The 72089-nt window shown below is 39.6% G+C and overlaps 1 protein-coding gene across 2 annotated transcripts; it reads left to right on the forward strand.

The window, feature by feature from the left end:
* Positions 1-23830: 23830 nt before the first annotated feature.
* HDAC2 (histone deacetylase 2) lies at positions 23831-48674 on the forward strand. 2 transcript variants are annotated; one of them, XM_087775543.1, is made up of 15 exons: positions 23982-24054; positions 28916-28970; positions 31417-31529; positions 31988-32105; positions 33084-33158; positions 33458-33596; positions 35633-35774; positions 40048-40140; positions 40250-40358; positions 41797-41937; positions 43829-43937; positions 46108-46238; positions 47122-47277; positions 48027-48084; positions 48295-48674. In XM_087775543.1, exons 1-15 carry the CDS (start codon positions 24049-24051, stop codon positions 48323-48325), a joined length of 1476 nt encoding a protein of 491 aa, XP_087631669.1. In that variant the 5' UTR covers positions 23982-24048; the 3' UTR covers positions 48326-48674. The 2 variants fall into 2 exon arrangements, with proteins under 2 accessions (XP_087631670.1, XP_087631669.1); XM_087775544.1 differs by lacking the exon at positions 28916-28970 and having other exon boundaries at positions 23831-24054.
* The last annotated feature ends 23415 nt before the right edge of the window (positions 48675-72089 follow it).

The raw sequence follows: 72089 nt of genomic DNA on the forward strand, positions 1-72089 counted from the left end.
ATACTTCATACTTTGAAAGCAGCGCAATTGCAGTAGGTTTGTTTTTTTTTTTAATGTAAAAGAATTCCCTCAAGTAAGGGGATCCATCTCTGGCATTAAAACAGTAGAAATAGCCTACACACAGCAACACTATGTATACATATATTTTCTAGAGGATGTTTGCTTTGATTCTTCTTACTGTCTTCCTGTTAGCTAACTAAAATCTTTCCTTCCTCACCTACAGCTTTACTCCCATGGATATGCAACATACAGACTTTGCAAACAGTTCAGTTACGCTATCATTGTATTTATACCCCGTCCCCTCATTACTGCTAGCCTCTGATTTGTCACAATGCACGACTAAGCAAATGCAAGCTTGTAACATCCAGGCTGCATCACAAATTTCTGTTCATGCAAGAAGGAATAATTCTGTGCCCTGTGTCAGCTGGCTTTGTGGTTTGCAAAGGCTGCAGTATCATGGGCTGATTAGAGAAAAAAGGAAGAATGCAGAAAATGCGGTTGGTTTTGCTACTGCTACCCTCACCAAAGCGAGCACTTTTCATTTGTCTCTGTAATGAGAGGGAGCCTTCCTGAGCCCCAGGTACATTAAGAAAGAATGTGTGCATGGGGGGTCCCTACTGTGCAGTTACCTTAATGTTTTCAGGACTCTTCAGATGGCTCCTGCTGAATTAGATGCATAAAGGAAGAACTAATCCTGCTGAATCAGGAAATGAGACGATGGGGATATTCTGTATGATTCCCATTACTTTTATATTATAGCCTGCAAAGGCTACAGCTCTGAATATATGTTACTTGTCTCATTCCCACTGAATTCAATGGGAGTTTGGGGTACAAGTTCAAACAAACTGCATGGGGAATGTGGAGGACCCTGGTGACCGGAAAAAGAACATTTTCTGTATTATTCAAGTATTTAGAGTCCATATCTCAGTGCTTTGAGTCTCGTCTATAAAATGGGATTACCTAGGCTTCAGAATAGAACTGAGAAACAATTTACAACCTTGTTCTCTAATATGCCTTAAGCTTCTGGTGTATCATTAAAATTAAGAAACACAAGGAAAAAGTTCCATTATAGAGCAACAAAGTTCATTTTAACTGCAGACCATACGCTCCAATATCACCTATCTTTCCATATTGTTAACTAAACTACTCGCATCAGCTTGATTTGTTGAATAAATAGATTAATTAATCTAAGAGAGACATGGTATGCATCCCCATTATCTTCCATTCTGTGCACAAAAAAGAGCAACCATGATGTGCACTTATATTAAATTTTGTCAGTAAAATATGCTTGCTTGATATTGTAGGCATTTGCATTTTATATACTTCAGTTACCATCTGCTAATGGTAATTTAATCATTCAATAAATAACACTAAAGAGAGCAACATTAATGAAGATTTGAGAATTTTTTAATATAATGTATAATTTTTGGTTTATTTCTGAGAACTGCAACTGCAGCCAGCAATGAAAAAGGATAATCCATTAAAACTAGAGCACAATAATGAAAGCTGTTGTTATGATTCTGGCATAGTGGATGACCAAAGGGGATTGTAAATTCCCAGAGTGATGACTTTTCCTACCCTTTACTAAGGAATAATGTGTGAATCATTATGCTAGAGACAGATGGGACTACTCCAGAGAGGCTGCAATTGCATGCTGGCCTAGCAGAAGTTCCAGGAGGCATTCGTAGCTTGGATAACCACAATGTCTCTGGCAGGGCAGGAGGAACCTGGGTATGACAAAACTCTTCTAAAGAGTGCAGGCTTTAGATCCCAGCTCAAGAAAGAAAGCCTCTTAGGGAGGGTACTTCAGGCCTGCTGAATAGTTAAGTCAGCTTGACTAACACGCAAGTTTAAATATAAGCATTTGCTTATAGGCTTTTCTTAATAAATGTATGCTGAGATATGCTTATAGGTATTTCTTTGCTACCTAAGATTTTCATTCAATTTTTAGCTCAACCCATCAAAACATGAAAAATCTTTTGCAAAGTTTTAAATGTACATTGAATTTGATCCTGTTTTCTGAGGTAGAGCCCAGATTTCTTCTTAACTGAGACTGCAAACTATTCTCTTAGTAAGATGGAAACAGGCTTAATCCCAAAATACAGACCTCCAATGTCCTCCAGTAAATTCCAGTCTGCTGGAGCCTGTATCTCCATGCTCACATCTTCTGCACTGAACATCCTTTGTAATTCTATATGTGATGTGTTCATATTGCAGCTCTTTATTGCATAGGGCCCCCTCCATTTCTTCATTCAAACAGCATATACGTAGCTTTCTGGCAGCTCCATATCTGTACACTGATAACCAGCAGAGGCCCATAGTGGTTACCTTGGATACTTTGGTGTGATGTCAGATGAGTCCATGATTCAAACTCATCCTCAGAGTCACAACCACTACTATTTCCAAGGCACCAGCAGAGAGCAGTAAGTGGTAGTTATTCAATGCAAGGACAGGTTGGTTTAAAAAAAAAAAAGGCAGCTCGATTACCATGAGACCAAAGACAGCACAGGTGAATCCATCAGCTCTCCTTTTTCTGTGATGAATTTCATTAAGTACTCAATATAATCAGACTTAACAGGCTTTTTAAGACACCTGGGTCTAGTTTTCATTAGAGGTTTTTGGGAAAACCAGAAAAGAGTTAGGAAACAGAGGGATCAAAGGACTTGAGACAGGTCATATGCATGGAAGGACTACAGTGAAGGATCCAGGAAATGTATCAGAGACACAGCAGCAGTAGTGTTGCAGCCAAGAAATAAGTTAACTAAGAAGAATTAATAGTAAAAAGATATGTCCCTTGGATCAGACCAACTGTTCATTTGCCAAGTATTTTCCCCTTGGCTATGTCAATAGGAGGTGCTACTTAGGGAGACATCATGAGCTTAGTGTTATCCACTACACCCTTTGTCCACACCCATAATCATCAGGGATGTTAGAGGGCACATCTCTGCCTGTTTCCTTACTACCTGTTTATGGACAGGTTGTCAATGGATTTGTCTAATCGCCTTTTGAATTTGCTGATATGCTCTGCAGCCCTTAACCTCCTTCAGCAACAAAATCCAGAGGTATGCAGAATTGTAGATTATTGCAGGTTGGTCGGGATCTCTGGAGGTCATCTTGTCCAACATCCTGCTCATTGTAGGGTTAAATTCAATGTTAGATCAGGTTACTCAGTCCCTTGTCCACCTGAGCTTTGGAAATCTCCAAGGATGGAGATTCTGCAGCCTCTCTGGGCAACACATTCCCGGATTTAACCACATTCATTGTGAAGAATATGTTCCTAATTGGAATTTCTCTTGTTTCCCTTTCCTCACTCCAGTTTGTCAACCTCCCTCTTACATTTTTTCTATCCACTGTGTAAAAACTATTTTTTTATTTGTTTTAAAACAATCTCCTCCTAAATTCAGAGATTGCCCCCTAGTTATAATATTGTCATGTGGTGAGGGCTGCCATTAGTCTTTTTTTACATTATGAGTGAAATTTCCACAAAAGTGAGAGAATTTTGCTCCCTTATGAATATTAAATGCAGTGAAGTAGTCTTTGCTTCCGTTGAGGTGGAAATGTGACTGTCCCTCAGCCCTTGGATTGTCTATAAACCAAGATGTACTATGATGGTAAAATTAAATATGTAACCAGTGATTTATTCTTGATTGAATGTGACTAACTACTGCTAAATAATTTATTCCAAATCAAGTTTGCAGATTGAGCAATGTCTGGAGGTACAGGAATATGTAACATTAGCAAATACTTTGTATGAATGTCCTTTTGTACAAATCCTGAACAACCTGTGGTTGTAGCAAGTACAGAATACTTTAAAAAGACTTTGGGTCTGGTCAGTATGTGGTTCAGTACTTGATGGTCAGTTGTCTTGGGCAAGGGTGGCTCTGCATATGATGGGTGAGTCTACCTCAGCATCCTACCTACGCCAGTCCCATCTGCTTTATTTTACTTGAAATGTTTTCATATGAATAAGCTTCCTTGGGGGAAGAAACTTCCTGTTACCTTTTCTCACTCACCCTGTAACTTTTTGTCTTTTAGTCAAAGACCTGCTAAGTAATTGCTTGTCAATGAAATGACTTTTTCCCATTGATTGATGCCATCCTACTATAAACCCAGAAAATTATTCCTCATCCATTCTGGAATCTTCAGAGGTAAATAATTTCCTGCATCAACTACTGCACTAAATAATCCATGGCTTATGAGCTTCCAGCACCTCTGGACTGAGACACCATTTCTTCATTATAATTTTAAAATAAAACACAATAAAGTACGTTATCATCGTCTTGAGTAAATTATGATCTCTCAGGCATGTGTTTCTGAGACACAGTACAGAAAAGATGAAATACAGCCAATAAATATAAAGAACTGTAGGTAGTTTAGAGTATAACAATAATGCAAAATGCTGTTGAAAAGAAACTTGCCATTCTTTCCAGTGGCAAAGACCAAAGAAAGAAAAAAAAAAAAAAAGATATGGAATAATGTGCTGCAGGAAGCTTGCTCAGATTTTGGCTCACATGTCAGACCAGAGGTGGACAAGGATGGAAAGAGAGTAATGGCAGTAATTGCCAAGAAATTCTGCCTCATAGGACGAGCAGGTGGCTGAAGGTCTGGGGCTACTCAGGATTACTGTGTCTGTGGTGGGTGAGGGGAGGGTGAATTTGCAGCAATTGCAGCTCTCCAGTGGCCGTTGGTCTCTTGAGCACCAGCACAACTCTTCACTGCAGTCTGTGCTGGCAGCAAAGTCCAAGTCCATCCTGGACTGAGCTGGGCAGACATGCGATGGCTGTGGTGACACACTGACTTCTCAGGGCTCATTGCCGTGATGTTTCTGCTTTTGCTCCCATGATCCCTGCTGTAGCTGCTGTGCCTGGCTTCCCCTCGGCTTCAGGCGATGCTCAGTATCTGACACCTAAGGCCTCCTGCTCTAGTGTTGGCTGCTGGCCAGTTCAGAGGGTCCTGCTGGACCTGCAGACCTCCAGCCTAGTGCTGCTGCCCCTTCCCATTGCATGGCTCAGCTCGCAGTCTGGCTGTTCTGTGTGTGGATTAGTTGCACTAGCGTACATGGGATGAACATACACATCTTCATCCAGTGTGCTTTGTCTCCTGTGCTAGCACCCAGGTGAACCCAGAGGCCTGCACTCAGGATATCCTGCATTTCCTTCTTCTGAATTCAGGCCAGAGGCATTTTGGAGACACAAAAGAGTTCCACTGGACAACGCCTCCCTCTTATCATTTGTTAGCCTGTTTCCCAGTCCTCTAGCCCCCACAGAATTGCTTTGGCAGTGAATGGGCCAATGTAGTTTTCACTTCTTCTAAACAAAAGGGATTTAAAGTTTTTCCCAGTAGCCTGAAGGAAAGATGGCTGTTGCCCTCAACAGGCTAATTTGCCTTAACCCAGCTGAAGGGTGAAGCCAGCTATTCAGACATAGGTGAAAAGGAACAGAGCCACCCGTTATTTCTTACAATCCATTTTAGTGAATTTAGTTCCCATTGAAGGCGTGAAAGCAGGTGACAGCAGCTATAGCCTGCTTTGTTCTGATTATTTCTGGCTTGCTCTAAAAGTAATTTACTATAGAATAACCCACGTTAGAAGCCGTGGCTCTGCAATTTTGCACAAAGGAGGTATAGCTTCAGCATCCTTCCTACACTGTCCTGACAAAGAAGAGTTCTCTCCCATGTTGAGAGAGTGATTTGCTCCCCCTGCTCCTGCAGCACCTGATCTGTCTGCTAAAACAGCCAATGAGGTTGCCACTGGTAACAGTGTTTTATTTTGGATACAGAATGGTATTTTTTTCTAGGTCTAAATGTCTGGCAAACCTGTTAATTGTGCCTGTTCCAGCAAGAAGTTGCAGAGATGTAGTTGTAACACTTTACATCCAAATAGTCATTAATTTAAAAAAAAATTGAAAAATCAGTTTTTCCTTAACACTAGAATTGTGCTTAGTTCTTTCAAATCCATTAGATTGGAATATTGATAGACTGAGAAAATGCAATTTGGAGCTACACAGGCAGCTTCAAGGTAGGCTAAGTATTGGACAGTTTGTCACTTTACCATTATTTTACTAAAATCAAAGGGGCTGTGCCAGTTAAGGATGAGTCAAGGATTTGCCTCATTGCTCTATTAGAATGCCAAGCCATAAACCAGGCAGGAAAGTATTGGTACTGCCTGAGCTAACCAAATGGCCGTGTGAAGGCTGAAGTCACCTGAAGTCCAACAGGCTCCCTTAGCCCTGTGTAGCTGAACTCAGCCATCTCAAGCAGAATCCCAATGGTGCTGGAAGGCTAATCAATGCATAAGATGTCCAAATCACTTACCAGGAAGAGAGAAGGAGATATTATATTATACCTACTTCAGGAGTTCATTTGGATGATGAACAATCCTTGGAGAGTCAAGAGCAAACAACAAGCAAAAGTAAATGCATAACCTGAACAACCTAAGGGACTATGTGTTTTAAATTCTAAGGATAAGGTGCATACTGTTGGGCGGATCACTTCACTCTTTGAATTAAACTCTGAGACATTTAACAGGCAGATGCATTCCTTACATTCCCAAGGGACACACTGAACATTTCTTCTTTATGCCCTCTTCATTGCAAAGTGTTCAAACAATTGCAGCAGACCTCCACTGCAGAGCCAGCTGAACCAAAAGACCATAAAAAGCAATTTTTCTAGACATCCATTCAGAGACCCAGGAGTTCTCCTGCTGGCGAAAATAGCGGTGTGTGGCATTTGGACTCTGCCAAGCTTGTGCCCTGTGAAAGATGACAGGCAGCAAACTCGGAGCTTGTGAACAATGAGGAGACAAAGGCAGTAAAACAGCACCTACTGCCCTCCTCAAAAGCTGGGGAGGAAGTGTTGCCTTTACCATTTTTTGCTATCTGCACTTTGTGCTATCGGAGTTTTTTGATACTTAGTAATATAAATGCAGGGTTAGCCTATGTGGGGAAAAATAGGCTAGGATTGCTGCCTCAGCCACTGTGAATCAAATACTTGTTTCATCTTCTGAGAATAAAGGAAAGTGTGCAGTGATAGGGAACCTTTTAGTGGCCAAACACAGAAAGAAAAAGAGCTGCTGCATTTACTAGTGCTTCAAAAGATATAAAAATAATTCATCAGCTCAGACTAAGCATTTTATGTACAACTTGCATGGAAAGAAAAGGATTCAAATATGATCAAATTAGGTTTATTACAAAGTAACAACATATTTCTGCTATGGAATTGGCCAGTTATTTAGTAATTTATCCTGCTGGTTGAAGGTTTGCCTTTGAGAAAACTCAGTTCTCATGACAGCCAACAACATTTCACCTAGGATTAATGCAAGCCATTTATTTCTATTTTCCTGGCTTTACAAATGTCCAGATGTGTATACTAGCATATTCACGCACTAAGGAACAGAAAATTCCTAAGAGGTCTGGAGTTTTCTTTATTTGTTTGATTGGGAGGTGGTGCTTGAAGAAATTCACAGCAAAGTCACAGGTAAGAAGAAATGACACGTCTCTTGGGAAGCATGCAGGTAAACTGAAACGCTACCCCAGTTTCCTTCATAGAAAGTCTGTTAAAATGTAATTTTATGTTTTGTAATTATCCCAAATACTACTGGATAGGATGGCCTTTGAACATCATCGTCTTTGAAGGGTACTAATTTGGCCTTCTTCCAGAAGGAATGATGTGGGACTGTCTGTACATACTGGTTGTCCCAGAGAATAGCTGGGTGATGGAAGAACATTGCACCTGATTCACACCTGCACAACATCAGCTCATGAAGCTGAAAGGTATTACACTGGCAGAGAACTGTGATGATGTAGGTTGCAGAAAAAGTGGTAATCTCAAGACTACATCCAAACCCTCAGAATTAAGGATCATACTCGAATCCTTTTCTTTTCATGCAAGATGTACATAAAGTACTTAATCTGAACTGATGAATTACTTTTATATCTTTTAAAGCACTATATCGGTATCAGGGGATGTCAAAATGCCTCAGCTCCCTTTCTCCCCTCCCTATAGTTCTCATGGGGAAGAAGCCCGGACACCCCGACCTCCAGTTCCTGGGATCATGCTGCTGGCTGCTGCAAGGGCAGACGTGCCAGCGGTCTGTGCCATGCACCCACTGCTTCGGTGAAATACAGTCACAGTGATCCTTCAGCTTCTGGTGTCCCTTCCTTCACTAAAAGCTTGAGCTATCTCTCTTTCTCACTGAAATAACTCCAATGAGGGTCACCTTTTGTGAAAAAAATGTGGATAGGAATGAAGAATCCAATCTTGACGTTAAGTCAAGAAATTGCTGGAGACTTAGTTCAATGTAAGTGGGAGCAGAAATTGGGCTATAATAATTTGGCAACATTTTTGTGCGTATCATTTTCCCCAGAACTCCTTTATCAGTGTCACTTGGTGTGTTATTTATTCACCCCACATTATACTGCAGTTTCCCGACTGGACTGTGACATTTTCCAACATCCTTTCAGCATTATTGTCAGAATTGTCTAAACTAAAAGCTAAAACTTTAAAATAATCAATTTTGCCAGTTTGTTTTAGTCCTATCTTTGCCTCTGAAATCTTTCCAAAATCTATAAGAGACTGAAATCAGTCCAAATTGCCTTCTCTGAATTCCAAAAGAAAGGGAGAAGAAAAGAAAAGAGGCTTTTGGAAGAAAGCTTAGCAAATCAATTAAAAAGAAGTACAGTCTAAAGAAGTGGTTGCATGGTCTAGGGAAAAAAATCATTAGCAAAGTCTTATGGAAGACATTGACTTTAAAGTCAGAATTAAAAAAGAGAATAAAAAATAATGAAATAATGGTTCTTCATCCTAATGAAAACGAAAGAAGAGAGCTTTAGAATTTTCTGTTTTGAATGGCTTTCAAAAAAAATTGCCCCAAATACACCAGTTTGTGCCCTACTAGCATGGAACCTTTTGCTTAATTGTGTTGCCAAGTCAATTAAAAAATGTCCCTTGTAATGCATGAGGCAGCAACATAAAAAACTCTCAGTGTGACTCTTCTGAAATAAAACCTGCAAAAGATAGACTTTATGCATGAGGGACCTTTATTTAGGCTTGGTTCTGTCCAAATTAAGCACTAATACTAAACACTGTGCATTAACACAGGCAGCCCAAAATACAATCAATTCTTTTCCTGTGCCTCTGCTATTAAGTTAAACAAGCCCAGGACATCTCTGTGGCATTGAAGTCAACTGGAACAGCACAGCCCACATTCATAACATAAAATTACCTTACCCTTCAAAAACGGATGGCTGCATCCAAACTGCCTATTGGAAATGGTCCATAACCATACCAACTTCTGACCCATGCCCAAGGCCTATGTTTGGAAAACTGATGACCAGTCTGGGTCAAAACCAGCAACCACTGGCAGCTGTAGAGCACAGACACTTGAGCTGCAGTGTCTGGGAACACACCCTGGGACTGTTTGGTTTGCTGCTACAGACGCAGACTTTGCAGACGTTGACCCTACAGCAAACGCAAAAGTCTTGGTGCGTTTAGGACACAGCTCAGAAGCTCAGAAAAGGTTCTGAAAACCAGAACTTCCTTTACCATGAACCAGGGAAATAAGGTAGCTGGGACTGGGATTAATGTCAGGTTGTATGGTGAACGGGAGCTGTCTGCAGAAAACCAGCTTGATGGGAAGCCACCTACAGCCAGCTAATAAGAAACACCAAGGAGAGAGAGCTTTGCCCGAAATATGACCTTATGCTCAGAAGGATCTCCAAGAAAGTGCCTCTGTCTGGTTGAAACCCACAGCCACAGCCTTCTCTTGAAAGCTGGTGCTGACTGTAGCTTCTCCCGAACCTTTCCTCTAAGGCATGTCAGGAGCTGCCTTTCTCCATTTGTATGATAGCTTAGCAGGTAGAACGTTTACAGGGGAGTAAATTTTTTATGGCAATGGAAATGTAAGCAGCTCTTGTCCCTGATTGTTTGCCCCACAATGGTCCCTGCCAGAGTTAAGCTTTGTGATTTCTTCTTTAATCCTAGAAGTGATGAAATTAAAAACAGATTCTACAGCAGCCAGTCATAGTCAGTGGTGAGCTGTGCCACAGGGTATTAATCTCCTTGCTGGGAAGCTATAATTCCCTGCATGTGGACAGGCAGAGAAGGCTCTAACACCACCAAAAATCACTGAAGAGGGTGCCTGGCTCAAATCCTGAGACATAAATCTTTTCCTATGCAAGACAGTTATACAGGTGTGTAATCAGTCCTGAAGTTAGTAAAGGTGAGGGAGCACTTGGGATACTGGAGACACTGATAAGCGAAGGCATTAAAGTTGCATTTCTGATGATCCTGACGGTCTTCTCACCCGTGGTGACCTGCTTAGTAGTTAGCACACTAACAGCTGCTTGTCACCAGGTCTCACAACCTCTCCTCCTCTCCCCTCCCCTCCTCTTCCCTCTTCCTCTATCCCCCAACCTCCTCCATTACTCTGTTCTCCTCATGCTTCCTGACCGTGATGCTCTCCCCATTCCCAAGCACATGGCATGACCCCATCTTTTGTGTCAATTCTCATGCACACAGGGTTCTCCTATGAGCAAATTCAATTCACAAATCCAACACAAAATTACAGGCTGCCTTGCAAGCTTACTTTTCTGCTAATCAATTTGAATCAGCTTGTGGAGGAGTCTATGGCAGCTCAAGACAATCAGCATGTCCTGAGGCCGTGAGGAGGAGGTGGCCGCTGCAGCTTTTGGTAGGGGTGATCTGTCTTTGGAACTGCACCTGTAGGAAGCAGAGGCTTCCTTCCTCTTCCTCAGACACTCTCTCACATCTTCCCAGCCACCAGAAGCCACCTAAATTATAGATGCAGGAAGGGTCTGGAGGAGAGAAACGCAAAATTGTTCAAGTCTTTTGTTGCAGCTCTGCAGAAAGGGACCCAGGATTTCCTGAACCTGAAAGAGCGAGTATAAGGAGGAGCCCTATGCTGTGCCTATTCTTGGCTCTGTAGTCCAGTCTCCCTTTTTTAGATTTAACTGCTTGTTTTCTTGGTGCACATACCTTGCTTTAAAGGAATTAAACAGGGAGGTACTGCTCAGTGAAATAAGTGTTCCCTTCCCCAGGATCTCCTTTATCATGTGTCTATCCTCCTGACTCCTAACAGAGCTTCTTGGGGACTTTTATGACAGATTCACTGATATTTGGCACTTAAGTAACGGTCTGTAAACACTGTGCTGGTTTTATTCCATTGGCTGCAACACAGAATTTATTCCATTAGGATTTACTGTAGTATCAATGCTACAAAAGGGAAAAAAGAGAACTTGTGCAGCCATTGAAAATTATTCCCTTGATAAATCAACATTAGCAACAGAACTTAAACATTATTTTAAATTAAGATTCATAGCTCTTAGGCCCTAATTCTGTATGTTCTAAGCACGTGATGATGAGAAGAACAATGCTACTAATAGATATATAGAAATATTTCAAAGCCAGGAAACCTAATTCAACACACTAAACAAATATATATAAAAAATGGTTGAATTACTTCTGCAAAATAAATAACAAAATAAATAACATAACCTTTCTTGTTATGAATGACCTATAACTATTCCATAATTGCAAGCAATATTATGCAGAAATGATGATTCCTATTTAGTCATTTACTGCTTGTTTCCTTTGCTATTCTCTTTGTGAAACTGGCCATATAAACCATGTAATGTATTTTGTCCCTTATATTTCTCACCTAGAACAGCTATGTCCTGAGATTTCTAGGTCTCTTAGTCACATTGTTGTCAGCACATACACTTGTAGCTATTTACCCAAAATGTATTAAAATAAGTAATTATTATTACTGCATCACATGCGTAAATATCAATAGTTAACACATGCACAGTTTGGATTTGGCAAGTAAGCTGTAAGATATATTGGCATCTTTTAAATGTTATTTCTTTGTTTTCCAGATCCTAAAGGCTTGGGAGGTGAGGGGAAATATCTGGTTTTGTTGCTGTTTCCCTCAGAACGAAATCTCCAGCTAATGTGGTCAGAGAAACGCACTCAAACACGGGAAGAAGATGTAACAGATGTAGTGGCATCTGCTTGCGCTTTCAGAACCTTAACTAAAAATGTTCTGAGGAACAATTCCCGCATCCTTCTCAGTGAGAACCAACTTAGCTACACATTGATAATGCTTTAAATGTCAACACCCTTCTATAACTGCTTATCAGAGACAGAAAAGGAATGACTGCAATATATACCATCAAATTTCCCCAACCCTCAGTCAGAAAAGAACCTTAAAATACTTACCAGTGATATTCCACCTTTGCAAGCTGAAGTTGAGCCAAGGACACATGAAGCTCAGACAGCAGGACTGGGCTCAGGAACCCCAGTTTGGAGGGTGGGGGGGCATATTCACAAGACCATGCATGCATCGTTCACATGCCTGGTCATCCGATCATCCAAAACTACTGTGTCTGGGCAAATATTTTTTATGAAAGGTTTTTTTATGTTATAAATAACAAATGCTATCAATTATTAACATAGCTACTTCTCACATAAGGACAAATTCTCTCAACCAGAGCTGTAGAGGCAAATATTTCACAACTATTCTTATGGGTAGAAGAAAAAATATCAAGTTGGGGTTTTTTTTAATTATTTTTAAATTTGAGGGTATTTTCTACTTTCCCTCCTTTTTTCTTCCTTCTTTCTCTCTCTCTCAGAAGAACTAGGAATCCAATAAATTTGCAACCTTGGGATTTGTATGAAACACAAACAAAAGTCCTTTGTTTCTATTCTACATATCTGTTAACAGCAAAAGTACTGCCAAAAGTATACTTCAAAGACCCTCTTCCAATAGCTTCTTTCATAGCTTTTCCTTCCTACTCCAAGGACATTATCTAAATAAGAAACCATTAGACAGGAGAGTTGTGGTAGTTAACCTAAAGATGAATACAGCTCTGTAAAAGTCCCCTTACAATGGCTTCAAGACTAAATACCTAACTTTTGGAAAACTATTTGGGAACATCATAGAGCGGTTCTTTATTATCTTTTATTATCTTTATTGTCTGTTTATTATCTGCAGGGCAAACTTGATGGTCACCTAGTCCTCACTGTGCTTCCAGAAACCCCTAGATATGTTCTGAAAGCGTAGTCGTCTTCTCCAGAAAGGGCTCAAATTCACCATTATAAATCTCACAAGGCACTGTATCGTGGTCACTACATCCTCAGACCGAGCTCCACTTCAAGCATAAGACATTGTTCTTAAAAAACCCCACAGCTCACTTGGTATTGAGCCACATGTGCGGAAAGTCTTCAGCCTGCTACTCAGACTGAAATGCTCTAACAAGAGCCTCTTTCAGGAGGACATTTTTATAAGACCCTAGCTTTGCCAAGGTAGACCTGAGTTAGTTCATTCCTGAGTTTGTTGATGTGTAGATGTCCCAGTCAGGTATACACAAACATGGAGGTAGTGCTTATGGAAGGAGAAAAAGTCTGTAATGAGACCAAGGACAGAAACGACTGCTCAGGGTAAGGGGGATTTCCTGCTTCAGATGAAATGTTTCAGGAGATCCATAGCAGAGGGCAATTTGTGCAGCAATTGGTGACTGCATTTTCTCTTTTTTGGAAGATGACTCAGCTATTTGTCTGTACTGCTTCAAGAGTCAGCAGGGACAGAAGTACAGCGAGTTCTTCCTGTACTCCAGAATGCACACTGAACACTGAAATAGACTTCACCATGGCAAAAAACTGCACAATAATTAAAAAACTCAACACTTTCCACCGATAAAATTTCAGTTATATATATCCACTTGATGTGAAATATAGCCCCCTGAGAAAGTCACTACAAAGCTTAGAATAACAGCTTAAAATGAGACTGGCCTTGTCTTCAGATGCAAAGGAAGTCAGTATTTTTCTTCTAAAAAAGCACCAAGAAATGTGACTTGATTTATTTCTCTTCTCTTGAAAAACACCAGGTTTTGGCATCAGTCTTTATCAGTCTTCTGAAAGAGGGTAGATTTAGATTAGATATAAGGAGGAAGTTCTTTACTATGAGGGCGGTGAGGCACTGGAACAGGTTGCCCAGAGAAGCTGTGGATGCCCCATCCCTGGAAGTGTTCAAGGCCAGGTTGGCTGGGGCTTTGAGCAACCTGGTCTAGTGGATCCCATGGCAAGGGGGTTGGAACTAGATGATTTTTAAGGTCCCTGCCAACCCAAACCATTCTATGATTCTGTGATTCTTCAGAAACTCCTTGAACATTAGACGAGAATCTGCCAGTTGTCCAAAATGCAGCCACTGCAACTCCTAACTGGTAAATTCACTATCTCCTCTTTTTAAGTTGCGAATTTGAAAACAATTGTTTCCTTAGCTTTTTGCTAAACAAATCTTTAGGTACTTCTTTCCCACCCCTGGAATAGAAGGTAGGCATATGCAGCTTCATATGTTTATCCTATGGTTCAATAATATGGTTCACAACACTGTGAAAGATGCACAGAGATACCTCAGGATGTTTAATCATTACCATCTGAAAATCTGAATCAGGGGACACTTCATGGACCGTATTAAATCCTACTTTAACTCTGGACTCCATAAAAAGCAAAGTAGTGGAGAATTAAGCCATCAGATTATATATGACAGAGTAACCTCAAGTTTTCATATTGTCCATGACAGAGTATTAAATATCTGAGTTGAAAAAAAGATACGAGATTTAGTTCTGTTATTTGCTTTTCATGTCAGAGCTAGAGCCTTTGGTTTCTGCTATATTTTGCTTTTAAAACCTCAGTCTCTTTGGAGACTGAAGGTATATTTAGAACTGTTAAAACTTTTGACATAAATACAGTAGCAGAAATAAGTACTCAGTGCTCTCAAAATAGGTTTGGCTATTTAAGTAAAATGCAGTGAAAGTAGGTAGTCTGGGAATTACTTGGAATGTAACTTGTCTAGATCCTCAGCTGGTATAATTAGCTGAGGTGCTAAACCAGCTGTTTGCGTAGACATTTAGGTTTAAGTAAATCACATTTGAAGAAAAGGAGACAAAATATGCTTGATATAAGCTAGTTAAAGCTTAGAATTTAAGAATTCATGCTCAGGCCTTGAACCAGCTCTCTCCCTCTGCATCTCTCATCAGATCAATGCATCTTTTTGACTTGCCTCATCTCTTCAGGCAGGAAGTATCATGGAAAACCTAAAATACAGAAGTGACTGACTACCAGGAGACTTTGTAATTCATGATGCTGGGAGAAGAGTGAAAGACCCCACTTGGGGTTGGAGATATGAAAGACTCAGGCTAGATTTAGAGCTGGGATATATGTAAGATGCAACTAGTCACAGCCTCTTTCTTGCCTATGATCTTGCTAAAGCAGACTGTTTCCTTGTCATTCTTTCTGGTCATTTTAGAGGGCAACCTTGCCGTTGTGCTGTCGTATGCCATTACATTTGATATTACCCTTTTTCTTAGCTATCAGCCTAATGGACAGTACATATTACTGTAATACCATATGAGTACTCAGCAGATCTGACTCATCTTATTGCTCTTCCCTTTGGAGAACACTGGTCCCACAGTCCTCTCACTGGTGAAGCACCCTGCGGCACTTCCCACACCCCTGCCTGTCCGATCTTTGCCCAGAATTGCATTCTGATGGATGTGCCAAGGGACCCACTGACCTGCACAGAAACCAAGAGACTGACATGAGGATGGTGCATGAAAGAGACACTTTTCTTGGTCCAGTTGGCCTGCCGTTGGGGTGCACAGCCAAATCTGGAAACAGGAAAGTGCTGTAGGGGCCAATAAGACAGATGTGGCCACACCAGCCCTCAGACAGCCTTCTAAGATGTCTGTTATTTAACCCTCGTATTGAATATATCATGGGCTGAAACGGATTAAAAAGCAAATAAAATGGCATGGACAATGTAATGGCCAATAAAAATGTAACAGGGACCTTCTCCCTTTTTTTTTTTGTTCTTCTGCAAGAACCTAAAAACTCTGTTTTAGTTTACTCCTTGATCACTTCAGTGCCAAGAAACATGCTTCAGCCTGCCCTTCAAATGCTTTGATCTCCCAGCCATCACATGCATGAAAGTGATATTCCTGAAGAAATCTGCTTATCAAGTGGGGTGAGGCGAGGAAACAGGAATCTTGGCAGAGAAGTGAGTGTACAGCCAGCACATCAACATCAGTGGCTCCAGGCAAAATGATGGCAAAATGGGGTAGAGAAGAACTTGCTTCCTTTTCTAAAAGCATTGTTACTAGTAAAGTGACAATATATGCACACTATATGCAATGTAGTATTTTCATCTTGGTACAATATGCTACATTATTACAGACAGCTACCAATAAATCATAGGTCCTAAAATGTAAAATTAATATGGTTTCTGGAATGTAATATTAAGCTGGGTCAGTGGGGTAGAATGGGTATTTTGGTATTTGGGAAAGATAATGATTTTTTTTTTTTCCACTGGGCTTCCTGGAAAAAATCATAGTTGCTTAAAAACTTCTAAATGATGACCTTTCTTGGACTAGATTTATGAGAATTAACAAGAAAATCTTTCTTTGGGACCCATTTTGTAAAAATGTTTTTTCTCACCTTTCCTTCTGTTCTTTGGCACTCAGGTTTTCTGTGCTGCAAAAAAATGCTGTGGTACATTGCACCTGTGATATATCCATGCTAAGAACAGATGAGGAGAGAAGGAACATTCATGACTTTGCAATAATGAGATTGCTGATCCACAGCCTGCTGGCAATTCCTGCACAGCGGAAATAAAGCCAAAGAGAACTGCCAAGGATCTCATCTGCATGCTGACAACTGCACGTCTCCTCAGATGCATCCATCCTCAGGTCACCCTTTTTCTTTTTTATCCTTGCACTGGTAGGGCTAACTGAGTAGTGAGCAATCTTGTCCTCCAAACAGTGAGCTGTCTACAGACTCCAGAATTCCATTTATTTTCTCTCTTTTTATTCATTGGCAATTTATTGATTGCCAAGACTGAATTAGATAGGAAATTCAAACTGATAGGTGCCAATTATGTGAGAAGTTTGCCTCTGTTTACCTTAAATTGCTTTCTAATTGATACAAATGACTATGTGGATGCTGCTTTGTATCAGATTAGTGTCCGAAGATTAGAATCAGTTTAAATTGAAGCTAACCTGTTGCTGTCAAATTGAAATAGTGTTCATACAGTGCCTCACTACAGTTTAAATTGGTTTTAAATTTGATTTAAGTTAAATTGGTGCATTTTCCTTATGCAGATACAGCTTTATTTTAATAACACTTCACATGGTACACCTGATATGCAAGAACTAGCACTGGCAGGGTGTTTGCATAGATGGCCAGTGCCTCACCGGTTTTTGTTCACTTGAGATATCAAGGGTTAATCAAGGAATCAGGACAGAGAGTGAATCACACAGGGACCAGAATGTCTTATCAGTTGTGACCTGTTCAGCCCCTGAGACAGGAAAGAAATAAGGAAGTGATTTATAGGTTATAGCAGTTCAGGACTCAGTCTTCGGGTGTTGCTGGAGAACAGTGGTACTCTGCACACTGCTCTCCCATGGCCTGATGTGCTCCTCATCTGGGGACTTTTTACCAGAAGACTGCTTCTCACTACTTACTGAAAACAAAAACTTACCTGTGTTTGTCCATATCAATTTCTGTAAATTAGACTGCTGCTATGAAAATTTAACCCTAGCAATTTGTAAGCATACAGAGCTATGAAAACATCATTTATAGGTTGAGAAGACCTGTCTGCTACCTTACGCAAGTTTACCTTCCACCCAACTTCAGTATTTAGCTCAGAAGTAGATAGGATAAAGTAAAGTAAAGCAGACATCAGTAAGTCACAAGTACTATGCTTGATATGGAGGTCTGTGGCTCTGCCAAATATCTTGTGATGGATGGTTACTTTTTTATCTATATTTTTTTGAATGTCATAACTATCTGTCAGATTTTCTTTTAAAAAGATGTCTATCTTTCTTTGGGCATTAGCAGATACAGAGAATATAATTCAGTCATCTTATTGAAAGCTAGCATAATTTAAACTGATCTCTCTTCGCATAGAACATTGGAAGATTGCATATACCAGCAGTCACCAAGAAACAGTATTTAACTGCAAAAGCAAGTGATAGCCATCTAAGTTCTTACAGAGGTGTATACTAGGTATACTACAGAGGTATACTATTTTCTCTAGGTCTGCCACAGTTTTCAATACAAATAGGAAAGGTGAATTACATTATTCTCATTATACTAGACCTAGCATTGCATAGTTCTTCTGATCCACCTTCCTACTCCTACCAACTTTATAAAAAGTACAATTTTAAAAGAAAATATTTGAATATTGATGATTACGTGCTTCAAAAACATTATGTAGCCATTTTTTTAAAGAGAAAGACGAGCATTAGAGCTATTGCATTATGTCATGCCGCTTTGCACAAACACTGCATCTGTGTTTATGTGCTGCGCACTGAAGACAGACTTTTCCTGGCTATCAGACTGCCAGACACACAACTGAACAGGGAACCGGTTTCAGGCAATTACAGAAGAGGTTCAATGGGTGGGTATAGCTGTCCCAGGCAGAATATACTACTGATGTATTATGTTTACACACATCACATAGAAATGAAGACACTACACAGAGAAAGTGCCGGGTCCTGCACTTCGGTCACAACAACCCCATGCAACGCTACAGGCTGGGGGAGGAGTGGCTGGAGAGCTGTGTTGCAGAAAAGGACCTGGGGGTGTTGGTTGACAGCCGCCTGAATATCAGCCAGCAGTGTGCTCAGGTGGCCAAGAGGACCAATGGCATCCTGGCCTGTATCAGGAATAGTGTGGCCAGCAGGACCAGGGAGGTGATAGTGCCCCTGTACTCGGCACTGGTGAGGCCGCACCTTGAGTACTGGGTTCCATTTTGGGCCCCTCACTACAAGAAGGACATCGAGGTGCTGGAGTGTGTCCAGAGGAGGGCAATGAAGCTGGTGAAGGGTCTGGAGCACAAGTCTTATGAGGAGCAGCTGAGGGAACTGGGGTTGTTTAGTTTGGAGAAGAGGAGGCTGAGGGGAGACCTTATTGCTCTCTACTACTACCTGAAAGGAGGCTGTAGCGAGGTGGGGGTCAGCCTCTTCTCCTAGCAACAAGCGATAGGATGAGAGGAAATGGCCTCAAGCTGCACCAGGGGAAGTTTAGGTTGGATATTAGGAAAAACTTCTTCACCGAAAGGGTGGTCAAGCATTGGAACAGGCTACTCAGGGAAGTGGTTGAGTCTCCATCTCTGGAGGTATTTAAAGGACGGATAGATGTGGTGCTCGAGGACATGGTGTAGTGATGGACTTGGCAGTGCTAGGTTAACTGTTGGACTCAATTATCTTAAGGGTCTTTTCCAACCTTAACGATTCTATGATTCTATGAAATGATAGGCATGTAAGAGATATACTGGCCTACCACTTAAATGGAAATCACTGCCATGTTTCACTATTGACATGAGCATCCAGGAGCAGGGCAAGTTCCCTGAGCTCCCAGACTGATGGTAATGACTATTCCATAGCATTAATATAAAACCTCTATGAGTCTTAGCATTTTCCAGCAATGATTAAGGAAGAATATTCAGAAGTCTACCCTCTTGAAATTCAAAAGCAATTAGTAGATAGCAATATTGCCAGTGCTTATTGCACAAATAACCAAGGGAGAAAACCTGAATCTCACAGTTAGTTTTCTATTTAGTTTTCTTTATCTATTTGTTCTTTAATGACTTTGACATACTGCATAAAGTGATTTCATTAGCAAGGTATCTGCATGATGAAAACTGTGTTTCCTTCTCAGGAAAGCAGCCCCAAAGTCCTATTTACTCTTATGCTTTCTAGAACTCTTGTAAAGCCTATGAATGTCTTGAGAAAACTACTTTTTCCATGTTAACTCTCTTCTGAGCTATCAAGAGATTGTTAGCATTACTGGACAATAGGGCAAGTCAATAGTATTGTCTGTGACTTTCTGCTTATATGTATGTATGTGTGACTACAAGTTTGTGGCTGTGAATGCTGCTAATGGGTAGCACCTGAAAATATTTACTTGCCACAGATAAAAAAGTGCGTGTGCGTGTGCGTGTGTGTGTGAGTGAGTGAGTGTGAGTGTGAGAGAGAGTGAATCATAGAATGCTTTGGGATGGAAGGGACCTTTAAAGGTCATCTAGTCCAACCCTCCTGCAATGGGCAGGGACATCTACAACTAGATCAGGTTGCTCAGAGCCCCATCCAGCCTGGCCTTGAATGTTGTCAAGGATGGGGCATCCACCACCTCTCTGGGCAACCCGTTCCAGTGTTTCACCACCCTCATCGTGAAAAATTTTTTCCTTGTGTTCAGTATGACTATGGCTAAAGAAGGATATGGGGGGGTTAGGTTGTACTGTACTTAATGGTATAAGGGAAATCTGTTCTATGAAAAGGCAAACTAATGAAAAGATTTTGTATGTATCTCTAGGTTAAATTAGTTTTTTTTCTGAGTGTATGGTCTGGAACTGGGTAGTTTAAAAGGCTCTCTTTGGTCTTTGATAATGAGTAGGCTCATTAATTGGTAGGTGAAAAATTTCCTTTGCTCTTTAAAGGTTTTTTGGTTGTGTTGGGGTTTGTTTGTTTTTCTTTTTAATGTTAACTTGATTAGTTATTGAGTTCTGCTAAAATGAACTGAGGTGGCTGTATGTACATATGTGTGCATGGGATTGCACAGTTTGGATAAGTAATGAGCTAGGTGATGGCAAGTTTTCTATCTGTATGGTTCTGCTTCTAGATTATGCAAAGGGAGAGAAAGAAGGTGATCTGGTCATGATTTCTGTGGTATATGAGTAATGCCACTTTTCTATAGCAGCTGCTAGGAGGAAAGAAAGATAGGTGCTATAGATCCTTCATTTAAGCCCTCTGTTTTAAAACAGTCTGCTTGTTTTTTATCAGGGGCGTACTCTGGATTTGAGAATGCTGTCTTGATCACTTTTTGATAAGAAAAATAAAGGTTTTACCTGTAGAGATTTCTCATTCACTGTTTGCATAAGCATTCACTGAGCTTTCATAGTAGATGTGCTTTAGGAGAGAGATGTAGAGAAATAGTAATACTTTCTATTGCAATGCTGGCTGCAAATGGTGCAGCTGAAAGTTATTCTTCTGTTTAAAAGCTCCTTACTGCTCCTTTTTTTCATGTCACTTACTAAATAAACACTATCTAAGGTACAAACTAAATACTGTGTGAAAGAATAAGCTAATGCTAGTATAATAATGCAGAGAAAGTGTGAAATAAAGCTAAAAGTCATCCAGCAATGAGCAATTACGGGAAGGTATAAAAATATCTCTATTATGTTGTAAAATCATGTCTGTATGTAGCTACATATTAAAATGGAATAGTCACCTTTCCCACTAATGCTTTCTTATATACTCTTTCCTGTCTCAGAACCAGCCTGGGACTTAAACAGCTGATGTTCTTGTGTGCTTACTGTGGGCGGTGGCTGCTCCAGAGTTTCTTCCGTATCGTTAGCTTTTGTGTGGCATGGCTGCCATGCTGTGCCCTTAACAAGTAGGTTTGGATGTATCTGCAGAACTTGCATTTCTAGAAGTGAGGCTGGGCTAGGAAATCAACCTTGTATACATACCTTTGAAACTTGATATTTAAGCTTTACTGACCTGTTAAATCTAAGTGTCCTTACTGTAATACCAGATTATTGCAAACTTCAGCGAAGGAATTCTTATCTCTCAGGCTAAAGGATAACTTTGTATGCTTGCTTGCACTTGCTTGGTTCAGGTATGAGTTACTATTCCAGGAGCTTTTCTAAATGAGAACTATACTTACATAAATTCAGGTGTTAGAAGAACACGTATAGTCATTTTTACGCCGAAAGTAAAGCGACTTCTCATCTGAAACTAATTGTATAACTTGTTAATGTAATTATGAGCTTTTTTCTTTAGATAAAGTCCCTAAGAAGAACTTCGACAATATGTCACTGCTTGTATTGAATTCCCTTCATGATGCAAGTAAAAGTATTCCTCATATTGAGCCAGCTGACTTGTGCTATTATATTGTTTGGATACAAATGTTTATCAGGTAACTACAAAACACTAAGTAACTTCAGAAACGCATTGAATTTCAATGGTCAAAGAAGTGTATAATACTTTATTTTGTATTAGGTGATGAATGTATGGAGCTTCTGGAGTCCAGTCTAACTCCTTTCAAGCAGTGACAGCATTAAGCAGGCTGAGACTAAAAGGAAGTTAGTGGTAAGTGCTATCATGCCAGTTATAGCTTATAATGCCATGCAGGTATTTTGCTGCAGTTTGCAGCAAGAAGCACATTATCAGCTGTATGGCAAATTGTAGAAATCAATTTTGTATGTTATTTCTGAGAGAATTTTCCAAATGGAATATGGCAAATGCTTCTTAAATATGCTAAACCTCCTGGCTACATGGCAAAATCGTATCCTTCTGTTACAACATGAAGAGGACAAAAAAATCCAGAACCCATTTTTATTTCAGCGTGTCCTAGATTTATCCTCAGGGTGTTGCACGTATACATGTGGTTAACATAAACATATTTTACAGTTGACCCTCTCTAACAATATAAAGACAATTTTCATCAGCTACAAGGACCCAGCTTCCTGTTAGGTATCTCTAGGAGTGAAAATAACCTAATTCTGGGAACAAAAATCTAACCTGTGTTTGGGCATGTACTGGTTTTGATGAGTGACGTTGAGAACAGGTAGGCATTTATATAATCTAATATAAAGGTACATGTGGCAACAATCGGGGTTTCTAGGTACTTTTAGAGTCTCCAATAAATCAAGAAACCTTGGTCAAGACTTCTAAAATGAGTGCAAGGCCCTGTATATTGGAATTTCATGTCAGCTGAAGAAACAGTAACCTTTTGTGTAACTGATACACATCCCCAGACTTGGATATATCAGACCTCAATTTCTAACAAGTGTGAACCGCTATATAAACGTGAATATAAGAAAGCTGTAGTTACTGGGTAAGTACAGATGTGATCATGTTAACTTTCTGTATTTCCTCCTCCTGTGTTTGTAGCTGTGCTGAGGCAGGCAGAGAAAAGCGCTGGTAGATCTTAAACTGAAATTTGATTTGGATGTCAAGCCATTTATGTAAAACCCCAACTACTTCCATCTTGCACAGCATGCCTTAATTTTGGAAGAAGTAATTGCTATGCATACTGTGAAGTATGCTTTGAACTTTTAGAATAAGGATACTGAACAGCAACAGGGTCAACAGAGCCCACGCACTGTCAGGAGCACTCCTGGCTCTGCAGCAGCCTGAGGCCCGGCTGCAGCCACCTGCTGCCTCAGGTACGCCATGGGTGGGCGGGGAGGCGGGCCGAGGCTGAGGTACCGGCCCCACGGCGGCGGGAAGCGCTCCCGGGGCACCCGGGGGGAGGCTGAGGCGAGCCGCCGCGACTTACTCCCGCGCTGAGCAGGAGAAGGGCCCGCTGTTTTCCAGGCACGGGGCTCGGCCGTTGAAGTAGGGGTTTCCTGCTCCCCGCCGGCCGCCCCGCCATAGCCCCTGCTCGGGCGCGGCCCCCAGCCCGTTGCCGCCATGCAGCGCCGGGCCCGCACCGGCCTGGAGGGGGCGGCCCCTCCGCGCATGCGCCAGAGGGCTCCGCTGAGGGGCGGGGAGCGAGCCCGACGCCCGCCGGCGGACCGTACCACTGCGCGGCGTGGGGGTGGGCGAGGAAAGAGCTTCCTCTAAGAATTCTCTTATGAGGACTCCTCGCTGGCTTCTTCCTAAGTGTGTGTGTATGAATACGCAACAAGGGCCGGGAGAAGCAGGCGAGAGCCCGTGCTCCCTCGCATGCGTTCTCTCCGCCTCTTTCTCTCCCTCGCCTCCCCCGGCGGCGGAGAATTGGGCGCGTCCCGCTTGCTCCCCCCTCCCGCTGCCGATGGTCGGGCCCGCTCGCGCTGCCCGCGGCCCGGTGTCGCGAGTTCCCGCTCTCCCGCGTCCGCCTTCTCCCGCCCCCTCCCTCCCTCCCTCGGTGCCGGCTCGGCGCTCGCCTCGGCCTCCCGCTCCCTCCCCCCGGCCCCGGCTCGGCCCCGGCGCGGCGGCCCTATGGCGTACAGTCAGGGCGGCGGCAAGAAGAAAGTCTGCTACTATTATGATGGTGAGCGGGGCCGGCGCGGGAGCGCGTGTGTGTGAGTGGGGGGAGCCCCTCTAACGGCCGCTTGGGGCGGCCGGCCTCCGGCCCCCGCCATGATGGGCGCCCCCTCCCCTGCGGAACGAGATCCCTCCCGGCTCTAGGGAGACCCCGGCCGGGGGTCCCCGCCGCCTCCACCTGCGCCGCCGCGCCCCGCTCCCGCCATCGGCCCTGCGCACTCCCGCCCCGCCGCGGGGCTGAGCCCCCGGGGCCGCCGGGTGAGGGGGACGCGGCGGCGGCGGGGGGGGGGGTGTGTGGTGGTGGTGGTGGTGGTGGTGGGGTTGGAGCCGGGCACGGTGCGGGTCGGGGAGCTGCCTGGCCTGCCGCGGAGCGGCTGTGGGGCCCGGCGGTGAATGCTGTGTCTATTGTGTCGTCGTCCGTCCCCCCCCACAGCCCCCCCAAAAAAAGACGAAAAGTTGAGACACTCCCCTTCATCCGCTAAGCACAGAGGCGTTGGAGTCGCTGCCGTGTCTGGCTCCTCCCCTGCAAAAAAAGTCTAGGCCATGTGTAGCTTCGGCACCTGGTGATTCTTGCGCTGAGGCCTTCCCCTTCCTTTGGCTTTCATACAAGGTCTGGTGTGCGGAGGGGGCAGGGGGGCTCTGCCCCCCCCCCCCCAAACGAGCGTGCATCAGAGTGGAGGTTTGGCTTCCACGAGCCTCTCCTCCAGCACAACACGAAAGTTGCATGCGTAGGTGTTTAATAGTGAAATTTGAGTTGCTTGCAGGCCTTTTAAGTTTGCACGCTTGTCTGATGAGGGCACAGTGACTTGTGATCTGCATTGTCAGTCACGTTGAAAAAGTACCTAAAGCTTGTGCTTCGTTTCAGATATTTGCAGCAACTTGTTTGTGGTTCTCTCTGACCACAGCAGTGAGAACTTTTAGTTTTCTTCTTGAGTTTGCATTTGTTTTTCCTCTTTTGTACTGGAAGAGTAAACTCGTTGGTCAGTTTAGTTAAGAGATTTGGTTGGGGGCTTTTTTGTTTGTGTTTGGTTTTTGTTTGTTTTTTTTTTTTAATTGCCTCCTGTTGTAACAATCTAACTTGGCGTCTGAGACTGGTATTGGTAGTAGCCAGGAAACGGAGGTTGAGGCTGTTTTGCTGTAGTGCTTTGGTGTTTTCACCATTTTGGAAATGAATGGCTAAACCCCCTAAGATATCAAAGGTGTCTGCTGCTGTGGCAAATCTACCATTCTTTAGAGATGGCAGACCTTGTGGGGCCTGTCTTGTTTTTTTTTACCACACTAAAGGAGGCAGAGTGGTGGTTGCCGCCCCCTTCTCTTTGTTGCTAGCTCTGGTTCTTTGTTCAGCCTAAAGGGGAAAGGAGGCCCCTGTTAGGGATAATTTTGGTGAGGCTGGGATCTTACTTTTCCTGTGGAAGAGGAATCACTTTTTGCCTTGTTGAAAGGAAGACTGCAGTGATAGCTTAGAAGCTTTCTCTCTGCAAATGTTTGCATGGTTTGTTTTTTGTTTTTTGTTTTTTTTTTTAATCAATATGCTTTTTTTTTTTTTTTTTTTAGATAAAGTCAGGTGACTATGGTTTACTAGATATCGATGTCTTCGGTTTTTCTGTGATCCCTGGATTTTGATACTCTGTGCTAGTGTCAGGCTCCCCTAACAGCCAAAACACTGTACTAGTGAAGAGGAGGGAGAACCTGGAGAAGGAAGAAGTTTTGCGGTGGCAGGATAATGGCGACTTCAAAGCAGTTGTAGCTCATATCTTGCTTGAATATGTAGACTAGGATGCATGCAGTTAACAATAATGTAGAGAAAGGAGTATCTGTTGTAAAAGTGGTTTAAAAAAATTCTTTCTCTGTGACAGAAATGAACAGCTTTGGAATGTTTTTGATGTGTCTTATTTTTTATTGCCAAGGCCAACAGTTATTTTACACTTCTTTCGGAAATAGAGTTATTAGAAGAAATTTTAGCGTTAATAGCTGCAGTACGTATTTCTAATGCTAATTTGTCGTCATCTGGCAATTCTGAGTATTTTGTCACTGCGTTGTGCCAGCAAAGTCTTGAATCAAAGTGAGGGGAGTGTTCGAAGCCTTAGATAACTCAAAACCAAAAAATACAAAGATACCTCAAGCATACAACTGAGGTAGTGGTGTATCTCCAAGCATGTCATAACTGAAGTAAATGACCTTTTTTTTGTCATAGTTGTCCCTCCACACATACTTTCACTCTGTTTCTTTAAATGTATACACTGAAAAGTGTTGAAAAGTACTAGAAGCATATATGTGTATCTTTTGAGATGCAATAAATTCCTACATGCTTTTTGTGAAGCTCAGTGTGATAGTCATCTAAAGATGCTTTTTTAAATTAGCCTGTCACTTACCAAGTTTTCTCAAAGTGTATTGCTGTTAATGTTTTCTGATAATTAACAGTTTTAATAGCCTTCACGCTATACCCAAAACTAGTAAACTTTGGTTAGAAGAAGCTTGATTTCATTTTCTGCAGTTTGTTTGTAATAGACTGTCAGCCACATCCAGAATTTACATTGTTTGTGATCACGCTCAGGTCAGGAATTTTATTTAAATTTGAGCCGGTATACTACGGGAAGAACTAAAAATGTACAAATTAAAATACTTTGGTCATCTTATCTGAAATATTTTTAATAAATGCTTCTAGTCTTAATATATATATATATGGCCATAGCTTAGCGAAGTCTGTTGCTCACACTGCTTAGAACCATGCTAAGTATGGAAGGATATTGTAGCTTTTATTTTAGCCTCTTACCATGTGTTTTCAGGTTGTTGCCACAGTCTTGCAGCGTGTGGCTCAGGTAGTTCAGTGGCCTCTTCCAAAATAGGTACATGTTGTACAGTTGCCCATAGCAATGAGGGCAGGACCCAAATGGTCTTTCCAACTCTGTGCTCCTGTACAGCAAACCACAGTTCTAGAAAATCACACAGCAACTAGCATGGCTACAGTTAATAAGCGTATTTATTCCATGCTTGTGCAGTAGCAGTATTGTTGAGATTGCTTGTGCGTAATTTAATGTGGGTGTTCAAAAGGCTCTACCTTCATGAAAAATTTGAGAGATCTGCATCAGAATGTGGTTGGTTCCACCCATAAAGACGAGACTAAACCTGTTTTAATAGGGCAGAATGCTACTATATTCAGACATTGTTTTAAGTATGTTAGCACTTCTAGTTTAAGTTCATCTTATCTGCAGATGTAAGCTTTAACTGAAGAGTGTTTCACGGAAATTCATCAATGCTTTGCACAGTGGCTTCCAAATACGGCAGTGGTGTCCAACCTCTGCTCAGGGCTCCAAAGTCAGAACTTTGCTAGTCTTCTGCTGTCTGCTTAATTTTTCAAAACAGCAAAACCCATAACCCTTCAGATGTTAGTGCAGTAGTTTTAGGTCTGTTTGAATAGCTGTTTCTTGGATTGATCAGGCATTGATGATCTTTTTTACATTCATCTTTAAATGAGTTTGCCCGTTAGTGTTGCAGAAGTCAATCCAAATGTAACTAGAGCTATTAAGATTTTTTTTTTGTGTGTGTGGTTTCCATTGTAGCGGTTGGGTTTCTGCACTTAGTGCAGTTCTGAAATACCTCATGATTCCATGGTAACCATACTTAAAATAAGCAGAGATAGGGTCAGTGTACATAACATTTTATCTGTAGCAAAGTTACAAAGTAATGTAACTTCCAAGTTACAAAGTATCAAAAAAGTAAACATCATATCTTGCCTCTTTGTTCAGGCCATTAAGACTGTTTTGTAATGGGTTAATTTAAAGGTGTTATTTTTCTAGATATCTTAGTAACTAGAGAGACTAATGGACTTTTGGGGGAGACATAGCAGCTTTTGTTAGTCGGTTGTGTGTTTGTCAGACATAACTGAAGTTCCTTTAGGGCATGTAGCCTCTTGTATTTTTCTGTGTATTAGAATATTTAACATCTGTAGACCTTGCTGAAGTCTCAGATAGAGAATTGTGTCTAAAACTTTATGTTCATCGAAGGAATCATGTGGGTTTATTTTCATTTGATAGCTCTCTTCAGAATTTACGTGAGTAACTTGCATGAATTGAGAAGTAATTTTTTTTTTTTAATATATTTGAACTCAGAACATGACAGTGTATGTAACAACTTAATTTTCAGGTAGGTCTTCTGGTCATTTGTTTATTGCATTTTGCACCACATGGTGAACAGCGCAGGACAGTAAACTGGTGCTAGCATTAAATTGGCACTCGGTTCGTCTTGTTTTAGTTAAGGACTCAACTTTTCAGAGATCATGTTTTTACTTCTCAATGGGAACCATTTAGCTGATATCTTTACTGGTATAAAACAGTAAATTTCAGTCTTTGAAGCCTTGCTGTGAAAGATTAATAAATTTGCCAACTTTCTGCATATACTACTTTGCATTTTTTCCCTCTGCTTCCTCTTTCAGTTATGTTCTTTTCTTTTGCACTTTTCATGTGCACCCGCACTGATGAGTGATATAAAATATGCTTGTAACACTACTATATGATTTTTACCTTTGTATTGACAAGTTTAGGATCAAACTCATACTATCTGCAATACTAGTCGTGCACTTGGCCTCACCGTACCGATTTCTCATAGATACACATACTCTAGTCAGAGTTAGTCTGGCACTAAGTGCAGAGCTTTTTAGCTCCATCAGTGGGGGAGGTGTCCCATCCCTGCACACACTAGCTCTGGTACACCTTGCTTTTCTTCCCAAAGTACTCCAGTAAGGCTGTGTTTATGAAGAAGAGAGATACAGGTTTCAGGATCAGTGGATGGAGTGTATGTACCAGGAAGGGCACATTCTCCTTCACTGGGTAAAGGAGGAGTGACTTCTGACACCTTTGCCTTCACCACAGGATGATGTCTCCAAGATGGCTCCACTTTGTGATGTGATGTTGGCTGGAAATCAAGGTGCTAATGAAGAAAGAGGAACCTATTGCATACCTTTTCCTTCCCTACCCCTGCCAACATACAAATTGCAACAGTCCCTTGAAACTTAATGGGCTTTTCGTCCCTCTGAATTTTTTTTTGAGGCTAATGCCAAAACCCTTTTTTGTTGATGATGCTAAGACCTGAAAGATGTAAATGATATTGCCTGTTGCTAAAGTGTATTATATTGATATGTATTGTTAGTCATTACTGCTGACCTCTAATATGGAAGGATCAATATGCTTCTGCCAGATATTCACCCACAGATCTTCTATTTGATTAAATAAGCTCCCATTAAATTTACCAACTTGCCAATTCTTTTAAAAGTTCTCCTTTCTGGTAAAAAATAAAATGAAACTTAAAAGGTATGCTTAATTTATTGATGGATTTTTTTTTTTTAAGTGTACACTGCAGTGTATGGTATGTAGAATATGCTTAATTGATTAAGTTCAGTATATCAAAGGATATGTTGCAAGCATGTTTGGAAAGCTTGTTTATTTTTTTCTTTTACGTGAGGGAAAATAACAGAACTTACGTTTTACATAAGTTAAAAAATCATTCTTAATTGTCTGCTTCCTTATCCATCAGCATTCTGAGTGATAATGACTATACAAGCTGCAGTAGTTAAAACTGAAATGACCTGTTTAAAAAAAAAAAAAAAAGGTATGAAATACATACACATTCTTTAAGCCACAAATGCATTTGGAATGAAGTTTCCTCAAAAGCATCATGTTATTGAAAGTCACTATTGTCTTAAAAATATCAAAATTTTAAGCTATTACTAGCTTGAAGCTTTGTAAATCTGGGACTTAACAGTAACGTCATAAAACAAAGTAGGGCTCATAAATGGTTCATTTTCATCTTCCAGTCATTAATTTCAAAGAGCTGTGATAGATCTTTCCTAAACACCAAATTTGTAAGGTACTGTTTTGTAAAATGCTTGGAAATGTTTTTGCTCGCAGGAATGAGTGTGGTTATGCTCTCTTAATACCTTTTGCTCTTGACCTGCATGTGGACCAAAAGTGCGGGGTTGCAATAAGTATCTGCAAGACTCTAGATGTTAGTAACTGACAAGAAGTGCTAATCTTCCACTTAAATAGCTAAGGTAGGAGTAGGCCCAGGTTCTTCAAAGTTCTTAACTTAATGCTAAAACTTGGTATTTCCATTGTTGTGGGATGGCTAAGAGCTGGGTGTTGAGCAATTGTTTTTCTAGATAACTTCATCTTACATTACCTTAGGTTATATCTGTTTTCCTAACTGTTCTTAGTTTTCTCATCACTTTGAAAGCTGGATTTTTAGAATGCTTTGAGACTTCTAATCTTACTGTAATGCTTGCTTTTCTTGGTAGTTGGTGATGCTACTGCAAGCTGACATTTTCCCTTTCTCCTGAGCTGGAGCTCATGTTGAAGAGGTGAAACTAAAGCTGTTTCGTAGCAGTGCTGCTTCTTACGTCTGACTACCAATATTTGTAAAATAGTATGACATTGTGAAAATAGTATTTCTTTTGTTCCCAGTGGACAAGGCAGAGCACGTTGGAGGATGTGAAAGAAAAGTAAAAATTTCAAGAAGGCAAAGTTCACTAATCCTACCAGGAAATTTGGTCAAAAAGAAAACAGGCGCTATTGCGAAGCGTTGTTATGAAATTCTCCAGCTGAAAGCCATTGACAACTGGACATACCTTTTAGGCTTGTCTATGTTTCCAGAAACATACGGACTGTTAGTTCTATTTAAAATGGTTTGTCTTGGGAATGTCAGTGTTCAAAGTGGAGGCGTGTATGTTCTAACAGTACCCGAGCTGGGGAGAAAACTTAACTAGCCCATCGTAGCAGCCATTCTTTTCTTGGAATTCAGTGTCAAATTTATTTTAATTGTGAGTCTAGTCGCTCTCCAATTTGACAGAGACAGGCTAATTTGGATTACAAGGTTCTGTTAAACTACTGTGGATCCCTAGCAGCAGGTGGCTGGGGAATGTTTCTGCATGTGGTTGCAGCAATGGATCTGAAGCTAACTTCTGGAATGTAACTGCTACGGTTGGTAGTTAAGGGCAGGCTGAGGATGGTATCTTAAAATCAGCTCCTGCAAAATGGTAGGTTTTGCTACAGCCTCTGTTGTGGTATAATGTGGCTGTGTCATCAGTAGTTTCTGCTCCCCTCTTAACTCCAGTTTTGTGTCCCATTACTTTATTCTTTAGTTCTTGCCCACTATTTTCTTCACTCTTGATTTGAAACCACTTCTTGTGGGCATCTTTGCTCCCCTACTACTGTCTGCTTGTAGTAAAGGTGTTACATTTGGCCTCCTTTTTGCCCTCTGCTTCTGACATATGACCTAGGGTTTTTTTACTTGCTTTCTTCTGGGAATGATTCTTCTAAGTAGCAATGAAAAGTTATTTTGTAATATGAATAGCTATCCATTTGTGTAATATTGACAGGTGATATCGGAAACTATTACTATGGACAAGGGCATCCAATGAAACCCCATAGGATCCGAATGACCCACAACTTGCTGCTAAATTATGGCTTGTACAGAAAAATGGAAATTTACGTGAGTATAAGCAATAGAATGTCCACTGAAGCATTTAAGTTATTTTTAAAGGGCTTCAAGTATTCTCATAGAAATAAATGGAGAGAAGTGGAAGTAGAAAATACTTAAATAGTGTATTCAGAAATGTGTACTTAGAAATGAAGCGGTATTTTATAACTGGTGAGGATTGCAGATTGTTGTGTCTGGAAGAAGTGGAGCCCCAATAGAGACTTTTCACCAGTATTTTTATGATTGGGGGGGTGGGGTGTTGGGGGGACATTGGGGTAACTGCACAAAGAATTAATCAATTTGTATACTAACAACGGAGTAGTCCTTGCTTTATGTAAAACAGCACTACTGTCAGTTTCATTGTTCTTCCTTCAAAGGAGATCAGATTTGTTTCAAGTTGTCTGTTTTAGCCAATTGTTAGCTGATTTTGCAGAGCACTGATTATTTCTCTAACTTTTTGTTGTTACCAGCGACCCCACAAAGCTACTGCTGAGGAAATGACCAAGTACCATAGTGATGAATACATTAAATTTCTCCGATCAATAAGGCCTGACAATATGTCTGAGTACAGCAAGCAAATGCAGAGATGTAAGTGTCAACATTAGGCTAAATCTATGTGTACGTGCTTCAATGGTTAGCATTATTTAAAGCTAAATATTCACCAATACAGAGGTATGAACATGGCTTAATGGTGTGGGTGGGTTAGAGAAATACTGTAACATGGGTAACATGTGCCTGCCTTTAGCTACACTAATTTTGGGACTTTTTTATTAAAAGCAGACATATTGGCAAAATGTTCTTTAAGCTTATGGAAGGATTTTTGCGCCCTCCTCCCCCCTTTCACAGGGTGTATTCTAGATGCGAAATACTACTTTCTGTAGGCTTAATGCACAGGTTAAACTTTAGTTGTGAGCTGTTTGCAAAAGCGTCTTAAAATCTCTTCTAATGTAAAATCTTTCTGAAAAAGAATGGCTTTTAGAAGAGTAGAGAAGTAAAAATCAATGTGTGAAAATGTGTTTAAGTCAAGAAAAGGAGTTATTCCTGTTGGAGGGAGATTGTAAGAATTGTACATTATTTGATGCTCACCCTTGCTATTAATTTATTTCTTTAATTATAGGTATAAGCTCACAGTACTGTTAGGAGTGCAGGTTGTCAGCTGTTCTATCAATTTAAAAGGCAGTATTGTAACCTCTTTATGATGCCTTATTCTCAGCAAATTATTTTTCCAAGTAATTGTGCATTCTTTAACATGACCTACGTTAATCAGCACTTCTTCAAAAATCTAAAAATGATCCAACTAACTCCTTGTTAAGGAGGAGACAAAGCTTCCCATGGAAACTAAAAAGAAAAAAAAAAAAAAGGGGAAAAAAAGATAGTTTGGAGTCATCTTGGATTATAAAGCGCTTACATTGTTTTCAGTGTTTAAAATTTAGCCTGACAAAAATGAGGGGGGAGGAGGCATAGTTAAAATGCTGAATGAGCTATATGTTGCATCTGTATGTGTTATTCGTGCATATAGCAATGGTGTTGGAATGGTGTTTTTGAGAAGTAATATGTTTCTTACAGTTAATGTTGGGGAAGATTGTCCTGTATTTGATGGCCTGTTTGAGTTTTGTCAGCTGTCAACTGGAGGCTCTGTTGGTAAGTATACGTTGTTTGCCAGCTATTTTGTAGCTTTATTATGTTTATCTCAGCAACTTAAACTTTGATAGTATATTTAAAACTGAAGCAAATACACATTTTTTAATAAAGAAATAATAATCATACATCGGTTACTTGACATATCTCATATTTGACAGTCTGTATCTCAGTATTCGTAAGAGATCAGATCTAGGATCAACTTATTTAAAAAATAAGATACTATTTCACATAACAGATTTAAAGGCCTTCAGAAGTTTCTGACTGCATTTCCTTTCATTATTGTGTATGCCTTTTTACAGCTGGGGCGGTAAAATTGAACAGACAACAGACAGACATGGCTGTTAACTGGGCTGGAGGACTTCACCATGCCAAGAAATCGGAGGCATCTGGTTTCTGTTATGTCAATGATATCGTGCTTGCCATCCTTGAGTTACTGAAGTAAGTTTATGATGGGAACAAGATAAAATTATAGAAAGTGTCAAATTCAAGTATTTAAACGTTTGAAGATATGGATTGTTATTATTATTTCAGTGAGTTTTCGTAGCCCATGTTGAACTCCTACAGTTTCAATTAAGAAAACTCCAAGCTCTGCCCCGTTTGGCTTCAGCAAGAACTTTAAAATAAAATAGAGGCAAGCTGAAAAGATAACTAATAGGAGATAGGTTTAAAACAGATATTTAGAAGTACTTCTTTACACAGAGGATAGTGAACTTCTGGAACTTCCTGCTGCAGGAGGCTGAAGGAAGCAGACGGCAACAACAGTTTCAAAAAAGGCATTAGACATAATCATGGACAAGAGGTCTGTAAATGGATGTTAAAGATCCAAGCAACAACGCAGCCTGTAAAATGCCATATGCTGTAATTCTAGATGGTGTGGAAATGCTTGGGTAGCAGACTTCAGAAAATGGACAGGCTTATATGCTTTCCGTAAATGTTAATCTCCTATTGCTACTCATGGCGAAAGAATAGTGGGCTAGATGGATCACTGCCCTGACCCCTTAGGGCAGTCATTATGCTTACAATTATACACCCATTTGGTTTCTCAATATGCCTGCTTGTTTCCTATCATTTGAGTCGTTACTAAACCAAACAGGAATATTCAGGGAAGATCATGCACGAGCTTCCTTGGATTGTTACATGAATTAATGCGGCTGTTATGAATAAATAATAGCTGTGCAGCTGTGACTGCAAAATAAAAAATGAGAGGAGTAATGAAAAAATGATCATATAATTAACTTCAAGCAGTAATGCTTCACTAAAATTTCAAATCCAGAGTGTTACTTGTACTACTTCAGGGGACGGTATCCTTTCTAATAACACATAAATCTCATTTTTTACAAAAAATATTCTAGATATTTGACTCTTGTGAATGGAGCAGCTGAGTCTACTGATGAGGGACGGGGGAAGCAGCTGTAATCTGCAAGTGATTTTAAAGATGGGAAAAGTTTCTAAAGACACTAATAATATTAGCATTAATAAAGACATTCATTTTAATGTACAGCATGTATTCACGATCTGTTTCTACTGTCTAAGAAAAGCAATATGATTTTCTGTGGTCCAATCTTTAATTTTTTAGCTTAATGTACATGTGAAGGAAGGAAGCTTTCAAATAGTTATGGGTTATGTAACCGTAGGAATCTGTCCTGTTCAGTGTCTTGTTAAGTGAACAATCTTAGCCCACCTGAAGTTATGGCTGCTGAGACTTACATTGTATAGCATTATGCAAAACATGATGAAAATGCATCTCCTGAAGTTGATAGACTTCGTTCTTTGCTGAACAACATAGAATTTAAGGGATGCTTACTGTTGTTTCCAATGCTCTGAGGCTTCAAACAACTCGTTTCTTTATCCATCTCAAATAAACTGATCTGAAGCTTGCAGTATTTAAGGAAATACTAAGCAGTAGTGTAATAATTTCACGCTAATAGTAAGTGTGATACACTTGGAAATAAGAATGTGCCTATCTTTACAGCTTGCAGAGGTGAAGAAGCAAAGGTCAATGGAAAACAAGTATTTAAATTTATTTTTGGCGGGCTTATTCCTGCTCCTGGCACTATGCTGTTCTAAGCGTGCACTAAGAGATGTTTTAGTGCAGACTGTGTTGGTAATTATTGAGAAGGCAGAAAGAAATGCCCTGTGAAAGGGGCGAATTCAGCAGATGTGAACAACAAAGTGGTGTGAACAGAAACACAAGGTATAGCTCTTACAGAGTGAGGCAACTTGGGGTAAATACTAAATATGTTACATACTTAAATTACTTATTTTGATGAAGATAAACTTATTTTCATTATTATCCGAACTGTACTGAGAATTCTAAGACCATATGGTCAGTTCAACCAAAATCATCAAAATTATCATGATCTTGGATTTTAGCGTTCGGTTGGGTTTTTTCATTAGGTTTTTCCTTGTTAGGTATCAGTATATTATGAACATAACAGATAATGATGATTTCTCATACATGATTCTCTTTCTAGGTATCACCAAAGAGTGTTGTATATTGATATTGATATCCATCATGGTGATGGTGTTGAAGAAGCATTTTATACCACAGATCGTGTCATGACAGTATCATTCCATAAGTACGGTGAATATTTTCCGGGCACAGGGGACCTTAGGGTAAGGTTGAATATGAAATATCATTAGGTGACAAATACTCTCATATTCTCTTCCTTGTAGATACTGTTTTAGTACTAGGTTACAACAGCTATGTCTAGTAATAATATACAGCAGTAAGTTTTCAGAAAATATGTTAGAGTGATAGATTTGTTGAAGAACCTTAGAAAAAACAGGATAGTGGGGAAGTAAATTATTCACTTCTACACAAAATCAACACCACCACTTCTGGATAAATTGTCTGAAATTTTACTTCAAATATATAATTAGTTTAGTTCACTCAGATTTTAGAAATGTCTTTAGGAAGACAATGTGGTATATTTATAATGATTATCTGTACATTTCAATTCTGCACATACAGTGAAAAGTAGCTGGAGATCACATGGCTTCAAAACTTATTTCAAGTAATAACTTTATGCCAGAGCTTTAATAGTCACAAAGCTTCAGTTACAACTTGAATTTACTGTGTTCTATTTGCCTAGTAATACAGTTGTCTTGGTTTTGGAATATTTCTTATGTCGTAAAGTGTGTTTTGAGCTCTCATGATGCTCACTGCTGAAAAACTTCAGCATACCCCACAGACAATTTTGTACTAAGCCTTATACCTAGCTTTGAGGGAGGGAGCATTGGCCTGTGAAGAATTATCATTTAAGCTGTTGTAGAATCTCTGGCAAAGCTGAGAATGGAAACTAATTTTCCTGTCCCTTCATATTAATTTTAAGTTAGTCATTCCTCGTGTTAGACTCTTGTCTGTCAGAACAGGACGTTGTTCCACTTCACAACTTGAAAGAGTATTTCAAGTATTAGGAATAATATATTCCTAGCTTCGAACTCTTAAATTAAACCTCTTTTTATCAGAGGCACTCCCAGGATAAGTCACTCCTCTGGTATTAGCAACTTTGTTCATTAGTTTGTACATACAGTTAGGAATTTCTTTAAAAAAAAGTAAACATTTCTAAAAAGTTGACCTACAAAAATGCTGTGTTGGGAAAGAATTCACTGTTTTCCTACTATCTTTAAATTGATTCCAGAGATGCAGATATTTGTGTTTCTGCTAATATTCCTGGAATGTGTGCTCCCCAGTGTGCTGATGATACCCAGAGGACACAGGAGTAAATGAAAGTTGAGCTTTAAATCAGTGGGGTGCGAAGCATTCCATTCATTGTGGTTGTTGGAGCTGAATATTATTATGGTTGTTAGCTTTTTGTTAAACTGCCTTTTAAATTGATTTAGGTAGAAATCAGGTTGGCAATGTTTTTATCCGTGTGGTTTAACTTGACTGGCCACAAGGTGGTAGTGGTGCTTCAAACAAAAAGCAGCTCAGACCAGAATGTTTATAAGGAGAAGCTGTTGTTGCTGAATTTGGCTAGAATTTTTTTTTGAAGGGTGAGATATCTTGGCTTTTTAGAAACAGCACTTCCCGTTGACAGAGAGGTTTATGGATTCTTCACCTCACCACACCCAGGACAAAGAATTTAAAGATACGCAACTGAAATAAATAGAAGAATATTATATGTTATTGGGATTTGTTTAGCACAGTGTCAGTGACAAACAGTACCTCAGGCATGGTAACTTTTATTCTGTGCTGCTAGCTAGTATTTTGAAATGAGCATTGTCTGCATACAGACTTCAGCAGGCTTTATTGCAATTATTGCATCCCCATAGGAGAAAAAAAAAACATTAGCTTTTTCTTAACTCCAGAGCTAGCAAAGCTAATTGAACTAAAGGGAGAACTAATTCTCTGAAAAGTCAGTGTTCCTTCTGGAGACCACTATTGTGCTGCTTGCTTCTATTCAACTCGATTTGCAGTTGCTGGTTATTTACACCAACTTTAACAGCCAAATATTATCTTTTTTGTTTTTGTCAGTGGGCTCCATTCGAGCTTGTTTCTGTAATTCTTTAGTTAGTTGGTCTAGTTTGCTGATCAGGTTATGCTTATTTGATCATAGAATCATAGAATGCTTTGGGATGGAAGGGACCTTTAAAGGTCATCTAGTCCAACCCCCCTGCAATGGGCAGGGACATCTACAACTACATCAGGTTGCTCAGAGCCCCATCCAGCCTGGCCTTGAATGTTGTCAAGGATGGGGCATCTGCCACCTCTCTGGGCAACGCGTTCCAGTGTTTCACCACCCTTATAATGAAAAATTTTTTCCTTGTATTCAATCTAAGTCTATCCTCCTTTAGTTTAAAACCATTACCCCTTGTCCTGTCGCAGCAGGCCTTGCTAAAAAGACTATCCCCAGCTTTTTTGTAGGCCCTCTTTAAGTATTGAAAGGCCACAATAAGGTCTCCCCACAGCCTTCTCTTCTCCAGGCTCAACAGCCCCAGCTCTTTCAGCCTTTCCTCATAGGAGAGGTGTTCCAACCCACTGACCATTTTTGTGGCCTTCCTCTGGACCCGCTCCAACAGGTCCATGTCCTTCCTGTGCTGAAGACTCCAGAGCTGGACACAGTAAAATGTTGTTTATGCAGGAACAACTCATGCATCAGCTGATGATTTTGTGATTGCAGCTCCATCAATGTATAGCTGACTCTCACGGAGTCTAGTTCGCTGCATTCATCCATTTTCTACTGAAGGTATTGTGCAGTCTGAACTTCCAGTGTCCTTAGTAAGTTATTTGACTTTCTACACGCTTAGATTATAGTATTAATCTTTGTCTTATATATACATAGATAGGTCAGTTGAGACTGTAGTGCTATGTAGAGGCCCAGGTTCTGTAAGGAAATTTGATACATTGATGAGTGGGCAACTACGAGAATGCTATATTGTTTCTTTAGTGTTTATAGCCAATACAAGTATGGGTTACAAAAAACATCCATTGAGTAGCTCAGGCTGGAAACCAATTACCAAGTTTTGTGGGAAATTGTGTGAACATTTGGCTTTTGTATGTTTTAAGATGAGATCGATTTAATGATTTTTTTTTTCTTTTTTTTTTTTTTTTAAATCTGGAAAGTAAGGCACTATCGCCTCAAAAAGTCAGCATCTGAAAGCCTAGGTGATTCACTTTCGGAGATTCTGGATAACTGTCATGCTCCAAATCAGCCAGGGTTGAGTTCAGCAGGGGTCTTCAGTGTCACTAATCTTGCAATACTATGAAATATTAATAATATGCTGGAATTAAAAAAAAAAAAAAAAAAAAAGCCAACCATTAACATTGTACCTATGCTGCATTGGGCCATTTGTCCCTGTCTTCCCCCTTCCCCCAAAAGATAGTTACTGGAAGTGACACATTACTGTTGCATTCACTTCTAAGGAGGCTTTGTTCAGGAAGAGGACAAAGTCCATGACTATTTCAATAGCTAATGTTGAGAAGTTTAGTATTTGTATTGCTGGGCCATCCTACTGAGGACTTGCAGTTTTTCAAGGATGTTGGACCTGAAGTGTGCTCTTTCTGCAGAGCTGCTCTTTGATAATAGTTTACAGACAAACTGCACAGGTTAAATCTCACTGTCTTTCCTATTGTACCTTTATTAGTGACAGAGAACTGCTCTCTAAACTGGATCGGTTTCTGTCTGTCTTGGTGATGAGCTAAAGGGAAGAAATGGGAGTGTGTGGCAAGCAGGGATCTTTAGGTTTTGAGCTGATCATCAAAACAGAAGTGGGTGGATTCGGGGTTTAACAACTTTTTTCGTGAATAGTTTGGTTTTTTTTTTTAATACATATGTTGCTGAGGAAGCCTGGTAAGATAGACTACTACAGTTCCTGCCTTGTCACGTGGTGGAACTGAAAATAATCTGCAAGTTCATTTTTTTTGTTTAAAAAGTCTTAGTTTCTTCAAGGGCACCTATAAGTGGCCTCCAATTGTTTTGGGTTTTGTTGGGTTTTTTTTCCCTTTTCTCCCTTTAGCTGGAGCTAGTTCTTCATCCTATGCTTGGAGCAAAGAATATGGTTTTAAAAACCTTCTTAAATCTAAATCTTCTGTACAGCACTGAAAACATACATATCGCCTTGCTCTTCTCAGTTTTCGTGCTTGTTTTTGCTTAACTATTTTTACCAGGCTAAACTGATCAGTTACGTTTTGTCTTTTTGTCTTAAATCTTTGAATTAAAAAATCAAGTGTACTTACTGCAAATTTAGTCTTGGTGTACAATTCCTACACTCCAAAATGATTTTATGGGAGAATGGGAATCAAGTAAGGTACTTTGCCTCTTTTCCCCTTACAGACATGAATAATGGTACAAAATAGCTGAGCAGACTTGTATAAACTTTTTTCCCATGGTACCATCATGTGCTTCCATGTTTGTAATAAGGCATTTGTCATCTTTGCTTATAGGACATTGGTGCTGGAAAAGGCAAATACTATGCTGTCAACTTTCCAATGAGGGACGGTATAGATGATGAATCATATGGACAGATATTCAAACCAGTGAGTACCTTTTTTTTTTTTTTAAGCTCTCTGGAAAGATACTAGTTTCATTTTGTGGATTTATTTTCATAATGTGAATTAACAACTTGCTGTTTTATATTGATTATAGATTATATCCAAAGTAATGGAGATGTACCAGCCCAGTGCTGTGGTATTACAGTGTGGAGCAGATTCACTGTCTGGTGACAGGCTGGGATGCTTTAATCTTACTGTTAAAGGTAAGCAGAACAGTGTTTGTTTGTTGTCTGTAACTTTTTATTTAATAGAAACGTCTATCCTTCATACTATTTTTCAAGACACTTGCATGATGAGGACTGGAGTCACAAAGATTCTGTTCATTACTATGATTAATCACCTCTTTCTTTGCTATACAGGGATGGCCAAAAGAAACCCAGAAGTTGCGTCTTTCTTTCTGTCCATCTAAAAAAGTTAAGAAGCTTGGTTTTCCATGTTCTTCCTAGCCACTCAAGTGATTCACTTTCTTCTATGCACAGGCTTTCTGTAGCTTTAATCAATGTTCTGGAATGACAGGATAACAGTCATCCTACTGCAACACTTACTATGATGGGCAAATAACAAAACTAGTGGTTCACTTAGGACTACAGATACTAAACATCAAACACCTTGTTGGGTGTAAAATAGGTATTACTGAAATGAAAATACTCACTACATTGTTAAATTTATAGTGGTGTTCGTTATACTGAGCCTTATGTTAACATTCATTAACTTTTATAGAATTAATTTATTTTAGTATTACTTACATTTCTACCCAAAAGCGTGATTCTCAAAATTGGGATGAGATGTTAATTTAGCAAACCTTATTCTTATTATTTTGTTATTTATTTATTATTTTGTTATTTATTTAAGTGATAAAATGTTAAATGTATGTTGAACTCTTGCTAAGCCTTGAATCCAGCCTGTCTGAATCATTCATTTTCTGGGTTTTCTTGGTTTTGTGTTTTCTTAATGAGGCAATTAGAGTTTTGTAGGCAACAAAATGCAGTGTAGTATCTGTTGGGTCTGCAGTGTTTCAGGGTTCTTTTCTTGATTTGCACCAGGTGGCAAAGCTACTTCAGTTGCCCATACAGCTCAGATTTTTTTCCATCTTACATATCTTGGAAACCAAGAGAGCTGCTGCCTCCTACAGATGCCTTTCAGTATGCTGTATCTCCCTGGAGTGTGTACTGTCTTGGCACCAGTTCACTCTGTAAGCAAGACTTAGCAACCTCTAATACAGGTTCAAATTTAGAAGTAGAAAGGACTGAGTACTGATTTGCTGTTTTCCCTTCTTCCCCCTTTGCATTTGACTGAGAATTTGTCCCTAGATTTGTCACTGTGTTTTGACATCAGTTATGAAAAGACAAACCACTAAACATTCTAAGAGCATTTCAGAACAGCAGCAATAAACCATCATACAAAGTCTCTGAAGACTGGGGTGGATAATGTTCGATGTGTTTTGTACATTTCTTATCTGTAGATCTTGATTTCTTGTGAGGTTGTGCTTAGCTTTTGGGGGAGGCAGTTCTGTTTTACTTGAATCAACTCAGTTCTCACTTGATAAGTGTGACTGCATATGTCTGATTAAATAGTTCATTATATATTTTTCTGTTTAATAGATATTTTGCATAGGTTGTCAATTCTCTTTGTGTTTGACAGGTCATGCTAAATGCGTGGAAGTTGTAAAGACTTTTAACTTGCCATTGCTGATGTTAGGAGGAGGAGGATATACTATTCGTAATGTTGCTCGATGCTGGACGTATGAAACTGCTGTTGCCTTAGATTGTGAAATTCCTAATGGTAAATATTAATACCCAAATTAATATTTTATTAAGAAATAATCATGGGAGGGTTTAAGTGAACTGAGAGAAAATATTTCTATAGCTAACTGTAATGCATCAGTTTAGAATAAACTATCTAGAAAGCTATTGTTAGGAGTTAGCCAATAATTTTTCAGTAGCTTATGCACCAAATAAACTTAAGCATTTGGGGCTTTTTTTTTTATGCCCTCACAAAAGCTTTAAATGATTGGGTCATTTTTGGAAAATTCAAAACATGTAAAACTTATGGAACCTTATTTGTAATTATTTTTAGTATGAATGTCATCAGTATGATAGAATATATACTGCATTTTGATTGTAACAGCATAGACTTGTGTAAGCTGGGCACCATGGACATGGTATTCACAAGAAATAAATGAGTACGCAAGTGTCCATTTTACATAGTAAAACAACTTTTTTCATTGTATCTATGACTTAAAAGTAACTATGAATGTATATTGACTTCCACTCTTCCATTTGACTCAGTTTTGACTACACAAGCTATGTTAAAAACAATTTAAAATAAAAAAAGCAACAGTAGACTTCTTTCAAATAGTTGAAGAGTGAAGTAATTTCTCTGAGGAAGATCCCCAAAGATCCTACACTCCCTTTATTTCTGGCCAAATATACTTCTGGACATGTTTTTGGAATGCCTTTTTATAAAACTGGTATTTGGACTGGTTTGTTGCACATCAGTCATTGGCAGTTTTCATGTTGGACTGCAACTTTTGCTGATAACCTTTTGCTATTCATGTGTCTCTTGCTGGATTCATAGTGTTTCCATCTGATTTCAGTGGAATGCTGCTGTCAGTGAGAAAAGAATATTTGGACAGTACCTTTCAAGATGTATATTTTCCATCTTGCATGTCACTATCTATTCTTTGTCAGCCAAAGCTTTTGAAGAGACAGTAGTATTTCCTTATCTTGGGACTTTTTTCCATTAGCATGTCCCATTCAATGGATATATATGAAGTTTTTTTTAATCTTTTTAACATCGCTCTCAACTTTTTGGGTCCCTGTCATCTTCAATCTGTTCTGAGAAAGAGCAGTGCATTTCTACATGTTGCAATAGCAAGTTAATCTTCCTGTCTCCTTTCTATCCACCTAACAAGATCATTTATCCTGTAACAATCATAAATGAAGAAACAGAGCAAAGAGTTCAATTAGAAGTGGATTTCAGTGTCTTATTTCTTAAGTGTTCTAGGTTTTTTAGATTTCTGTTACTTTATCAGGGAAGATACAGTCATATTCAATATAAAATACTACTGTTTTCCTGCATATGAAGTCTTCATTGACTTTATTTTGGGGATTAGATGTTCCAGTCATGGGACTATTACTGTGAAAATACAAAAAGCAGAGGAGGGGGAGGCGGGGAATGGACTGACATCATGGTGTCACTGAACCACTGTACAGCACTTATCATGGATATCGAACTATCTGTGGTCTTCAGCCTAATGTATTATACATTTTACTGAAGGAATATTTTGAATGGTTCACTTAAACCTTTCAAACTAGACTAACTTTGAAAACAGCTGTAAGAAATCATCAGTTGATCTTCTCTTCTGCAGAAGTAGCATTTTTAATTATTTTATCAAATTTGTTACTTATGTTGTTCCAGTGTATGTTCTAACATGATTGCAGTAGAACTTTCTCTTGCTCTTTGTATTTTGCCAACAAATTTAAGTTCACCTATTGAATAATTTAGAGGAAAAACATTGCACAGTTCAGGCACTACTTAAGTATTATTGCTTATTTGAGTGCTTCAGGTTTGATAGTTCTCTAACTAAAATCCTGTCAAAATTACTGTTGTATTTAAAATGTTTAAAATCTTTTTTAGGTTACAAAGTTGTCTTTTGTGTTTTGGTTTACAGAGCTGCCATACAATGACTACTTTGAGTATTTCGGACCAGACTTCAAGCTTCATATTAGTCCTTCGAATATGACTAATCAGAATACACCAGAATATATGGAGAAGATCAAGTAAGTAGGGATTACCTTATCTATCAAGTAGGTCATGTGGATCACAGTTCTCCTATATTGTTAGGCAGTTTTGAAAACTGTATGCCTTTCTTTGTTTTACACTAAAAATAAGTACTGAATAGATTTGACATATTTTTCATTTCTGTCAGAAGAGGTACGTTTTAAAAGTCTGTTCCTACAACAGTGTGTATGCTTATGAAGTCCTGTGACTATAAATATGAACATTTAAGACCCAGCTTGGATTTCTACTTTTTCCAGCCACTAAAGAGACGACTGTTTTACTTGGCTTCCCATTCTAATTTTGTAGAAAGTTTATCCTGTCAGGAAAGAAGCTGGTATGCTGTGATGATTAGGATTTCTAATTCTCAGCCCCATGTCTAAACATGAACTGAGATTGTCATTGTTTGTAGCTGTCAGCTGTGAAAATAAAAAGTCACATGTGAGCTCGGACATCCAAAACTGTGGAAAGGTAGTGATATGTGTGCAGGCGATTGAGTGACTGTGGTTTGACAAATCCACAAGGTTTGAGAAGTGCTCATTGCCAAGCTATAGCGGGTATGTGTTTTTAGCCTGTTCCACTTCTGATACTTAGTTTATTCCTCCTCACATCCTGAAGGTTTGATTGTAAACAAATATGTTACTTCAGGGATGGAGTAATGCATACATACAATCAATTCTGTACTCAACTGATAAGAGATGGTTGGTTAGCCTAAAGTACTCTTTACCGAGGCTTGTCCCTGCTCTGGGTTTAAAAGAATAAACCCTCACTCCTGCCCCAAGTTTAACAGGCTGTTAACGGTGCACAGGAATTCTTTTGGTTACTAAAAATAGCTGAATAAAGATGTGAAACTAGCTGTACAAGTTTGCCAGTACTGCTATAACTTGTAAAACTGTCAAATTGCAAAATTCAGCAAAGCAGTTAAAATACTAATTTTTGAAGTGGGTAGTGTATAGACTCTGATTGGTGTTCATAACACATAAATAAATCGCAATCAGCTGAAAGGGTTTTATTTTTTAATAATGTGTAAGGGGGGAAAAAAACCCCACCTATTCTTCATTGATGTAATTCTACAAAAATTCTCTATAGTAATAGTGCTCCAGCTGGTGATCTGCCAGGCTGCTTGCTTTATATTGTGTATTGCTGAGCTCTCGTGGTGTGAGTGGGCTGCAAAACTTGCTTGCTCTTTAACACATCCCTGGGTACGGATTGTGTGTGTTCTGTCAACAGAGATACAATCTCACATCTTAGTACTAGCACCCACAAGAAGAGCAATGACCCATCATTTCAGAGAATCCTCCTTCAGTTAGTTGTATGCTCTCACAGAGACCTAACCTTAGGGAACTCCCTGGATTGGCAAAACTGGTTTGTCAGGTCATTTGTTTTGAACAGAGGCAGAGATGGCAAGGATTCCAAAAAAGCAACAGTTGCCATTTAGCTCTTCAAATTGGGCAGAAGGATACTGAGATAGTTGTTACAATTGCTAATATTTGATGTTTGCCACAACTTTCTCTCTACTTGGACTTCTTTGGAATGGTAGTTTTAAGTTCCAAGAGAAGTCCAGTGTCCTTCCTCTTCCTGCACGTGGTGCTTTGGAGTGTGGGGTCCATCCATATCTAAGCATCAGGTTGCTTAGAGGAGAGAACTTCTCTGTGTTCTCCCTGAAACAGCCAATAAGGAATCTTATCCAGATGGATTGCTTTTGACCCTGAAGTCATTGCTGCGTATAGTGTGGAAGTCTTCATGCTTTAAGTGTCTGGCTTTCTTTCTAAGAAACTAGAGGATAGTTTATTATCCTACTTGGTAGCTTCTTATAAACAGAGTAATACTGTCACTCGGTTCAGCCCATATGGGCAGTACTTGTGCTGACTCTGTGGGGAACTGAAGATTGAAGTTGATTGAAATAAGTGTTTAAAAAGTTCAAAGAAAATGATGCTCAAGTACACTGTGGATACTCACGATCTATTAGGGATGAAAAGCTTTCTGAACTTGGCATGTTCCCCCCTCCTTTTTTTGGTTTGTTTTTTTGGTTTTGGGTTTTTTTTGAAAATGAAACAATGACTCTAAAGCAAAGCAGGTTAACTTTGAAGACAGAGTTTTCAGAATTAAATACAAAATTCAAGGAAATGCTACTTCTGTGTAGTAATAACTTTCCTTGTCTGTTACTTGCAGGCAACGCTTGTTTGAAAACTTGCGCATGTTACCTCATGCACCTGGTGTACAGATGCAGGCCATTCCTGAAGATGCTGTTCATGAAGATAGTGGAGATGAGGATGGAGAAGATCCAGACAAACGCATTTCTAGTAAGAAATATCTTTTCATGATAGAGCATGTCCAAGTCGTCTTTTTAGATTTAATTGTTCACAACCTTAGTCCTAGTAGTGCAGTACTGGAAGATTGGCAGTTTCGTTTCCTGAGTAAAAAAATTTGCCACTGGTCTGCCAGTTTTGCTGTTCTTGAGGTGGCATCTCTGCACAAATCTGAGCCTGTGAAAGGGGTCTAAAGAAAAACTAAAAGAACATGGGTTTTTGCATCTTATGAAACAGTCTGGCTATTTCAAATCTAAAATAGATACTCCAGAAGTCTCAGATGAATTGTAACTAAAGGAATACAGGACTTAGCTTCTATCTTTTGCTATTCACAAAAAAAAATAATGTTCCCTATTGATGTAAAGTGAGGTACTATGTTTCCAAAAAAAATTTTTTTTTTTTGTTGTGAGAGAGAGGTTTTCCATACTTGCAACACTGCCCTTCACTTTATTACTGTTAGCCTTTGTATGGACAATGAGTTGTTCTTCAGCTATAACTAAGAGTTTTCTGCTACATTTAACCTTTTTTCATGGCGATTGGAGTAATTCTATAACCTCTTATTGGTGCACTGTCCATTTTCTGAACTGTTGAAACCATAATGTTTTCTCCTGTGATTTAGTTTCCAGTATTTGAAATTCATTTGATACATGTTAAAATACTCACACCCTCCGCCTGTGTCTTTGTAAAGCTATTTTCGGAAGGTCATTGTGAGAGTCCCCGAGTATCTTGAAAGATAGTATTTTTCATCCATGATTTAGTTCATCAGCATTAAATGATTATAGTATATTATTACTCATTCTTAATTTGATAGTTCCTTTTTATTAGGCCTATTGTAGTTGACTTTATGCTCAATTAATTTCATAATTCTAAATCCTAGTTCGAGCATCTGATAAGCGCATAGCCTGTGATGAAGAATTTTCAGATTCTGAAGATGAAGGGGAAGGTGGACGACGAAATGTTGCAGATCATAAGAAAGGAGCAAAGAAAGCCAGGATAGAGGAAGACAAAAAAGAGACAGAGGACAAAAAAGCAGGTAGGACTCTGCTGTGATTTCATCCTATAGTTTAGAACTGCAAATGTCAGTTCTACCAGGAGAAAGATGCGTTTTCTGTTACCAGTTATTTAGCTGTCGAGATGATGATTTATTTTTTCCATCATATTTAAAGCATCTATTTTAAATGAATCAGTTTCAAGATACAGCTATTCACACTAGAACAGTATTTTCAGCCAAGGGTTATTGTTGCTTCCCCACAAGCTTGAAATGTTAGAGCCAGGAATTTGTATAGCTAAATGAAAATAGGGGTAAAGAATTTTCTTGCTTTAAATACATTAGACAAAGAATTTGTTCCTGTTTGTTTTTTGTGGGGTGAGCCAACCAGTTTTCTGTGAAACAGAAGCTGGGTAGGGTTCTGGAGTTAATGTAATTCCAAGGACTCTTGACTTTTCCAAGAACAGGCTTCATCTTAGGGCTACAAGACTGCCACATGGAACTTGGAGGAGATCCAGGTCTCATTACTGCATGCCATCATTATGGCCAGTCAAGAGAGGCTTGCCTTGAGGTATTTTTGAATCACTTGGCATTGTGCCCAGATCACTCCTTTGGATGGATGCATTTAACACTGTGTGTTAATATGTAACCAGTGACTTCTTTTAAAAGCTTGTTCCCTCTGGCTACACATATATAAAAAAAAAAAAATATAGCTTGGTCATGCTTTTTTCTTCTGAAGTCTTTTACGGCTTTCTTGCATCTTTTGGTATATCTAAAATCTTGCTGTTTTTCAGATGTTAAGGAGGAGGATAAATCCAAGGACAGCAGTGGTGAAAAGACAGACGCCAAAGGGTAAACCCTAATTAATTAATAATGAATGTCACCTTTTTATAATATTTTAAATTAATAAACACTTTTCAAAGTATTGATTTCTGTAGAGATCACTTTCAATTCCTCATAATACTAGATATTTTAGACTCATGACAATAGTAATTCAAAATTGCATTTCTAAAACAGTTAATTGAAAAAATGAAACAACAATTTCTTTTTGCCTTTGTACAGAGCAAAATCAGAACAGCTCAGCAATCCTTGAACAAAAGATAGCCTCTCATCAGTTGCAGAACATAATACTAGAGTTGGAGAATACCTAAAAGAAGAAAAGTTTTCGTATTGAGAGAGACTGCTGATTTCATTTTGTACTATTTGGCATGGACCGTATTTATTTTCAAACGGCTTTGTTCTGGTTTTTGGCAAGTTGTATCGTGAGTTTTCTAATTATGAGGCAGAAATTCCTTTCTTCACCATGCTTTATGTAATAGTATTTAAAAATGGATGTGAGTTATTATGTTAAATGTCTAAACTGATCTATTAAAGTAATTTGCCTTTCCTGAGCTGATTTTACCTTTTTTGTAATTTTATCTTTATTAAAAAAAAAAATTGTACTTTGTTGTCTTTTGTCCATCATTGATCTTCAAAGAGGAAAAACTCCATATAAGTTAAGCAGACTTACATTTATCTATGAGTAGCTAGTGGATTTAAATGGACAGCTGGCGAACACACAAGTAGAACTGTGTTGCTTTCATCGACTCCACATTTCAGTGGTTTCTGCATGGGGTGCAAACAAATGTACTGGAATACAAGTACATGAAATTTGAACAGGCTGAATAAATGGGTGAAGAGACGTTGGAATAAGGTGGTTGTATGAACTCAAGTTTTAATGTAGAGGTTTAAAACTCTGCAGTCACATGCCTTGTACTGTCCAAGAACCTTTTCCACCATCAGAATCTACCCAAAAGACTGATTCATTTGCTGTTCATGAAATTTGCATATGGTTGTCTTTCAAAGCTTGCAAGATAGGAAGGGAAAGTTTGGATTTAACTTACAACCTGTTCTGATTTTTTTACAACTATGAGCAACATAAAACTTTGTCCCCCTTAAAAAGAAAGGTTTTTATTGCCTTTCTTCTTGATTCATTAGTTAGTTCTGGTGCCTGAATTCAAACAGAGACCTGAGTGCACTCATTCCTTTTTTTCTTTCTATGGTCTGGAACAGTTGTCTTATAGGTTGACATTTAATGAAATGCACAAGCTTTGGTATCAAGATTTCAGAGCAGTGAGCACAGAAGTTTGCAGAATTGCATTGCTACCCAATCTTTTTTTTTAAATAAATATTAATCTTACTACTATTTTTTTTAACCTACTCTCTTCCCTTTTCATAAAATTCTGGGATTGTGGTCTATGGCCTAATTGATTCATTTGTGTTAAAATTCCAATGCATTAATTTGAATTATTTGTGGATTTGTTTTGTCCAAATGGTATATTCACTGAAAGCTCTTCTGAAGGCGTGTCATGTGCTGACTAACTTGATTTTTTTTCCAATGAGAATAACTTTGACTAAAGCTAGGACTACTTGAATATGTAGGAGGGGAAAAGTTTTGTTTTCTTAATGCCTTTTTTGTGTGTGTATATATATATATTTTTTTTAAACCTTACTTTAATCTTCCAGGATGTTTCATCTTGGAGTCTTCCATTTGGACATTTGGACTCTTGGGTAAACTTAAGGATTAGATTCTTAAAGGTGCAGGGAGAGATACAGTGGGATTTTTCAATACCTGTGTGCTAGTGCTGTGTTCTTCCTTCCAGGAAATTACCCATAAGACTCCCATTAGGGTTTCTCTGACTCTGTATTGAAAAATCAGATTTAATTTTTTTTTTTATGCAGTTCAGTCGAGCTGACTAGGGCTTCCCTAACCGACATTTGCATAATAATCTTTAATAGTGAATTTTCCCAGTGATTTAAATACTATGCTAACCTGTTCCTATATATGGTTACAGAAAAGCCTTACAATTCAGTTTTGCGAAGAGGAGTAGTGTGAACTCTTAATTTCCTGCTTCAAGTCTTTGATTGTTACCTTTTTGACTGAAGTTTAGCAAGAAGATGGCAATTCTCTGTAGTTTAAGATGCTGTTAGTTTTAAATAATTTGTGGATTCATTGCTGGTTCTGTTGGGAATGAAGACTAAGTATGTGAGTAGAATTAGTGGACTGAAATACAATATTTAAGGGGATGAAATAGTTTGGGTTTTTTATATGGATTAGACTGTTGCCGTCAGTAGACTTAACATGTCAGTGTGTTTTTGCTAGACTGAGAACCTCTTCACTCCAGTATTGCCCATGTGGTGAAGCGTTGCTTTTTTGTTTTCTTTGAGTGGGAATAGTTAAGGTACAAGTGCTCTAGCACCCTGCTCCGGCCAAATGGTCTGTTTGCCTTTCTCTAGTCCCATGTTACCTCTCCCAGAATTGGATCAGCTCACTTTTTTTCTTTAAAAAAAAAAAAAGGCTGTTTTCACATAATATTTCTAACAACATCAGGCAGCCCCTCTGCAGCCTTTGTGTGCTGTAAACCTATTTGAGCTTTCAGTAGATTATACATGCTCTCTGGACACCTCTTAGAGCATCTGGAACTTCGGAGGTGCTTTCTGTAACCTGAAGAGGTTTAGGGGGAGGACTTGCTGCATTTTTTTGTTCTTGATTGAGCCCTGGATTTTGAGACAACATCTGGGAGCAAGTGTGCAGTCTCCCATGTGAATCTAATACCTGCCAGCTCTCCAGCGCAAAGAGGATGAAAGTTGGATTTGGGGAACTGGCAGAAAGGCTGTCGGGTGGTACCAAGAGGGTGGGAGGAGGTTAGTGACACCGTAAGTGTCCACTGGTATTTGTAAGGAGTTTGGCACTCTACATTTTGTTACAGAAGTTTTGACTTCATAGAACTGAAGGTAACACGTGTGTCTGTATTCACAGTGTTCATGTCTATTACAGAGTTCTTGTTCAAGTAACCTGTAATCTCTTCCAGCATTACAAGTAGATCAAGAACTATTAGCTGGATTTCCCAGATACACGTATTTGAAAAGATCCAAGCTTGTGACTGTGTCTCACTTCAGCAAAAAGCAGTAAAATGTAGTGACTTTACTATATGAATGAAATCCAAGAATATGCATAAGTGATACTAAACTCTCAGGTAACTCAAGATCAGCAAAAAGGTTAACCTTTTTGCCTCATCCTCAATCATTTATTGAAAATGACAATGCTACCCATATCCTGCTGAGGATTGATGAATATCTCTTCTGTTATTAAAGGCAGGTGTAATATATAACTTTATGTCTGTACGTAGCCTCACTACTTAAGCAACTTTCCTTGAATTAGCTATGCATGTTCTCTGGACACAATCATTTTTTATTTTTTAATAGTTTTTTTTTCCCCCCCCTCTTAAGCTGTTGTTCACACTTTTACAGCTTGTATAGACTTGCTCCACAGGACTTGACTATCTCTAGTGCCTTGTGTAAAGTTACTTTGTGCTTAGTGTTTATGTCCAGAGGAGGGACGTTTCCTTCCCTTGTCCTTAAAGAACTGATCAATATTTCAAGCATAATTTCTTTTAGCTTTACCTATCCAAGAAAATATTTTTGCTTATTCCAAACACTGAGAGTCACCATCCAATTTTTAAAAACCTGAAAGCTAAGAATAACAATAGTTTTGGGTTTTTTTTGTTTTTATAATGTTCATGCTGGCTATCAATGTAGAAGGGTTTTTTATTAATTTTTTCTTGTATTTCATTTATTATTACCATCTCCATTGTTTCATGAACGATCTTGTAAAACATTTGCTATTGTTGTCCCTTCATAAGGAGTTTGTGAATGGTTTGTCTTAGGAAGAGCTCAGGATACTCAAGAGTATTTCCAAAATGCTGTGTTCAGTTATTTTGCAGTTTGGTTTTTGGTGTCAATAACTACTTTCTGCTCAGGTGGGAATATGAAATGTTCCTATTTCAAGAGTTGCAGTACCTGTACCAAGAAATTCTTTGAAACACTTGCTGTAGGTCTGCATACAAACTAGAAGCAGATTTTTGTACTGTTAATTTCTTTGTTCAACAGGAATATAAATATGAATGAATATCAGCAGCTGTTTCTTAGCTCAGGGAGGGGAGGGAAAAGGATCAGGATTTGTTTGTTTGTTTGTTTGTTTTAAATTTGGATTCCTTCTTCACTTCTGTTCCCCAAGTAACTATGCAATGTTTGCCTGGTCTTCCAGGGAGGACAGAAGTAACCAGAGAGGAGTAGTAGCCCTTTTAGCAGAAGGGCTAATTCAAAATGGACTTCAAGTTGTGGCCAAAAGCCTGAATTAAACATGGTTTGCATTTGTGTATTTGCAAGCCCCACTGAAAATACATTTAATGTACTCACAGTTTCCTATTCTTTCAGTAAGCAGCATTTTGGGAGCATGAGTTTGTCTGTGGGGAGAAAAAAAAAATCTAAAGGGGAATTCAGAGTCCAGAATTTCTTTTGCCCAGAGCCTAGAATTGACTACTTCTGTTCACGTATATGCTATTGGTTTAAGATGGGTGATGTGGCTCTTTCTAGCCAAATTTTCAGTGGGATTTAGAAATTTCTAAATTGAACCATATTAGAAAGGATTATTATGTATGGTTAATAGATGTTGCAAAGATACAGTCTTGTAAGATACTATTAAGGGCGTGGCAGCAGAAATAGTACATATTTTCAATACAGGTACCAACCATGGGGTGCTTTTTTAAAGAATGTAATAATTGGTGATAATTACCTACTTGTGAGGTGAAGATGTCAAAAATTGAGACTAATGTGTGGCCATATTTGTTCATATTATAATTCACTCTAAATGATTGAAAGTTGACTTCAATAAATATAACTGTAAATGCAAATGTACATATCTGTTCTTGGGTACGGTTGAAGCACAGGCAAGAATCATGGATTTGCAGAGGGAGAGGATGAGGTAAGCTACAGCCATTGCCCTTGTTCCCTCTGCTGCTGTTTCCTCAGCACCACCAAATACGTTATTTGTTCCCCATCCCACGGCAAGATAGTAGCTGCAATCTCTTCCCCCTCTGTGGCTGTATTTTGATTTGACCAGCTCTCATTTAGTCTTTTTTTTTAAGTGAGGTACTTTTGCACCTGAAAATGGTTCTTTAGCTCACTGAAACTATGAATGGATGCAGCCATTTGAAACCGTTGTCTTCTAAGTGACAGTTTTGCTAGTGAAAGAATCCTTCAAAATATTTATCTTTTTTTTTTCTGGCTCACTTGTGTTGTTCTGTTTAGTCATATCACCTCTGTAAGACCACATGCACATGGAACAGGGAATTATATGAGCTTATTTTAAAAGAGGTATGTACCACAGTCAGCAGTAAATTTAGTGAAGTGTTTAATGCTTTTCAACTTACCTTAGAGAATACGTATATTTTTGAAATGGCATTTGTTGTAAATAGATGACCTGGCAAACTAGCTATTGAAGCTGGATAGCAGCAAGCAGAAATAAAGAATAACTTCCTAGGTTAGAAACTTGTATTAATAATAGTGTAGGCCTAATGTTTTCCATGATTATGCTGCCAGAAGAAGGAGGGGAAAAAAAAAGAAAGAAAAAAGCTGCGGGCAAGCTTTAAGTAATTCCATGTTGCAGTTGCCAAACCAGCTCCACATGGATAATGCATATGCTGAATTGCTCTTTGTTTTTTAAATCTATTTTAAAAACTTTCTTTGTGATGCTGCTTTTAACAATATTTGATTCCATGAAATGCCCCAGAGACTTAGCTGGTGGAGGAAAATATTCTGTATCATTGCAGATTGTATCATGCTGCTGTATTAAGCCTAGAACAAAATTGACTCAATATTTTAAAAGAAGCTACTCTTCTTTTTCAGGCTAGTAAGCAATTAAGACAGACAAATAAGCACTCGGGCTTGAAGTGAAGGGAAGATCAGAGTGAGTGAGAAGGGCTATGAGTCAGAAAACCACGCTGTTTGGCTGACTGAGACCCCATTCGGTCAGGAAGGTTTTTAAACACAATAGCAACACTCTTTTAAAGTTTCTACTTAGTACCTTTCTGTGGAGACCAAAATTATGAAGGAGATTTCTGACAGCTCAGATTGGAAGAAAAAGATTTAAACACCATGGATTTTTAAATGAGATCTTTTTTCTGTGCTAACAGTCTTCACGTTAACCTTTTCATTATGTGAATGAATGGGGCATGCTTCCCTACTTGCATCACTGTGTAGATGTTTTGGGTTGTTTCCCTTCCATCCTTTTTTTTTTTTTTTTTTTTTCCTATTTTTGGCAGTGTTTTTTCATTCCATGGTCAGTGAGTGGTAACACACTAAAGGAATCCGTGAATAGACAATGCTGCTGTAACTGCTGATACATATGTTACCAGTCTAAAAAATTGACCCATGCACTTTGAACATCAAAAACCTAGACACTCTTCTTTTTTTTTTTTTCCTTTTTTTGAAAAGAAACGAAAAAGGCCGATATTGCTAGAATTGCCCTGCAGAATCTTATATGCTTCTTCCATCTAAAGGGAAACATTAAGACCAGTAAAGGTGGCACAGTCTCATCAGACTGGGGTTGGTGTAAACCATCAGCAGCACAGGAATGAAACGTAAATGCCTGTTCCCTCTACCCACAACCGTCAGGAGCCTGTGACTCTGTGTGTGCACAGAGCACGAGTAAAACAGTGCCTTGGTCACTGGGGCTGGGATCACAGCTTTGTGTTTTGCAGAATTAACAGATGTGCTATACATGTTCAACATAGGGGATGAGGAAGAAGCACCACTACAAGGCTGTACTGCTCTGCAGACCCTAGTGAAGGTCTCTTGTATGTGATAGCTTTAAAAGAGCTTGTTCAGCTTTCAGCAGCTGTCTAAGGGGAAGAATATGGGTCTCTGTTTAGCCTAATTTAAACTTTCTCTTGTTTACCCCTCATAGGCTGGTGTTTCTTAGATGGGACTGCATGCAGGGGACAGCTCTAAAACTCCTATAAGCTCCTAAAATGATTTTGTTTGGAAACCTGCTTCATTCTTCATGCCTGTGCCTAAAGCTATATTTGCCATGTCAGAGGGAAGGGAGAGGAAATTTAACTGTGGAGCAGGCTTGGAGGGAGAAAAAAATAATCCCTTGGTATCTATAAAGTTTGACAAAAGCGTTTTCTGTTTACTTTAGTAGATGTTTCCTATTCCCAGATGAATTGTGCCTTAAGTCTTAAAACAATGGGTTAAATTTAAGATATGAGCTATTTTGGGTGCTTAATCTGAAAGAGTCATTTGGGATTTGATGCTGAGAGGCAGATAAACAGCAGTTCTGCAAATCAGCACCTCCAAACGAAAGTTGCTATGGAGAGCCTGAACATCTTGTAATTTCTAAATTGATGAACTGAAATTTTGGAACATGAGTTAAGCCTTTATGTGACAGCAACAATGATTAGTTACTACATACATGCCTCTTCTGGTTTCTCTGTGCTACAGGATGACGTGAAAAGTTTCTTTACAAATTTCTATTTTTAATATTAAAAATATTTCCAGTACTGTTACAAATCCACTTCGGTATGGGTTCATTGTTTGTTTTCTTTTCTCAGATTGCTAAATTGTCTTCTGAAAGCAAGCTAGGAGAATTGTAATGCAGGTCTTGGCATGTCCCTATAGCGTTCATTGTTAGTGTGTGGTAAGCATGTCTAGGCACGCTACAGAGGAGCAACAGTGCATGATACTATGACTGGTTTGGCTCTTTGAAGCCCAGAGTGATATAATCCTTGACAAACAGTTGGGGTAGCTCCTGCAGGGACAAGTGTTGAGACAGACCGCAACTAAAGGTGCATCTCTTATAACACGCTGGCTTGAAAAGACCTTGCTCAGCTTTCAGTAGCAGTTTTGCCAAGACAGAGTTCAGCTCAGGTTGATTTAAAATTAGATCTCAGGTAGGCTGAGCTTGTGTATAACTGAAACAATGCTTTTGAGGTGCTGGCTGAATGCATTCCAGCAGTGAGAAGTTGAACTCTAATGTTAAGACTGAAACTAAGATAGGTGACAGAGAGGAGAGAGATAGAAGGGAAATTTGTTGTTGCTGGTCACATCAGAGGGTGCAACAATAGGACTCTCACTGTTAGTCCTGAAGACCTTGCTTCACCAGAGCCTCCTTCTCCCCTGCAGCAGTCTCATCTGTGCTTGTTTAAAAACAAACAGATCCTGCCTGTGCTGTCCCAACCATGGCATTTCCTACTTGAGCTCTCCAACAAGAGGATATGAGAGTTACCAGGAGTACTGAACCCCGCAAGAAGGACCTTTGGGTAAGGTATTTATGGAGTTTCAGATGTTGCAAGGTTAGCTAGTGTGCACTCCTCTGTTCCCTTTCTTTCAGTTAATCACTTCTGTTTGTGGGCAGCAGACAGCTTAGTTCTGCATGCACTCCATGCGCTGTACAAGCTGGTTGGCATGACCAGTTTTCTGTGCCCGACCAGAACGTGGAGTCGTTTCTGGGAAGCATGACTCTGTGGCTCTGAGGGGGTGGGAGCCAGCAAAAGAAGAACTGGGGGCTCCACCTCTTCCCTCCTCCCTGTGCAGGAAGTTATGTGGGAGTTTGTTGGGCTGTCACCCTCGCTGGGACACTGCCTCCAGGACAAACAGAGGAGGTATGACTTCATTCAGCTCTGCTCCCTTGCAATGAAATGCCATAAACAAGGGCTGCTTGCATGTGATAGTTCTCATTAATCTAAACACAGCTAATACAAAAGATGTGCAAGGCCCTCTAGAAACTGTTCAGCAAAACATCAGAACCGAAAGCCTCATTAGCAAGCACTTAACTAACATGCTTCTGATTTTGAAAAGAAGCTCAGAAAATACCCAGTGAACTCCTGCAGCCTCTTTCCCGAACTCCTGAATGTCATTAAAACCACTGTTGCCCTGTTTAAGGAATTTGAAGTGTGTTTCTTAAAATGTGTTCAGAGCATCCCCATCTCACCCCAGTGGAATAAGACCAGACTGAGAGCACTGGATGAATTTTGCTGTCCATAGTGTCATCTCAAGCATTGCTTGCTTCACTTCTTTTTCTCTTGCCCTCACGCCTCCTCACCTGTGCCAGTAACGCAGTCAAAGGTAACATAACAGGCTGGGTTGGGGAATTGATCTGGACTTAGAATAACCCAGCAAAAAGGTTCTGTGTGCTCATTCCCTCGTGAGCTGGCACCGCTGTGAGGCTCATGCAGCACTGACAGTAGGTGGGAAGAGGCAGAGGTCGCTTAATGTGGTACCGGTACTGAGAGAAGGGCTTATCAAACAGTTTTTCTTTGGTGTTCTTTCTCCTTGTTACTTATAGGGCTCACTTTTCAGGGTACAAATTAGATACATTTAAAAGCAGTATTATGGAAGTATTGCATATGGAAGGTACTTAGTCTTTTCAGTATTAATGTTCAAGTAGTGAATAAATTAGTCCTTGCTGAGTAAGACAACTGGAAAATATTATCTGGTTTTTAAAAAGAACAGTTCCCAATTAAAAGCAGCCTTGATGCTTAACTTCTGTTGAGTTCCTAGGCTGCTGCTCTAGCAAGGACATCTTGTTAAGTCGGTGATAAAAACTTGACTACTTTTTCAGGGTAAAACCTTACATACTACATTAAAAAACCCAAAATGATATATCTGCAAAATACTTTATCTTCTTTGATCTCTTCACTGTTTCATCTCTCTTCCTTCTGTCCACATTCTCCAACCCCAGGTGATGAGGCCAGTGAAATGCTGGTGCATGTTACCCATGTTCATTGATGAACTTGGCACTGAAGAGCTGTTATAAATGACTGTTGTGGTCCTGCTACTATGCGTAATCCTATTTGTTGTTTCACTTCTGCCTGAAGTTTTGTTATGGATGAAGGGTTTGTTTGTAAATTCCTTTGGAGTTTCTCAGCTTGGTGAGATCTGTAGGGGGTGGGGGTTTAGTGTGTTACTTCTCTGCCAAAAATACTTGGATGCATCCTTCAAATGTTCTATTGTCTTGGGCTTCTTGCAGCTGCTTTATGATTTTTTTTTTTTAATTTAATTTTTTTACTATCCCTACTTTCACTATTTGCCGAGGTTTTTTCCCAATTCATCATGAAATCCCAATTTAAGAGTCATGGAGACTATGCAGAATTATTTACTTACCGATGTAAAGTCCCTTCTTAAACAAGTTTTATAAAACTTGCTTTATAAAACTTGATTGGATGACCTGGCACTTCATGTACTTCTCAGAGAGCCCTTATGAGTTAGGTGAGTTCTACTGCTTCCTTGTGTTGATAGGAACTGGGAGGCAACAATTAACAAGTCCTAACCCAGTGCAAATTAAAGACAGTCTTTTATTGAGTTTTTTCTCCCCGCCCCCCCCCATCTCTTTAAGTTTTCATGCCACTCAGTCTCCTTTTTATGGTCTGAAGCAGACAATAGATAAAGATCCTAATGAAAATAGCTCCGGGGAAGACAAACGTCAGATATTGAAAGAGCATGTGTAGCACAGGGTAAAATATTAGCAACTCATATATTCATGTTGACCTTTGTCCTTTAAGGCCAGAATGCTTGTGCTACTTGAAAGCAGCATATTGAGAAATAAATCACTTCTTACTAGCCCCACCCTCACAAAACAAATAAGGCAGTTGTAGCACACTGTCACTGTCCTGAAATGGAAGAAAAAGCCCTTGTTACACACATGGCTAGGAATGCATTTTGGAGATTTTAAAAGGCCTGGTTTAGGCAATCTGAACTCCTCCCCACAAGCCCCTAAGATCACTAGTCTTCTGGAAATGTCCTATTCAAATAGCAGACCAAATAAATCACTGTTCACATTAGATTATTTGTGTCGTTTGGATCCATCATTTGGAATGCTCTAGTGAAAAAGTAATCCCTTTAAAATTGTATGGATGCTATAAAAAAAAGCATTAGAAAGATTTTGCTCTTTCAACTATATGGACTTTTACCAGGTAAACTTTTCCTTTCTGCTCAGCAGCCAAGAACATGTGATCTGCATGGGTTAGCTGGGGGTTACATGGGTAAATTGGAACTAAATGTTGTGAATTTTAGCATCACTGTACCTAAATTTTGATTGCCTCAAAGAATGCAGATTCTTTAGTGTTGTTCCTAAATTTTCTATGACATAAATGAGGCAATTACACTGGAAGCGTACTGAACAGATACCTTCTTAAAGTAGGCTTTAATAAAAGTTGATGTATGTTTTTAAACTACCTCTCAAGCACCCCTTGGCAGATATACACTGAAAGGCACTCCATTTCCCTCCAATTTCTCTACTCTGGACCTCCTGAAAGTAGGTACCTGAGTCTTGAATTTAAAAAAAGCAAAAAATTTACTTTTCTTCCCTCTGTGCAAATCACAGCTGGTCAAAGACCAAGAAGCTGCTTCTTGCACAAGTTGCTTTGGCTTTGATTAAGTCATGCTTTCTTTGGGGCTAGCTCTTCTACAAGTCAGAAACTCCGTGGGGTTGAATTCTCTCAGGAAGAAGATAAAGAATTACAGTTTCTTGCATCTTGGGTGAGTTTCCTAACTGCTGATCCATAAAAGGAGAAATAACCTGTAGGTGTCCTCATGGAATACGTGAGGCTTAAGGCTCTTGTATAAGACAAGCAGAGGAACACCAGGCAGGCTCACGGGTGTTCACCTTCCCTGAATATGCGCCACAAATTTGAATTCTGAAACGTGCTGTGCTTCTGTATGGCAGTGTTTTTAAGACTAGATGCTATGTTATCATGGACGTGAATGATCATAGGATGCTTAAATTCCTACATGGATATGATCTTCATTCTCCGGTGTATAGGATAGCAACAGAGTGTATGACAAAACACTTTATTCCATATATTTGTGTCTGTATTACTGCCTCTATCACCCTCCCCAGCCCACAACATGCTATCTCATCACAGGGCTTCCTAGATGAACCTCCTGTGGTAGTGGTGTATTGACAATGCAGAGAATGTATAGGTGCTCATGGTGTTCTCCAGCATCTTTGCGCATCGTATATAAAGCAAACATGCTGGCTGTGCTGTATTTCAGAAAGTAAACCTGCCTAGAAGTTGAGAAGGGATAGAACTGGAAACATGGAAATTCTTGAAGGGTCTCTAGTTCAAGAAATAAGCTTAGGGTACATCAGCATCTCATCCTGGAGTGAGGATGAGGACATTTCTGAGCTGCCTTTGGAACCAGATGTGACATAATCACTTTTGATGGTATTCCCCTGAATTAAGTTCTGCTGAATGACAGGACTTGTTCAGTGCAGAACCATATGGGCATGGCTGATGTACATTTAGCTGAAAAAACACCGTGTCCATGCAGTGCTGTAGCTGCGCATCTCCGTTGGCACTCCATCACACAGCTGATATGATCTTTCAGTTCATGTTTTAGACCAGAAAGATAGGTCTTAACTGCTTAACATGCTCAAACAGACACTTTTTAAAATCAGTTTCTGAAAATCATTGTAGTAGTTCTGTTGATAAAGTCCTTAATCCCCCTTTTCTCATCCCAGGAATGGCCATGCCAAAGAAAACACTTTTTTTTTTTTTCTTTTTTAAGATTCTAAACCTCTTGTGGGATCAAGATGGAGCAACTGGTTGATTAAATTATCTGTGCCAATCTGACACTCAGGTTAAATCTACCTGAAGGGTGCATGTATTATTTTAGCACACAGGATGTTCTGCATTTACTGATCACACTGTTTCCAGGTAACTATCCATAAAAAAGGGACAAATAAGTCAAAATTAAGTATCTGGGTAATACAGAAACTACAGCAAAACATCTTTTAAAGGGTCAGCTACAGACAATAAGGAACTGCCACATTCAGGAAGTGGTGGTAAAAGCAGATTGAACAGAAGTCATTGGGGAAAAACCGCAGCTGATGTATGTAAGTGCAGCTATGCTGACATCAGGCCTGTTGAATCCTTGCTATTACTATACGGTGTTCACAAAGCAAGAAAACACATTGACACATTTGCTTGCTAAGTAGTTATTTACTACCTTCAAATATACAGGCCTTTGCTATTTCGATAACAGAATTTGGATGCATTTTTTCCATAAAGAGAGCAAAGCTCCCTTGTTCAAGGTTGTCAACAGGTAGAGAATAATCTGCCACATACCTGTTTCAAAGTTGCGTTGAATGTTCCCCCCCCCATGCACTAATTCTGCTCCATTAGTCAGCACATGCATTTAATTCTAGGTATCAGTTCTGCTCTCTGTGTATTAGCTCAGGATTATTTTATTAAGACTTCTTCTTCCATGTGAAAAGTGTGTGGGTAACTGAGCCCACTTGATCTTTAATTCAGTGTGAATGTTTGTGCTCACTGTTTCTTTGAAAGACTACTGTAGGTCAAGGCTTTAAAGGCCTGGATAAAACCTTTAATTATCTTACCAATCCATCCACCAATGGTCTGGTTTAGCAGAATGTACAATAAGCTGCAGTTTTTCTGGCATGATTGAGACATATTTTTTTTTTTTTTTTCTTTGTAAGGTCATAGCAGGTTAAAAATGCTTTTTCTTAACACAAGACTGCATTTGGATGCAAATATCTTTTGAGATGCTCTCATGGTACTGATGCTTTTTCCAGAAGCACTCAGTACCTGGAACGGCTTGTATGTACAGATAGTATTTTCCTGTTGTACCAAAATAAGGCCATGAGAGTGCATATGAGCGTGTTGGTCATGAAGAGTAGCTCACAATTATCTTCAGTCTGTTTTACACACAAGCTTGATCTCGGTAGGTCCTGAAGAAATACTCATCAGTCTAGAGAACAAGCATGCTCTCTGTTTGAAGGAAGAATGATCCATATATGATTTTAGGCTAATGGTTAACATGGAAATCACCGTATCTGTGGACAGCATTATTCTTTCCATCACGGGTGCTTCTAGTGGGTTCCCTTCTCACTCTGGGAGTCTTTGCAAATAACTCAAGGCTTTGAAAACGCCAAAGTCCTACTTCCAGCCTTCCCCTCCATTTGCAAAATGTGTTTCTCCCCCTTCAAAACCAATTAACGTTAGTAAATCTTAAGTTCTTGGCACAATCCTGAAAAATGTCACTTTCCTCCTTCATTTTTTTTCTCCTTTGGCTGGAGGTTGTAATTCTTTAAACCTTTGGCATCCAGTGCTTTGCCAATCTATCTGAGGCTCTCTGTTGTTCTCTGCCAAACAAAACACAATATCCTTCTTTATAGCCTGGCGACTTAGCACATGCTGTATATTACCTTCTGCAGCCTAGCATGGGAAATGAGGATTTGTACGTTTTTGGAAGACTCAAAGTTTTCTGTAACTTCATATATATATCTCTGTCTCTATCCTGATAATCATGCTGTGGCATTACTGAAACAGCATATCCTTGATCAAGTTAACTCACTGAGCTTGAAATTAAAGAGTTAGTGGAGAAGTTACACAGTTCTTTATCAATTAATCTGTATCAGCAGCAGAAAGTTTGTTTCTATAGAATTTTCAGGTAGGGGCCTTAAAATGATAGCTTTACTTTTTGGGCCAACTGAACAACTTCATAATTTTATTTGTTTCTGTTGTTACAGTGTTTGCTCTTGAAAGGAAAAGAATTAGTGCTGTGAAACTGTTTGATATACTAAAACATGTGACCTGTGTGTCTTCTTTATGTGATGCTTTCTGTTTGATATTTGATTTATTTGCAGAGCATATCACATGCTACAATTGCAGCTTTCCAATATCTGTGTTTATAATCTTCACTCAAGCAGCAGAGCCCAGAATTCTGCATTATGAAAAGTTTTCTGTTCTCTTTCATTTTTCTTTGTAAAATCAAAAATGTTTTGCAGTCCCTTTCTGCTTGGAGCCAATTCTTTTCAGGCTTTCCGCAATCTCAGCAAACCTTCTGCCTGCTATTTCAAGTGGATCGGGTAGACATGCAACAAGTTACAGATTTCAGACCTCTGCATACAGCAAAGCTGTTCCCTTTTTTTCATTGCAGATACCATGACCTGCTAGACTTATCCAGTTTCCCAGTCCTCATTTAAGCTCTTAGATTTGTCAACTGTTTCCAGATTTTTTTCTTAATCCTGGTTCTAGCTGTAAAGTAGGTCATTCAGAGTTAGAATAGGATTAAGTTTTTCAGATCTTATTCCCAAAATATGTCACTTAGAATCGACTGAAACCATTCTGAGCACTTCCAAAAGCTAAAACTATGCAGAATAGTCAAATATTTCATTTAAAAATATTTCCTTTTATTTTTTTTAAATCTTCTCCCTAGCAAGCTAACTACCTTTACGTCAATCCTGAATCTAGAAGTAAACCTGAATTAGTAGTGTGTATTGCCTTTATAATTTCCTATTGTCAAGAAAAAGCAGTTTTCTTTGGATGTTTTTTAAGGTTGGCAAAAAAAAGCCCAAAAACCCAAAACCCAAAGAAAACCCACACCAGCAAATATTCACTTTGATTAGCGAATGAAAAAGCAAACCCAGCAATCTTCAGCACAGCTCTGCTGCCAGTTCTGGTGCTGGAGGCAGTAGACTTGTTTTCCCTCTCCCCGCAGCACTGGGGTCACTCCTGATTCTTTTCTCTTAGTCAAGATTTGGACACATTAGGCATATGAGGATCTCCATAAGGGTAAATATAATGCAATATTATATGCAAGATGTGAGTATACAGGTAGTGAGTATATGGGGAATATCTACACAGCTGCACTTGGGTTCCAGGTTGCTGTCTTTATTAAATGCATACAAATATACTAGCCCTCCAGATGTTGATGAGCTGGCCTGCCTCTTGTGTGGAAGGCCAGAGACATGAATAAATATTACATGGTTTCTATATACTGTGTAATCTGTTGATTTGACAGCTGAAAATCTGTGCCAGTATCTCTAATAGGATCTTTCCTTGAAGAGGGAAAGGAATGTTTTTATGGATAGGTACATGCTTTTACAGTTACATTTGTAATTAGCCGCATTGAAGAAAAAGATATGAATCTCAGGGGAAGGGCAAAACTCATTTGAAATCGGCTCCGTGGGAGAGTCCTGAGTAGTCTTCTGAGATCTGCTTAAAGTGTGTTCATTTATCCTAATGATAATTTATTAGATGGATTTAATATTTCTAAGTGTAATGGAACTTTGGGTTTTATAATGCTGACATAGATCATACTGCTTTTCTAGCAAAAGAAAGGGGAAGAGGCTGAATGTAAATCTCATTCTCCTCTTGAACATTAAAAAGCATGTCTGGAAAAGAGGGAATACAGAAGAAATATTTTGTTCATTATTATGCTTTTCAAAGAGTGTAATAATAGAGTTGTACTTCTGGAAGTATGCCAACTTTTTGGGATGGGAGGGTAAATGATACTTAGAGTAAGGGATGCTTCAGTAATACGAGTATCCAATATAACACAGGCAGCAATCTTGAACACCCATTCTTATTGAAAATACCAACAGAGCACCACCTTACCAAGAAATGAAAATACTTTAATGGCTCCTAGGAAGTAGCAAGAAAGATGGATTTGAGCAGAGGCCAGGAGATGTGTAAATAATGATTATGATTACAGTGGCCTTCCTGCATAATTAGGGCCAAATGAAAAACATGCTCTAGCAATCTGTTCTGAGGATTTAAGCCCTGAATGTGTAGTGGTGCAGCGCTGTCAATTCAGGCACCCATGCTGGCCACAATCTTCTTCATGGCATGTGCTGTGAAAGTCAGGGTACTGGAGATGACCTTCACCAGCAAACCACAAATCTCTTCACTGAGTCCCAAAACATTTCACACTGCTGCAGCAGCTCTAGAGGCAGACATGAGGCTTGATGATGTTGCAATATGGTTGCTCTTTTGAGATCAGATGTGATTGAAACTAGTTCTGGATCTTTCAGTTTCTAGCTGACGCCTGTGGATGCTAGTAAGTGCAGTGGCTGGGTCTGTGATTTCCTATCTGATCAATGGTTTGTTCTCTCCTTCCTGGTGTAGAGCCATCCTAAGTATACTGATTATATCACTGTCTTCCCTTGGACACACAGATAGATCAGTAACATCATTCTTCAGAAAGCCATATGTGTGTTATGTCCCAGTTGCTGGCATACTGTTATTTGAAAAAAGCAGTAACTTTCTGAGTTTGCTCTGTTTCTGTCACTTGAAATAATAACAAAGTTGTACATATGTTCTCTCTCACAGCTTGATGTGAGACCACTCATGGGAAAATCAAAGGGACATGTTTCTCATTAATTAAAAAATGCCCCAAACTTCAGAAAACAATAAACTAGTAAAAATCAAATAACAGTGTGACAGTCTTTTCCAGACAAATCATGTGGGTAAAATCTGAAGAGTAAAAATTGAATTTCTTACAAAAGATCATTATTTTCAACCTGACCTATCCCTGAGAAAGGAGACTTATACTAACCACGTGCAGAAGTTTGGTACAATGCTGAATGAATTTATTTCCTCCTCTTCTTTCACTGGATCAAATCTACCTTTGTCTACCTGATCATCACTTGAGTTAGGACTTGTGAGACAAGCACTCCTAAGCTCAAGTATGAATCTGTGCTATAATGTTAGAGTCCAAAAGGAGTGATTTAATCAAGACTTTACTAAGTTTCTAACCTATTTCTGATCCTTTACATCAGGTGTCAGTCCACATTACTCTTTCTCAAGTAGCAAAAATGTTTCCCCCTGTCCTTCAGTTCTCACTTTCCTCCCAAACTCACTTCTATCCCATGAACAATGTTTTACTGTCCCTTCATCTGTGGCATGTTCCAGGGCTACGCTGACAGAATGTCCTATGGAATAATCTGAGTTAGATTCTTTTTTTAAGCATCCACAGAGATCGGTTTTGTTGCCGTGGTTGTTCTGTTCTGTTCCTTTGTTAATCAAATTGTTTCATTAAGAGATTCTCACTTTCCTCTCTCTTTCAACAAAGCAGTTGCTTGTTTGCTTCTGTATAAATGGGATCATTTCACTAATGTGGTTTATTGCACAGCCCTATAAACAGAACAGTAACAGCAATAACGTGCAGACTGAGCATAGGAATAAGCAGTTAGGGCTGGGGAGTTCTTATATCTGGGAATCTCTTGTATTTGCTCTGTTGCCTGAGAGAATTTTGCATGGAGCAACTTCCTTGCTTTTTTATATTCTTTGCAGCTGAGATGATCATGAAAGTAAACTTCAGCTCTGGATGTGTCTGAACTTTGTGAGACATGGTGCTCGAGGCCATGGTTTAGTGGTGGACTTGGCAGTGATAGGTTAATGGTTGGACTCGATGATCTTAAGGGTCTTTTCCAACCTTAATGATTCTATGATTCTATGAAAAGTTGGACTCAAATCAGTATTTCCAGCAACTTTAACTAGAATGGTGCTTCAAGTGCTCAGAGTCTTGCTCTGTTAGGACTTTCAAGACATTCCCTTGGCCTGTGTTCCATTTAGATCACTGGAGGTTGAAATTTCAAAAACAAATTGCAAATATGACTTACAATTTGGACTGAAATTCCATAAACACTCTGAAGTTGGAATCAGTGGTCACGGTCACCAAAACTACATTGTTGCAGCCTAGTTGAGCTGATCCAATTGCTGTGGTTGAGCTGTAGTCATGCGCGTACCGCTCCTCTGCTGCCCTGCTTGGGGATGTAGTCCCGCTCCTTCATGTGCACCAGCTCTGGCATACATCTCACCCTACAGTAAGCCCACACTTTAGAGACTGAAGCAGAGAGTAACCTGTTTGCTCTCGCACAAAGGTCAGCTTTCTGTAAATTTCGGTTTCTAAACTGACTCACTGTAGAGTCACATGAGTGATGCCAAAGCCAATGCGAGTCTTCCAGAAAGACCTCCAGGCTTGACTGGGAGACATCACAAAGTAGAGAGCCATCTTCTCTTTGCCTGTCTCTTCTGGTGGTCAATGGCCCTACCTGAAGAAGAATTGTGTCATATTTCCAGTTTCCCCTATCCAGCCCACCTCGTGGCCATTGATTTGCACTGTGATGTGGATTAGGGGAGATGTGAGAGAAGCAAGATTTTATGTGTAAAGGTTCCAAAAAGAGACATAAAAAAGTAGAAAAGCGTGGCAGCATGGCCCTTTCTAGCTCCCTCCCATTACGTTTTGTCTCCTTCCCCTAGGACAGAGTCTGGCACAGTGACTCCGAACGCCTGACTCTATGTTCTGCAGGAACACAGCTAATTACTTAGACATGAGTAGCCTCATTTTTGAGGCTGAGCAGGGAACACTTCTGGGTCCACGTACGTTAATACTGCTGCACGTATTCCTGCAAGACACGAAGCTGCAGTGAGCGTTTGTAAAAATGACCATTCTGCTTCTTTGTATATAAGCAATTGGTTTAAGTCTTGTCTCTTAATTCCTAAATTTCTTCCAGAAAAAATCCTAGCTTCCCCATTTCTGCTGGAGGCAAATTGCCCAGCATTCAGCAGTGCTGAGTAGCTTAATGATAACTGTAAACCTGTACCTTAGACAAGGTATTACCCTATTTGGCTTCCAGTTTCTAGGGGTGCTCAGAGTAAAGCATTCCCACACAAATGAGTGGCATCTTGCACTCATCCTGCCAATCTTTAGAGGTTTGAAACCTTTAAATTGGGCATGGTGGAGATTGAAGTCAGCTCTCCTATTCAACTGGAGTGTATTTATTTTCCCCTTTTGACACTGGTCTACTAAACACAGAGTACTAAGTAGTTTTTGGAATAAGGCTGAAATCTAAGTTGCCCTGGTGGGTTCAGTAACCACCAGGCTCTCTCTGAGCTACTGAAGTTCACCTATGCATCTGGCCACGTGTCTCATCTGCTAAACAGGGACTGTAATGGTTAGACATATGTGACGAGAAGGCTGGTCATTTAATGTCCATGTGTTGAATTTAAAAGAAGGCTTTCACACCTCATAATTGCTAAAGCAGCAACCAAATTATCTAGAGAGGTCTTTAAACATAAAATGAGAGTATACATATGACACTGAATGGGGAGTTACAGATAAATTGGTATTAAAAGTAATAAGCCCGATTTGTTTCTTTTACTGATTAAAATCTAGAAAACCAACTTTGAAATCCAGTGACTATAATTTGACATTATAACGTGCCAGGCCACATAACTACAAGGAAACTGAAGCATACCATTAATTGGCTGTCAAACTGACCCAAAGGTGTGATGGAATTTTTTCATTATTTTCTTTTCAAAAGAATAAAATATAGTACCTTATCACAGTCCCCCCCCGCCTCGGGGACCAGAATGCCATCCTCAGTCTTTATGGAATAACACTGAGCTTGGAGAAAAGCTAACAGCTTCAATAGTTCTTTATAACATCCCAGGAGTGTACAATATTCACACTTTAAAGAGCTTGTCACAGTTCTGCTTTTATTTATGTGAACAGAAACAAACATTTAAACTGTAGGCACAAACTCCGTTGTACGCAGATCCTAACAGAGGATTTATTTTTATTGCTTCTTTCATTTTTTTCCCCATATAAAGGCTATCTACACGTAGGTGACAGGAAATGTTCCCTATCTCTACAAAGACATGAGAGGAGGATTTCAAAGATTTCAGTAACCATGAAGTTTTACTGACTTTGGCCTTTCAAACTGTGTGTGCCCCTGATTTATCCGAAAATGAAGAAGTCTGAGGCAGGCTACAGTTTCCTCCATTAAAGAGTCTTCATTCTGTTTTTCATGTGGAAATAGAGGAAGGTCATGTTACCCTAAAATATGCCCCTCTGGATCAAAGCCCTGTTGCTTATGAGCCCTGGGAACTGCGTATTGCAGCTGACGATCCTCTGAAGTGCCAAGCTTTTTCCTTTAATCCCTGCCATACCACACCATGGCCAAAACCTGCCCTATAAATTGAAGACACTCCCTTGTACAAGAATCACCATTAGCACAAGAGGCTTGGAAAATGCCTGTTTGCTATGAAAAATTGGAGTTACGTATGTTGCAGCCCATTTTTACATCTTCCTGCTTTAATTTCATGAGGGTGTGGATATTACCTGTGGCAGTAACATCTGCAGAAGGTTCTGGTGCCACCCTTGTCCCCCAGGTGTCCCCCAACATGCCCCTCCCAGGCAGCAACCCCTCCTGTACATGTCCATATTGGTGCTGGAGAAGGGATGGAAAACCAAGCAGCTGAGGTGGACAGAAGTAGAAGAAATTAATTTAGCCAAACCTGGTTATGTTGGAAGGCGAAGTACTTCCCTCTGATGATGTTCATCTTCCTGAGAAAAACAGTTCCAAAACTTCCAGAGCTTTAAATTCCTTCCACCCTGAGAGAAAGTGGTACGTGTTTCATTGCTGAAGACAAACCACGTTTGCAGGCAAGGGCAGAGAGACTGAAGCAGAACACCACATTGCCACATTTGCCTTATTGAATGGTCTACAGGGAAATTGAAGGTTTTTACTATTCCCATCGCAGCAATAGGAAAAAACACAGTATTATGGATGAGATTTTAGTCATCCATACACGTGTGTGTGTGTGTGTGTGTATGTGTGCACAAACATGCTGCTCTCCCAACACAATCAAATTGGGAATGGTTGTTTCAGCCAGGACTGCATTGTTATAAGAAAGTCTTTCAGGTGGACAAGTTTACAGTTTAATTTCCTATAAGCCCAGTAAGAGAACTGAGAGAGAAAATACAAAACAGAAAAAAAGAAAGCTGAAATGGAATAAGCCTGTCGATCTGGCTCTTTTCAGCAGCATCCAGATTGACAAGAAAATCACTTACTGATTGACAGTTTAACAGGTATGAACCTTCCCAACATTGTCAGCACTGGCATTTTATCCAGGTATATATGAGTAACATAATAGCGAAGCTGGAACTCGGGGAATACAATATTTCTTGCAAATGGTGTGAAACTGTATTTATACATGGTGTGAGGCTAGTAAGTCTGTGCTACTAGGATTGATATTTGTGCCTGCATTTACCCATTTAAATGAACAATGTAGTTTTAATGTTTATGAAATGACAGTTTCTGTTTTCCACCTAGAGCACTAGGAGGCATTTGAAAGAAAACAATAGATATAAATCCATATTGTGCCATCATTATACCCATGTTCTGCTTTGAACAGGCTGTGCTCAACACCAGACATTTCAAGCTGCTTCAGCTTATTTCATAAAGCTGCTGCTCCTCTCCATGGTTTGCATGTCAGCAACCAGCCCCCAGGCAGCCTGAGAACAGGATCACGCACCCATCAATTCCCCGTACAGAGATCACAGCTGGAAGTAAAATCTTACAGCCCCCTGTCCCAGCAAGCTGCCTGTCTGTGTTGAGGGAGGGAGTAAAAAGGAGCATGTGTTTTTGAGACAGACATATTTCCCCTGGGAGTTAGGCTAAGCACATCCCACATATTTCACATAAGCTACTGAAGAGCCCTCAGTTAGTTAAGAGCTCCGAGTGGTTTGCTGGAGGGATAGGACTTAACTAGCCTGAGTGCAAGAAGGCATCATACCCCATTCCTACCTCCCTGATCTTCCCCAGTCATCCAGACGTTCACTTTTTATTGTGTGTAAAGCAGTATGCTAATATGGATTCAGGGGATGTATCTTCGGAAGGTGACATATAAAGACCAAAAGATGAAAAAAGAGAACAGGGAATCTCCTAAACCTCCCATCCAGCTTGAAGAACCTTCTCCAGGCCCACCAACAGCAGCCTTCACAAAAACACAAACGCAGAACTAAACAATGATCACAATTATGTTTTGTGCTTGAAAAAACAATTAGATAAGTGATACTTCTAAGAAAGTAAACTTCTTCTATAAATGCTTGCTACAGACCTAAACACTTCCTGAAATACAGCAGCTTGCAGCTGGACAAAGAGAATGCCACAACATTTATGTGTAATCATTAAGAAATATGTTAAACAGTTTGATGGGGAGAAAGTGCAGTTTTCCTGAAGGAAAATTTCTAAAGAAAGAACTTGTAACTTTTGGAAACAAGACCCAATGTACCAGATGTCTCTGATAAGATTAAGTAATTTCAAATGTTTCTTACTATTGCTACAACGTGTTCAGCTTCATGGGGTTCAGCAAAAGTCAGCATTTTTGCACAGACAGACTTCCACACAGCCATTAGTATCTCCATTACAAGCCTGATCACAAATCCACTGAAATCAAGAAAACCTCTCCTCATTTTCCTGTGGGACTGAGTTGGATGGAACATTTCACAAAACTGGAAACAATGGCCAAAAACGAAGCAAAGGATTATTGAGGATTTCTTAGGAACAAACTGCAAGACACCATATAGGATTGACCTTATATAACGTAAACTACTCCAAGTTCTTGTATCCTTCTGATGTTATTACCCAGCCCCGTCCTTGGAGTGATGCTATCATGTTCCCTTTTAGCTTCATTTCCCTTGCAAGGGACAGAGGAAAGAGGACAGAGATAGCAACAGAGAGTAAATAACATAAAAGGATGATATTAGTAAATATATTTGTTTCCTGTCAATCTCAATACAAACTGGAGAAAGGCGATAAGAACTGCTGCTCCTGTCCCCAGCTGCGGCCCTTGCTTCCAGTTGAAGCAGACAGAGGGAAAGAGCAGATGCCTCCATGGGTACGGCAGAGACAGGGCAACTGGCAGTTGTTTCTTCTTATGATGCACTTCATTGTAAACAGAAGTTATTTTCTTTTACAAAGCACATTGCCCTAACATTTCTTTTCTGCCATAGGAGCTTCCTGCTCAGCCATGAAGTTTGTCATACTTCACTCTTCCCAGCTTAGTAGCTACAGCCAAAGACCCCAGTCAATAGAGGTTTAAGGCAGAGTGATTTCAGATCCTGCAGATCCTGTTAGTGAATCCTATAAGGAACCAGAGAAAACTTCCTTTGACCAAGCCCCTGTTTGCTGACTGAGTGCACCATGTTCATTCCCTCTCTATATGAACTGACACACTGCTCTCTGGAAAAAACACAGGACAGACATTTGGATGGATGTATCTGTCCCTATGCCTTTAAGATGATTAAGCTTAGTCCTTGGATTGCTCAGCCACAGCTGTCCTTTGAAAAAAAAAGAAAGAAAACCTTGGGAAAAAAGGTTCCCTGAACGAGAAAACTTATTCAAGAAAGGATTTTATTCTGCATTTAGTACAGAGCAGATG

Source organism: Nipponia nippon, unplaced genomic scaffold (assembly GCF_047370975.1).
Source record: "Nipponia nippon isolate SJK-2023a ecotype South Korea unplaced genomic scaffold, ASM4737097v1 scaffold_4, whole genome shotgun sequence".
Taxonomy (NCBI): Eukaryota; Metazoa; Chordata; class Aves; order Pelecaniformes; family Threskiornithidae; genus Nipponia; species Nipponia nippon.

What these genes read in the sequence shown, in the direction of transcription:
- HDAC2 (XM_087775543.1), top strand. An exon ending in CGGGCACAGGGGACCTTAGG is followed by an intron (nt 35,775 to 40,047) that starts GTAAGGTTGAAT and finishes CTTTGCTTATAG; the next exon opens with GACATTGGTGCTGGAAAAGG. An exon ending in TCCAGACAAACGCATTTCTA is followed by an intron (nt 46,239 to 47,121) that starts GTAAGAAATATC and finishes TCTAAATCCTAG; the next exon opens with TTCGAGCATCTGATAAGCGC.